At 48.8% G+C, this 71305-nt stretch overlaps 1 protein-coding gene across 1 annotated transcript; it reads right to left on the bottom strand.

The window, feature by feature from the left end:
- Window positions 1-31194: 31194 nt before the first annotated feature.
- LRRC74A (leucine rich repeat containing 74A) lies at window positions 31195-60709 on the bottom strand. The gene is made up of 14 exons (XM_049705862.1): window positions 60673-60709; window positions 58794-58922; window positions 55852-56024; window positions 53484-53591; window positions 52374-52470; window positions 47781-47830; window positions 47349-47430; window positions 43483-43568; window positions 42921-43115; window positions 38894-38989; window positions 38374-38520; window positions 34041-34148; window positions 33054-33136; window positions 31195-31300 (listed from the first exon to the last, which is right to left on the bottom strand). Exons 1-14 carry the CDS (start codon window positions 60707-60709, stop codon window positions 31276-31278), a joined length of 1416 nt encoding a protein of 471 aa, XP_049561819.1. The 3' UTR covers window positions 31195-31275.
- Window positions 60710-71305: the final 10596 nt, after the last annotated feature.

The following is a 71305-nucleotide window of genomic DNA, read 5'->3' as shown; positions in this document are numbered from 1 at the left end:
CACCAATTTTGATGAGTCTTTTTTTAAATGCAGACTGATATGACAGCTCTCACATACAAACTAACGAAACTGTTTTGAATGAAGTTAAAGACAACTAAGTGCCACTAGAGTCATCTTACCGAAAAAACTGGACGAACCGGGCTTCCCTGGCGGCGCGGTGGTTGGGAGTCCGCCTGCCGATTCAGGGGGCGCGGGTTCGTGCCCCAGTCCGGGAGGATCCCACATGCCACGGAGCGGCTGGGCCCGTGAGCCACGGCCGCTGAGCCTGCACGTCCGGAGCCTGTGCTCCACACGGGAGAGGCCGCAGCGGTGAGAGGCCCGCGTACGACAAAAAATAAAACCTAAAAAAAAAACCCAAAAACTGGACGAACCTTTTGGCCAACCCAATACCTGCTTCCAGCAACCGAATCCAGGCCCTGAATAACCTGAAGCTGAAACCTTGCGTTCGGGCCCTGCCAGCGCATACGCACACGTGAACATTGTCCCACATCCTCCCTCCCTCTCCCAAGCACGCCCACAGTCACCCACACATTTTCACACACATGTGTGCACACACAACCATCCTGTTCAGAGGCCAGAGAGCAGTTAATCCGACTCAGGTCAGGTTTTTGACGTTCTGAAGAAAAAGAGGAGACTAGGATTTGAGAGACCCCAGATGTCGACCGCAGTACCTCTTTACAAGTCAAGACTCCGTGGGCGCTGGCCACCTCGAACACCCCATATATCTGACTCTGCACCACAGCAGGGCTCTGACTGGGCTAAGAGCCTCTTACCTCCTCTTGACTTACATGATAAGCATGGGGCAGGGTGGAGGTGGGGCGGGGGTGGGGGTGTGGGGGGGAGGTCAAGGTTCTGGGAGAGGTGGGAAGGGTCATGGGAGAGAGGCCCCAGGGCAGGGAGGCAGAATTGCGGATGGCCCTCCAAGTATTGAGAGGATCTCGGCCTCCAATGAGTCCCAAAACAATATGGAGTCAGTGTAGAAACCTTTAAAATTGCATTTAACTCCACTTAGTGAGGGTCTGCTATGTGCCAGTCACTGTCAAAGGATGCTAAAGAGAGGAAAAAAAAAAATCCCATGGTTCCGTCCTCCCCAGGGAAGTGCTGCCGCCCTGTGGGGGCACATTTCTCCCCACTTTCTTTCTGAGAAGGGGCCTTCTTAAATGTGATGGCCAGCACAGCTCTGTCACTCTGGGGGGATTTCCGTCAGCGTGATAGAGGGGCAGGAGAGCCAGCCAGGGAAGCTCTGGGTCAGTGGAAAGCATGGTGTGACTCTGCTATAAACGACTCACCCTTGAGGGCCAGGGACTGATGCTGAGCTCTGCCCCTTTAACTGGCCTGGGCTGTTGCAGTTTCGTTGTTGTTCTTGTGAATATTTTAAAACTGTTTGTCACTCTCTTCTTATAGCACAGTCGTTCTCTACCTGGCATGGTTTTGTCCTCCAGGGACTTGTGGCAATGTTGGGGACATTTTTGTTTGACAACGAATAGAGGGAGTGCTACTGGCATCTAGTGGGCAGAAGGATGTTGGTAAACATTGTGCAATGCACAGGACAGCTCCCTGCAACAAAGAATCAACTGAGCCCAGATGTCGTTTGTGCTGAGGTGGAGAAGCCCTGTGGTGGCCTATCAGTTCCCGCCACTGTCACTGGGATTCCTCTAATAGCATCTCTCCCCGATTCTAATGTGGGATTTCCCATCCATCGTGGGCTGGGTAGTTGGTTAATCAAGCTTGCTAAGACTGCTTCCCAAAGAAGAGTGAAGAAGTGTGGAGTCCAGCCCCGTGGACTACTCATGGAACCAGTGCATAGCTCTGTGAGCCTCCCTTAAGCCTGACCGGGCCTCAGGAACTGGCCTCAGGACTCAGTGGCTCTAGCAAAGATGGAAGGTGCCAGTGACAATGGTCCTGGCCTTCAAGAGGGGTGTCCATTCACAGACAACATTCATCAGGGCTCTCTGGTGCACAAAGGGTGGCTTCCTCCCACCTGCTTGGACCCTGGCCCGCTCCTCTTTGGTTTCTGCCTACTCTGTTTGACCAGTAGATCCTGGCATCTTTGGCTTCTGCTCCCAAAGTTCCAATCCATGTTCATCTCCTAATCTTCACTCTGCTCTATGATATGTCCCCTCCTGGCCTCGCCCTGCAGTCAGGCAGATAGAACAAGAGGCACTCTTTCTTCCTTCTGGGTTTTCCATAGCATTCTGTGTGGGCAAGGGGACACACTCATGACCTCTGGGTAAGTGAGCCTTTACCATATTTGGTTTGGGAATGTACCCTATATATAATGCGCCAACACTCTGTTCACTCCATTCCGAATTTTTTAGGACTGCTTTTGTCGTGAGGGATGGAAATGAACTCTAGCTGAGCTAAGCAAAACAGGAAATCTACTGGAAAGACCCCAAAGTATCTCAAGAATTTCAGGGTAGGCCTGCTGTTAGGCCTCAGGGATGCGCTGAAACCAGGGACGGGGCAGTGTGGAAGCACAGAAAGTCTTTCCTCCCCTCTCTGCCCGCTGCTTCCTGCTTCTCCCTCCCCATCTGTACAGAACTTGGGAGGAGAAAATTTCCAATGAAAACAATGGCAGCTGGGTTAACAAGTCCTCTATTCAAAGGAGCAACCGGTCTGGGCTGGAACCTCTTGGTTCTGATTCAAAACTCCTGGGGAAGGACTTGGATTGGAGGTATGCAAATAAAACACTAGGTATCCATGGTAACGTTTATATTGATGCCAAGACAGGACACTGAGAGAGAGCTTGTCAAAGATGCAGAGGGAGTGCTCCCGTTTGCGGTGATGAGCTGTGAATGGCTGGGTTGGGTCGAAATGAAAGCAGAGACACTCAGTACCGCAAGTCTGGGTTGGGGAGGACCTGGCTTAATTCTACTCAACCCAATATGATTTTAGGAGAAATTACTATAGCTTCAGTCCCCAAGGAGCTCCCCCTCTGATGAGAAAGTCAGACAGACACACAGACAGAAAACTACATACCGAGTTGCGATGTCCAGAGCAGCGGTGTAGACAGAGTGCCCTGTGCATGCTAGAGACCACCTGCATTCCTTAGCTGTGGCCCCTTCCTCCAACTTCAGATCACATCACTCCAACCCCTCCAGGTCAGGTTATCCAGGAAAAGCTCCACAAGGGAACGACCTTTGAACCGAGCCTTGGAGGATAAAGGAAGCATCTGGTTGGCAGACACAGTGAAGAAACCCACGACTGAGCTTGTGGAAAGCCTTGGAGTCCTGGGTGATTCCAAATGCTCCTTTTCGTACAGTCCTCTCTCTTTCAGTCCCCGTGTTACTGACCAGGGGTCTTGGCCTTCCCCAATCAATAGAAATTGATCAGAGGCCAGACAAGAAATTCAGGCAAGGCTTTATTGGGGCCCCTCCTGAAGCAGGGGGGAACGAGAACAAACAGCAGGTTCCCTTGCTTGCTCGCTGAGGGGGGCAAGCTTGTTCCTTATATGGGGTGGGGGTAGGGGTGTGTCTAGGGGGTCAGGCCGGAGGGGTGGCTTAGGGGTTTTGCCCACCCCTCTGTTGGTGTTGAGTGCAGGGGGCATACCCAGTACCCTGCTTTTGCTCCTGACACCCGGTTTTTGCTCCAGGCTCTTCAAAAGTGGCAGTTGGGTTTTTTGGTCTCTTTGTATCTTTTGGGTCCAGAATTTGCCCCAGCTGTGTGCAGGCACACGGTTATTTTTAGTCCCATACATTTTCTTTGTATTTTGTAGCTCGAGGAGAGGAGAGGTATGACCAGGTGCCAGCACTGCAGCAAAGGGTCCCGTTCTCACCCATCCCTCCAACCTCTGCTTCCATCATCCCATCTCTGTCTTCAGCCTTTGACCTTCTTGACTTCCTCTTAGAAGGACCCTTGTGATTACATAGGGCCCGCCTGAATCATCCAGGATAATCTTCTCATCTCAAGATCCTTAATCACACCAGCAGAATCCCTTTTGCTACAGAAGGTAACCTATTCACAGGTTCCAAGGTTTAGGATGTGGACATCTTTGGGGAGGCCATTATTTGGCCTACCACAGCTTCCTTCCCCACCCTTCTCACCCTCCTCCAATGTGATTGGGTGGTCTGGGGAGGGCACGACACTGCTGGGATGGGCAGAGGTCAGCTGCGGTGCGGGAGCAGCTCCAGTCTGGGCTGCGCTGGATTAAGCAGACTGAGCAGGCCTTCTTCCGTGGCCGGGCCCAGCCAGGCCCTTGCTCCCTGGGTTCCAGTTTCTCTGGTTGTGACTGGAGGTTTCATCAGGGTTGTGTAGGGTCTAGATTTGAGGAGGGGAGTTGGAGGTCCTGCCGATTCTGCATCCAGCTGTGCTTTAATAATGCTGAGTGCAGGTCCCTGCTTAGCTCCTTCCAGTCTGTTCTTGATGGGCCAAGAGCCCAAGGGGAGGAGAAGTGAATGTAGAGCTCCCCAGGCCTGCTGTTATCATGTGCTCATGAGAACCCCAAAGACGCTGGGTGGTGTGAGAAAGAAGTACGATGCCCAGAGCAAGGAGGGTAAACGTCCCCATCGTCCTCCACAATGTGGAGACACAGTGGGGTTTTGTGTTCCATATTGGGGCTGCATTTCGAAAAAGACATTAGAGCAGATCCTGGGAGCATGTCCAGAAGGAAAGGATTAGAAACATGTCACGTGATGAGCAATTATAGGAAGTAGGAGAATTACCATTTGTTGAGTGTCTCATTGTTAAGATATTTTGCATGGAGATGCTCTAATCACTCCAGAAACCCTTGAGAAAACACATTTATCCTCTTTAAGAAACAAGCAAACAGGAACTTAGATTACTTAAGAATATCCCCAGAGTCACACAGGAAAGGAAGGGGTGGGGTTGGACTTGGAGCTGGGGGTCTATCTGACCCCCCCCCCTCCCTCAAGTCAAGGGGTCAGCCTTGCTCCGATGTTGCTTCTCTATAAAAGAATTTTGTCTGGAAAAAGCTTTTGAAACAACAGCTAGTTGCCTACCCAATGCCCATTCTCGCTTTTTTTTTCTTTTCTTTTCTTTCTTTTTTTTTTTTTTTTTTTTTTGCGGTACGCCGGCCTCTCACTGTTGTGGCCTCTCCCGCCGCGGAGCACAGGCTCCGGACGCGCAGGCCCAGCAGCCATGGCCCACGGGCCCAGCCGCTCCGCGGCACGCGGGATCCTCCCGGACCGGGGCACGAACCCGCGTCCCCTGCATCGGCAGGCGGACTCTCAACCACTGCGCCACCAGGGAAGCCCTCTTTTTTTTTTTACCAATAGCACCATCATTTTACCGGAGGCAGCAGCAAGTCCAGATGTCAACAGATAAATAAAAGATATCCTATACTTCTTCACAACATAGTGTAGTCCATGCAACACAATTTTGGCCGATGTGAGGAAAGCAGCAGTCTGCTGGGTATTTCTGGGAAAGTTTTGTTTTCCCGTTGCTTTCCTTTTTTTTCCTTCCTGCTTGGAATGTGGATGGGGGTCTGGAGATAGAGCAGGCATCTTGCAACTCTGAGGCAACCGCGAGGATGAAAGCTACTTATTAAGGGTGGTGGAGTAGAGGGATAGAATGGAGACACTGGGAACCTCACAGAGTTGTTACACCAGCTCTGGGCTGCCCAGCCCTATTGTAATGTGAAGAAATATCTATCTCTGCATTCAGTTAAGCCGCTGTAGTCTGGTTTCTGTTTCATGCAGTTGAACTCAATCCCTGTTAGTAAAACGGACACTGCAGCTCTCCTTACACGCCTGAAGGACTGTCTTTGGAAGTGGGTTTGGACTTTTCCTGTGTTGCTAGGGACCGTGGAAGGTTCAGAGAAACAGAAACTGGCTCAGTAAGATGGAGAAAGAATCTTCGAGCTATGCTGTTTGTTCTTGGCCTCAGTGGAAAAGTCGGCAGGGAGTCGGGGCAGTCCTCGCCCTTGGGAGTTTCCAAAGAAACTGGATGGCCCTAAGCTGGGCCGACTGAAGGAACAATGTTTGGATCAGATAAGGGCTGAACTAGATGAGGTCTCCATATCTGAGCATGTGAGAGGCTCAGCTGTACCATTACATGACCCTCCTAATTATGAGTCTTTGCACATGCACAGGTCAGGGAATAAGCCTCCCTTGATAGAACAACTCCCAGCACTGGGTTAACCTTGGAAGGAGAATTACAGAGGTTGGCTGTGATTAGATGGCTGGATTAGATCATCTGGTTATGCTGACTTTGTGTTTTACCTTTCCCTCCAGGTCTCCCACTTCATATCATGTTGTCTCCGGAGAGGGGTATCACTCAAAAGTTTCTCAGTTGTAAGTGGCATAAAGTCCCCAAAAGGGAATTTCTTGACTCAATTAACTAAAAGTCTTCGGGGTTGCTGTTTTCAGGTGTGACTGGATCAGGTGCACAGATGATGATATCAGGAGCCTGTTCCTTCCTCTCTCCCTGCTGCTTATCCCTGAGCAGGCTTCATTCTCAAGCAGTTTCTGCCTGGTGGTGGCCAGACAGTTATCAGCCACATCAGACATATCATAGCAACCCATGCAGTGAGATCCTACTATTTCCCCAGTCAGCAAAAATGCTGAGGAGGCCTGTCATTGGCCCAGCTTAGGTCACATGCCCACTTCTGACCAATCATGTGGTCAAGGACACTCAGTGCCCTCATTGGTTAGCCCTGAGTCATGTGCTCCCTCATGGAGCCTGGCTGACCCCTCAGTCTTTCATGAACTGAGAGAGGGGGTGCAGCTCCACCAGGATGAAGAATTAGATGCTGGACTGGCTAAAACAACAGACACTCTCTACTTTAGGGGTGCTGCTCCCCGTTTCACTCTCTGGCTGAAGAGAGTGCCCATTTACAGTGGTCAAAACCATCTAAGTCTTTCCAAGACTGTTCTATGTCTAAGGGAGAAAAGGGGGACCTTTTTAGGACTCTTTAGGAAGCATAAACTCAGTTTGGCTTACCAAGTAAAAGCTTATGAATTCAGTATTCAATTCAACTGGGATTGGCTACTGCTTTGCAAGATCGTTACCTGGCTTCCTTTGCTCTTATTCTTCACCTGCTGCTACCTAGAGGGCACTGATCCAAAATAAAGGGGCTACAACTTCTGCCATCTGGATTTGTTGTGACCCAGCCAAGAAGGCTTCTGACGCTGCCATCCACTTCAAGCCCACTCAGCAGGTTCTGGAGACCACTACCTCTCTACTCCCTTCATGGAGAAGGACAGAGTTGTCTATATATGCTAGCTCGACTTCCCTCACCAACTAGCCATTCTGTTTTCATTTACTTACTTTTATTGTTTTAATCAAAGTAATAGGTGTATGTGTTTTTTTTTTTTTTTTTGCGGTACGCGGGCCTCTCACTGTTGTGGCCTCTCCCGTTGCGGAGCACAGGCTCCGGACACGCAAGCTCAGCGGCCATGGCTCACGGGCCCAGCCGCTCCGCGGCATGTGGGATCCTCCTGGACCAGGGCACGAACCCGCATCCCCTGCATCGGCAGGTGGAGTCTCAACCACTGCGCCACCAGGGAAGCCCAGTGTATGTGTTTTAAAAAATCAAATGTACTAGAAGGCTTATAATGTAACTTCCCTACCCCAATTTCTTCTCCCCAGAGGCAACTGCATTTAATTTTTAAGCTAATTACCTCCAGATTTCTAAGTATTAGAAATTTTATCATATGTATATAATTTTAGATATTATCAAGTGGTTTCCTATTAGTGGAATCTTAGGATTTAGCTCTCTAACCACATCCCCTATTCCTCATCCAAACACATTTCCTATACACCTGTCCACTTTTGGTTAAACCATTATTTAGTGTTTAGATTATTATGTGTATGTAAAACTCGTTCATAGATGAGCCCTATAGTATACTATGGTTACATTTCCTCTTATACTACTTGGAGTTACTAATTTTCCCTCTCTCCCTCCCTCTTCCTTTCCTCCCTCCCTCCTTCTTTCTCCCTCTCTCTCTTTCTTTCCTTCCTTCCTTCCTTCCTTTCTTTCTTTCTCTCTCTTTCTTTCTTTTTTTTTTAACATCTTTATTAGAGTATAATTGCTTTACAGTGGTGCATCAGTTTCTGCTTTATAACAAAGTGAATCAGCTATACATATACATATGCTCCCATATCTCTTCCCTCTTGCATCTCCCTCCCTCCCACCCTCCCTATCCCACCCCTCTAGGTGGTCACAAAGCACCGAGCTGATCTCGCTGTGCTATGTGGCTGCTTCCCACTAGCTATCTATTTTATGTTTGGTAGTGTATATATGTCCATGCCACTCTCTCACTTTGTCCCAACTTACCCTTCCCCCTCCCCATATCCTCAAGTCCATTCTCTAGTAGGTCTGCATCTTTATTCCTGTCTTGCCCCTAGGTTCTTCTGACCATTTTCTTTTTCTTTCTTTTTTTTTTTTTAGATTCCATATATATTTGTTAGCATACGGTATTTGTTTTTCTCTTTCTGACTTACTTCAGTCTGTATGACAGTCTCTAGGTCCATCCACCTCACTACAAATAATTCAGTTTCATTCCTTTTTGTGGCTGAGTAATGTTCCATTGTATATATGTGCCACATCTTCTTTATCCACTCATTTGTTGATGGACACTTCGGTCGCTTCCATGTCCTGGCTATTGTAAATAGATCTGCAATGAACATTTTGGTACATGTCTCTTTTTGAATTATGGTTTTCTCAGGGTATATGCCCAGTAGTTGTATTGCTGGGTCATATGGTAGTTCTATTTTTAATTTTCTAAGGAACCTCCATACTGTTCGCCATAGTGGCTGTATCAATCCACATTCCCACCAACAGTGCAAGAGGGTTCCCTCTTCTCCACACCCTCTCCAGCATTTATTGTTTGTAGATTTTTTGATGTTGGCCATTCTGACCAGTGTGAGGTGATACCTCTTTGTGGTTTTGATTTGCATTTCTCTAATGATTAATGATGTTGAGCATTCTTTCATGTTTGTTGGCAGTCTGTATATCTTCTTTGGAGAAATGTCTATTTAGGTCTTCTGACAATTTTTGGATTGGGTTGTTTGTTTTTTTTGATATTGAGCTGCATGAGTTGCTTGTATGTTTTAGAGATTAATCCTTTGTCAGTTGTTTCATTTGCAAATATTTTCTCCCATTCTGAAGGCTGTCTTTTGGTCTTGTTTATGGCTTCCTTTGCTGTGCAAAAGCTTTTAACTTTCATTAGGTCCCGTTTGTTTATTTTTGTTTTTATTTCCATTTTCTCTAGGAGGTGGGTCAAAAAGGATCTTGCTGTGATTTATGTCATAGAGTGTTCTGCCTATGTTTTCCTCTAAGAGCTTGATGGTGTCTAGCCTTACATTCAGTTCTTTAATCCATTTTGAGTTTATTTTTGTGTATGGTGTTAGGGAGTGTGCTAATTTCATTCTTTTACAGGGAGCTGTCCAGTTTTCCCAGCACCACATATTGAAGAGGCTGTCTTTTCTCCACTGTATATTCTTGCCTCCTTTATCAAAGATAAGGTGACCATATGTGCGTGGGTTTATCTCTGGGTTTTCTATCCTGTTCCGTTGATCTATATTTCTGTTTTTGTGCCAGTACCATACTGTCTTGATTACTGTAGCTTTGTAGTATAGTCTGAAGTCAGGGAGCCTGATTCCTCCAGCTCCGTTTTTCTTTCTCAAGATTGCTTTGGCTATTTGGGGTCTTTTGTGTTTCCATACAAATTGTGAAATTTTTTGTTCTAGTTCTGTGAAAAATGCCAGTGGTAGTCTTTCTTTCTTTCTTTCTTTCTTTCTTTCTTTCTTTCTTTCTTTCTCTCTCTCTCTCTCTCTTTCTCTCTTTCCCTCTTTCCCTCTTTCTCTCTTTCTTCTTTCCTTTCCTTTCTTGCCTCTCTCCTGGAGCCCTGTCCTGCTCCTGCTTCAAACTGAATTTGTGTCTCCAGTGTCATCTTGGAGTCTTCCTTCCCTCCACTATCCTGGGAATTCTTTCTTTCTTCCTCTCTCTCTTTTTGGTGGCACAAACCTTCCAAATCTTCCTGAGAAAGTGTGCATTAGAAATAAAGATTTTTGAGGGCTTGCTTGTCTGAAACATATGCATTCTCTCTGCATACTGATTGATAGTTTGGCTGGATATAGAATTCAGGTTGGACATAATTTTCTTTCAGAACTTTGAAAGCATTGCTTCTTTGTCTTCTAGCTTCCAGAAGACACTGTGTCACTGTTGAGAAGTCTGATGCCATTTAAGTTCCTCCTTTTTCTCTGCAGGGCCTAGCAGAATGCCTGGGACATGGTGACATTCAGCAAACTTTGTTGAATGCACACATGCTTGTCACATCCAGGATGGTTGGTAAAGTTGTAGTACTTGACATACTGACTCAGAGCATGTTGCTCTGCCATTATCATTGTCCACCTATGGTTTCTATCTTCTATAAGGGGTGAGGGTGCTCTCGTCCTAATCTTATTCTGGAGGGATAGATTCAAAAGACTCTCACCACTGGGCTCCAGGAAGCTATCAGCCTGGTTAGTGCTGATTCCGTCCCTCAAGCTGCTACAGAAAACTACTACCATCCAAACACTCTTGGAGGTTGTTAGTTCCCACCACTCTTCCTATTTGCAGGTGGAGGCTATTTAAGCTGTCCCTGTGTGCCAGGGCTCTGGTGTTCAAGCGGGTGTGCTCCACAGGCTGGCTCCTGACCCATCACGGTTCCCCGCACTACATAGGCTATCCCTGTAAGTTGCCCCCTCCTCTCCATGCCCGCTGCTCCTGCCTCGGTTCAGACCTTGACGTTTCTCTCCTGGAATACTCCTGTAGTCTTCTAACTTGTCTCTCTCCCTATAGGCTAACCAACCACGTATGGCAGTTTTAAAACATGTCCACAAATCTTTGATATTCCTCCTTCCAAAAGGTGGAGGCTAATTGCCCCACCCCCAACCCCACCCCTTGAGTGTAGGCTGGCCCTACTGACTCACTTCTAACAAATAGAATATGGCGGAAGTGACTCATGTGATTAAGTCCCTGTGACTTTCTTTTCATCCTCTCTTGGGTGTCTGGCTCTGATGTTGGCTGCCACGTTGTGAGTAGCCCCAAGGAGAGGCCCACGTGGGGAGGAACTGAGGCCTTCTGCCAAAAGCATGTGAGTGAGCCATCTTGAAGCAAGTCTTCCAGCCCCAGTCAAGCCTTCAGACAGCTTGACTATAACCTCAGGAGAGACCCTGATCCAAGAACCACCACTTAGCCTGCTCCCAGATTCCTGACCCTCAGAAACCATGTCAGATAATAAATGTTCTTTGTTTTAAGCTGCTAGGTTTTACAGTAACATATTATGTGGCAGTAAATAACTAATACACCACTTCCCAAATTGCCCTCTAAACCACTGTCAAAGTAATCTTTCAAAAATGAAAATCTGATCAAATAATTTTCCTTTTAAAATCCTTCTGTGGCTACCCACAACTTTCAAGGTGAAGCCCTAACCCCTGTGCTTAGCACTCAAGGCCCTCCACATCACTGTGGTCTCCCTGCCCAGCTCCCGGGCTTCATTGCCAACAATCTTCCTCACCCTCCTGCATATAGCACTCCTCCTCATATAGTACTTAACCAGGCCACGCTCTCTTCAGCCCTAGTCCATGCTGTTCTCTCTGCCTGGGTTGCCCCCAATTTTTCTCTCTCTTTACCTAGCTAACTAACTAACCAACCAACCAATTAACTAGCAAGAATGGCTTAGGTACTTGTGGATCCTGAGTCCTGCCTGCCCTTGGGGCCTGTGGCAGGTGGACTCTAGTTGGCCCTGTTGACCTTCACCTCCCGGTATTTTAGCCAAGAGAATATGGCCAAGTCGGGGGTGGAGGGTACCTAGAAATGAATTCCTGCTCAGAAACCGTTTATGACTTGTTCCCCAGATAACCAAGAGCTGCTGGCTGGTTTTGGCATGCTGACACATCCTCTGCAATTGCTCTCAAGTCAGCTCATGACTGTGCATCTTATTTCCATAATACAAGCTCCATGGAGATACCTATTTATTTTATCTCTTCCTCCTCCGCATGCCCACTCCACCCCCTCCTCCCTGAGGGTGCCTGGTGCCCATGGTATGCTCACCCAATGAATGCCAGGGAGGGCTGAGTGAGCTGGAGGGCTGGGTGGTTTGCTGGCTCAGGCAGGAGAGCCCTTGTGTCTGTTCCCCCACCTGTTACACACGGCCTTGCTCCCTCACTGTTTTAGGTCAGATTGCCTAGAAGCAGAGCCTGAGGCAGGGATTCCTGTGCAAGTGAGGTTTCGAAGGAGGGCTGTCAGGTGAAATTGTAAGGGAATGAGAGAAGCAGGAGGGGGCAGGGAGGATGCTTGGCAAACAGGTGGGTTCAGCAGAAGTCTCGCTTCAGCTTGTCCCATGAGGAGCTCTGGAATATGAATGGTACTGCAAAGTTTGCCCCTTCCTGAAACACGGAGATTGGCTTATTGTACCCCAGTATCATTTGATTGTTGCTTCTGTCTGGAAACAACCAGCATTTCCAGCCAGGCATCTCCAGTAGGCTGGGGCAATTCTCAGAAGAAGGAGTCAGCTGAGAGCAACTCACACTAACAGCAGCTGGGGGTGGGTACCTGGCACAGGGAAGCTGGGGCACTATGCCCAGCAGCTTGGATGTGCAGCTCCTGGCCTGAAGCTGCCCCTCTGGGTCCACTGGCCCCAAGGTTTAAGGCTGCCTGAAACCTCTGAGGCTGGGGCTTGGGAGGCCAAAGCAGGCCTCCAGTCTGCCTACGGAGCTGTTTATTAGGGAAGGTTTGTAGTGGGTTGAATAACCACCTGCCCCACTCATGTCCATCTGGAACCTGAGAATGTGACCTTATTTGGAAATAAGGTCTTTGCAGATGCAGTAAGTTGAGGATCTCAAGGTATAATTATCCTAGATTTAGGGTGGGCCCCAAATCCAATGACTAGTGTCCTTATAAGGAGAGGAGAGGACACAGAGACACACAGGGCAGAAGGCCACGTGTTGACAGAGGCAGAGATAGGAGGGATGTGTCTACAAGGCAAGGAACACCAGGAACCTCCAGCAGCTGGAAGAGGCAAGGGAAGATTCTCCCCTGGAGGCTTCGGAAGGAGTGGGGCCCTGTGGGCGCCTTGATTACAGACTTCTGGCTTCCTGCACTTGGGGAGAATAAATTTCTGTTGTCCTAAGCCACCCAGTTTGTGGTAATTAGTTAGGGTAGTCCTTGGAAACTAACTAAGGTCTGGTGCAGCGGGAAATGCACCACCCTGCCAACCCCAGGCTAGGAGTTTCCCTGACGCTCACTTCTTGCGTGACCTTGGCAATTGTTTTCCCTCCTGAGCCTCAGTTTCCTCACTTGTAACTAGAGATGAGTAAACAACCTGCACAAGGCTCACGTGAGATTACCAAGCTGAATTTATTCAATTTATTTAAAGAAATACGGATTCCCAGGTGCCCTCCCACTGACCCCTGCCAAGGTGTGGTCACGTGTCAGGTAACTCTGACCCAGCAGGCAGGCGCCCGCACCTGCGTCCCCATTTGGGCATCCCTGGAAGAGCAGGTTTCTGCGGAACCTTCCAGCTCTGGATCTATGCGAAAGAAGATTCTGAGAGAAGTCCATGAGGGTGGGTAGCTGCCTGCAGATCTGCTGTTGAAACAGAAGAGGCTAAGTGCCAAAGGGGTTTGTGGTGTGTTCTCACAGACGTGAAAACGATGGCAGAGACGGACACAAAATACCCGCAGATGCACAGACATCTTCGAAGGGAGGGGAGGAGTGGTTGTCTCCAAAGCGGGGGGCGGGGGCGGGGGGGGGTCCTAGGGGTCTGGTGGGCGGCACACACCCTATCTGATGTCTATTGTCTGTAGGTTTCACATTTGTTTAACCTTGTGAACGTATGACTTAAAAAAGAATCAGGGCTTCCCTGGTGGCGCAGTGGTTGAGAGTCTGCCTGCCGATGGAGGGAACACGGGTTCGTGCCCCGGTCCAGGAAGATCCCACATGCCGCAGAGCGGCTGGGCCCGTGAGCCGTGGCCGCTGAGCCTGCGCGTCCAGAGCCTGTGCTCCGCAACGGGAGAGGCCACAACAGTGAGAGGCCCGTGTACCGCAAAAAAAAAAAAAAAAAAGAATCAGTATGTTTTAAAACAAAAAGAAAAAAACCCTGGTGCTTGGAAATAAATGTTGAAGAAAGAGAAAGGCGTTCCTTTGCTCCTCCCTTCCCCCACTCACTGCCAGCCCCCCGGCAGCAGTTCTGCCACTGGGTCTATTTGTGTATTTGTCTATTTGTCTGCTGCCTTCGGTGCCCTGTGCCCAGCGGGGGTTGGGGGGGTCCCAGGAGGGTGGGCTTGCTGCCCGGGATCCTCAAAGCTAGGAGTGGAGGATTCCACACACAGCGGTCAAGTGTCTGCAGCAGAGGCTGAAAAGTAGCCCCAAGAGACAACACAATGGAGGTGCACGTTTAATGTGACAGCACAAAGCCTTGCACTCAATTATTATTATTTTTATTAGCTAAAGTGCCAAATTAGTGGTGGAGACAGAAAGTCCTATGGATTCCATGAGAGGAGAGAGAGCTGTGAACTAGATGGCAGGGAGGGCTTGATGGAGGAGGGAGGTTCCAAGCTGGACAGCTAAGGTCGGGGAGCTGACCAGGGAAGGGGGCGTTTGGCGCCTCCTGTGCACGGTCTTTCTAAGCGGCACATTTTAATGTGATATGTTGATGTGATGGTTGCTAAGACCAAGATGAAGAGACATCTGGAGCAGAGCTTCTCCAGCTCTTTGTGGTCAAGAGCAAATTGTTTTCTTTGTAATTTCTAATCAACAACGGGCCCCTATCAGAATGGCCATCATTTAAAAGTCTACATATAGTAAATGCTGGAGAAGGTGTGGAGAAAAGGGAACCCTCCTACACAGCTGGTGGGAATGTAAAGTGGTGCAGCCACTGTGGAAAACTGTATGGAGGTTCCTCAAAAAACTAGAGTTCCCATATGATCCAGCAATTGTACTCCTGTGCGTATACCCAGACAAAACTATAATTCAAAAAGATACAGGCACCCCTATGTCCATAGCAGCACTATTTATAATAGCCAAGACATGGAAACAACCTAAATGTTCATCGACAGATGAATGCATAAAGATGTGGTATATATACACAATGGAATACTACTTAGCCATAAAAAGAATGAAATAACGCCATTTGCAGAAACATGGATGGACCTGGAGATTATCATGCTAAGTGAAGTAAGAAAGAGAAGGACAAATATCATGTGATATCACTTATATGTGGAATCTAAAATATGACACAAATGAACATATCTACGAAACAAAAACAGACTTACCGATATAGAGAACAGACTAGTGGTTGCCAAGGGGGAGGGGGTGGGGGAGGGAAGGACTGGGAATGTGGGATTAGCAGACGCAAACTAGTATATATAGGATGGATAAACAACAAGGTCCTACTGTATAGCTCAGAGAGTTATGTTCAGTATCCTGTGATAAACCATAATGGAAAAAATATGAAAAAGAATATATACGTGTATAACTGTGTCATTTTGCTGTACAGCAGAAATTAACATAACATTGTAAACCAACTATACTTCAATAAAATTTTTAAAAAAATGACGGCTGTCTTCTTTTGTAAAATATAACACGAAAGATTTGCTGAAAGAAAAAGAAACGAACAAGAAATACAATTTTTTTTTATTGGATTCAACTGACGTAAATTGACAGTATCTAAATGCTTGCAGACACTTTCTGTACTTGTCCCTGGATCTGAGCAAGCAGTTTGCAGAAGGGCCCCCAATGGCACTTTGAGCAGCCCTGCTCCAGAGAGGGTCTCACAGGGCAAGAGGGGGAAAACTTCAGAGAAGATGGCCAGTGTGGGACCTTGAAGACGTGGCTTCCCAGCCCCCATCCTGCCCCTCCCACTTCCGGGCTTCTCCCCCAACATTTTATCTGACTACACTTCTGCTCGGAGCAGCCCCTGGGGAGACAGGAGGCCCAGCAGGGCTGTGTGGCATCCCGGCCTGTTAATAATTCAGAGTGCCTTCACACTGTGTTATTTAAATATTTTTTGACATTAGTCTGAAGGAGAGGCAGAGCCCTGAGTGGCGGGTGCAGGGTGGAGGAGGGGAAGCTGGCGGCAGCCTGTTTCTCCTTTACTCTCCGGGGAAACTTAGCCCTGCCCCGAGTTGCTGACCCCTCTCCACCAACAAACATTCTGCCAGTCACCAGCCCGTGCTCTTTGGAAGGTGCTTTAGTAAACAGCTCTTGTATTGAGCATATTCCTTGGCGAGGGTCTCTCTCCAGCCCCCAAGCAGCTTGTCAGAGTGGGTCCTCTTACTGGGAAGTGCTGGAGAGCACAGCTATCCAGTCCAGTTATAGGACCAGTGATGTTATAACACCCAGCATTTGAGCCTCCTCCTGGGTTAGTACCTGGACAGCTGCCCAGCAGGCCTCCCTTAACTGGCTCTGTTAGGGAACAATTTATTAAATTGTTTCCCTGCTCTGATGGGGACAATGACAGTAAGAATAAAAACAACTACCCTCTCTTGACTCTGAACCAGGCACTGAGCTCAGCACTCGACACCCATCCTCTTATCTAATTCTCATAATCCTTGGAAGGAAGTGTCTTATTCCCATTGTACAGACAAGCAAGCTGAGGCCCAAAGTTTTAAGTGGCCTGCTGAAGTCACACAGGTGGTCCGCGGTAGAGGCAGGTAAAGCCAGTTCTACCCGACTCTAAGCTCCCCTCTGGACCAGGGCGTGGAGGCCTGGAGTGAGCAGGGATGAGGAAGAGCCAGTGCAGAGGCTGCAGGTGAGCTTCTCTGAAAGGGGCTGGGCCAGGGACAGTGAAGAAAGCCAGGCTGCTGCGCAGCTGGGCAGCTCTTTCTGGTCTATGGGGAGAAGCTGGGGCTGAGAGCAACCACCATCTGCTCTGTTTCCTTGGAAGAGGAAGGGGGCGTCTCTCAGGCTCTCCCATCCTCAGCTCTGGGCCCCAGCTCGCAGCAGAGGACACTGAAGGTTCTGACCTCAGCACTGGCTCCTGGGGGAGGGATTTACACTCCACTCTCTCCCTGGGGCCATGAGACAACAGTCAAGCACTAGCTGACCAATGAGCCCTAGGACACTCCTCAGCATCTGAGCTGCAAGATGATGAACATCGACGCAGGCTTGAAGCTTTTACATTGTTTTGAAGGTTAAAGATGGGGCATACGATCAGGCGAGACTAATGACCGCCTTCCTGTGTCCCCTTTTCCCATCACCCCCAGGAGGTCACTGGGTCAGGGAGGAAGAAGGTGGGGCACGAGGTGGGGAACTTGGTGTGGATCTTCTCACCTCCCCATTGGCTGGGCTGAATCATGGGGGGGCAGACACTAGGAGCCCCAGTTATGTTTGAACAACTAAGAGTGGAGGGACCAGCACCCTGCTTTCTGGCTGTAGCTCTGGGAAGGCAGACAGTGCCAGAAATCTAGCGATGGTTCCATGGGGTCCTGTCCTCCCCACTGGGAGTCCCCAGACCCCTCCATGGGATGCACCCCTAGGTCTTTCTGCAGGAGCAAGGATGATGCAGAGGTGAGGCTAAGGGCTGGCGGGGCCTGACACGGGAGGCAGGCCAAAGGACAGAGTGTGGACCGCACGGGGTAGATCAAAATTGAGCCATGGACCCCAACACACCCATCCTGGGAAACTGCCTGGACCCCCAGCGTTAGAACCAGCCCTGGAGGGGATGAGGATGCAGAGGGATTTCCTGATTTAATGGAGTTTAAGCATGAAACAATTTAGAAATCACTGCAGTGACTGGAAGTTTATCTGGAAGTTATTGAATTAAATTCTATGTTATCTGAGATGATAGAGGGGTGAATGTGACATGATAAAAATTAAGCTTAGTAATAGGAAAAAGAAAACTTTCATGTGTTTGTGTGTCAGAGTATAAGGAATGTGGAATTATGTTCCTGGAAAACTGAGTCTAGCCTTCCCCTGGAATTTCTGCACTAAGGATCCCGGGAGGCTCAGCCTTCCTGCCCATCCCGGGATGACCACCCTGGGATCTTCACGGATCTCCTGAAGCAAAGGGACCTTACGGGGTGACAATCTAAGATTCACCTTCATGGTTCTTCCCTGCCAAGTGCAGGGTGTTCTTTCTGGCTCCTTCCGGGGGATGGAGAGAGAGACAAGCCCATGGGGGATGTATGTCCTCATGGTACCCAGTGCAGGGAAACCTAACACACATTGAACATCTGCTATGTTTCCGAGCCTTGTTAGACACGCACACGTCAGCTCAATTCCGCATGAAGAATAGAGAGCACGTGCACATAAAAGTGATGAAGCGTAATTGACAGCTGACCATGCTTGAACCCACTGTCGCTCAAGGACTACCCACGGCACTCCTTACCACAGCCTGTGAGGTGTGATTGTTCCCAGTTTACAGAGGAAGAAACGAATGCCAGTGAGGTCAAGGTCACGGACCAGCTGAGTTAAGATTTACCCGTGTTGGTCTGACACCAAACACCCTGCCCTCTTTTTCCTCAGCTCTCATTCAGGGTCAGAGTTCCCCACCCAGTCAGTCCCCCTGTGCTCTCATCCTTAGGGCCATAGAATCACCCCACTCCGAGGTGCCTGCACTCAGCTAATCACAGAGCCAGGAGGGACCCCGGAGCTCAGAGGCTGAGCTGGTCCCCCCTCCCCCCAGCCTCTGGGAGACCCTGCAGAGCCAGGGAAGCGAGGAACCAGCACAGGGTCACTCTGTACCCTCCAGCAGCCAAATGTGAATTTAGCTTAAATATTAAATTAAATCTTAAATATTCTTTATTTATTTTCTTTATTTTTTCGTCTGCATCGGGTCTTAGTTGCGGTACGCGGGGTCTTCGTTGAAGCGTGTGGGCTTCTCTCTAGTTGCGGTATGTGGGTTCCAGAGTGCGTGGGCTCTGTAGTTACGGCACGCGGGCTCTCTAGTTGAGGTGCGAACTCAGTAGTTGTGACGCACAGGCTTAGTTGCCCTGCGGCATATGGGATCTTAGTTCCCCAACCAGGGATCGAACCCGGGTCCCCTGCATTGGGAGGTGGATTCTTTACCACCGGACCACTAGGGCAGTCCCGGCAACACCCATTTTTATCAGCTGTTTCTAAGCTTAACACACAAGGAGACTAGCACTGGCTGGTGTGAGGGAGACCAGGTGACAGGTGGGAGTGATCAGCGGTGAAAGGTGTAGAGCTCATGGCTGAAGGTCTGGGGACAAGAGTCAGGCCTCAGGCAGGAACAGAGGTCAAGATGGGAGGGGAATACAGTTGCGGGGAAGCTGTGCTCAGGGAAAACTGAGTCAGGGTTTCTGAGAAGCAGGCAATAGGGGGGCAGTGGAGGGCGGAGTGTCGTCTGGTCAGGTAGGAGTGGCTGGCAGAGTCGCCCTCCAGGGAAGGCAGAGAGGACTGTGCTTGGCTTTCCGACTTTAAAGGTCCTGTGGATGTAGAGGCCCTTCTGGGGGACCCTCTTATTCTTCAAGGAGATGAGGACTGAAGATTGGTGTTCCGCAGGTTCGTAGACTTGGTAAACCTGGAGGTGAGTCAGGGTATTCCTGGATTCTTTTGACAACGTTAGGCACCTGGAATCAGGGTCCTTCAGCGAAGGTTCACCTGGCCTCTGGGAATGTGGTGAAGACGTGGTACCGAGAAAGGCGAGGGAAGAAGGCTGCCTCCACCATGCTGGGGGCTCGGGGAGCTCCTCCCAGGACACGTCCACATCCAGCTTGCTAACACCCCGAGTCTGAGAACCAGGCCTGGGATTGCTGCTGGGCCGTGGGAACGTGGGGGAATGCAGCTCGGGCCAGGGGTGGGCAGAGTTACCGCCGTGGAAAAGGGCAGGATCGACATCGGGAGCGCATCCTCGCAGCCGGGCACGGCGCCGAGCCCCTCCGAGTCCCTGGTGACGACCGCGTTCGCAGCGACCCTGGGAGGGGGCGATCAGCTCCCCGTTTACATGTCACGCTCTGACCAGGGTCCTGCGGCCAGTCAGTGGCACAGCTGGGCTCTGACTCCTGACCCGCTTCGTGCCGTTGGCGCCCTGTCCGGGATGGGCCTCGCAAAGCTGGAGGCCCCGGTAGCAAAGCCCGCCCGGGACACGGTTTTGAAACTGTCCTGTGAGCAGAGTTCATCTACCCTTTTTGCCCCCTTCCTTCCTCCCCTGCAGAAGCAAGTCTTGCTGCCAGCAGTTTGACCGAATTCCCTCCCTCGCCCTTTTCTCTGGGTTTTACTTGAGGTCAGCTGGCCACAGCTTCCCACAGATGTGAAAAATGAAAGGCTGCCATGAGTCCCAGCCTCTCCCGGCCTCAGAGAAAATTTGCATCTTAATGGAGAGGGGATTAGCGGCCTGGGATCCTGGGAGATGCCGGGGAAGGAGTCTCTGGTGGCCCAGTTCTCAGCCTCGGGGACAGAAGATGGGGGTGCTGGGGCAGGCCCTGCCCGGGGCTCCTGGCTCACGCCTGGCCAACTCTGCCAGGGAGGGCAGACTCCGCTGGGCTGGCTTCTGAGAACTGGGCCAGGCTCCAGGCTGGGCCTCAGCAGATCCCCAAGGCTCAAGCCTCGCCGCTTCCCCCATGACACACACAGGGCTGGGCCTCCTCTCCACCCTCTTCCGTGGAGCCTGGCCCTGGCTGGGGACCCACGACCAGCTCCTCTCCTGCTAGTTCACTTCCCTGAACCATCTGCCCCTGGACCAGCTGGGAGCGAGGGCGCTCTGTGTGTGTGTGTGTGTGTGTGTGTGTGTGTGTGTGTGTGTGTGTGTGTGTGTGCGCGCGTGTGCGTGTGTGTGCGCGCGCGCGCACGCGGCTGGCCAGCCTCTAGGAGGTGGAAACCAGGCGTCGGCGGTCCCCGCAGGCTGGCTCAGGCTGGGACAGCGAGGCAGGCAGGCGGGGCAGCATTCTGGAGGAATTTCTGAATTACCTACTGGCTGGAGCCCAGAGGCCAGAGCGGGCCCGGGCCGGCCCAGCTGGCCGAGGCCCCTGAAGAGCCTTCTTCCTGGCTCTGAGACCTCACCGCCTCCCGCCGGAGTCTCTGCCCGCCTGCCTCTGAACCGCGGCGTGAGAACTCCAACCCGAAGGGGGGGGTCAGTGCTCCCCCTCCCCTCTCCTGGGGAGACAACCAGGGCCTAAGGGGGAGGGACGTGTCCTTCCCTGACCCCTGCCCTCACCTGCAAGCTTTTGAGGTCAGGGCTGTTCTTCATCTCTCCTTTCTTCCAGAATCACAGCTTCCATCTGGCCAAAGTCAAGAGGAGGCCTCTAGTCTCATCTCCACTGGAGCTGTTGCGTGGAGGTGATGGGTTGGCTGCTACACCTCTCCCCAGTTCTGCCCCCCAGACAGGAAGGCCCTTTGTGTGTCAATGCCCTCTCCCTCAGACAGGACGGGCCACATAGTCTGTGGGGTTTTTGTTAAGAATTTTAAGAGAGTGACAGCAGAGCATGAAACCAAGCCCCAGGCCCTTCTAAGTCCGGCCCTGTGTGACGGCACAGGCTGCACCCATAACACCAGCCCTGCTCCCAGAAAATCCTTGGCCCTCCTCAGCCCCACCCCATCTCTCTCCTGGACCACGTCTTTGAGAACTTGGCCGGAAGGCAGGTCTGAGCAGACATCCCCCAGTTCTGCTTCTTCACGTCTGACACTGTCCTCAGGGGCACTGTCTGATGCCCCACCCTGACCTTCCTCCCAGGGAAACTGAGACAGCAGGAAGGCCTGGGGACTCACCATCCTGTGTCCTACCACCCAACACAGACGACTGGGGAGGGACGGTGGTGGCGGCTGAGTCCGGGGCTCCCCTCAGCCGCCCATGGTGTGCCAACCCCAGGGCTCTGGGTGGGGCTCGAGAAGATCCCCCCCTGGCCTTCTGTTCCCAGCAGTGCCATCCCCCCCAAGGGGCGGGCGGGAGCGGGGACGTTCAGGGCTGCTTTGCCGGCTCCAGACCAGGCATCCGCACAGCCAAGCCCCGTTGCTTGTCCTTTGTCTCCACCGCACAGCGGCTGGCTCAGCCATTACCTGGCAGGGTGACTGCCTTGGGGGACAGTGGGGCCTGGGTCCAGGAGTGTCCTGCTTGGGAACTGCGCTGGGCAGGTAGGCTGAGGTCAGAGAGAAGAGGAAGGAAACCCCACCTCCAGTGGCGGGGAAAGGCCAGGTCCAGAGGGACCACGGCTCTGTCCTGGCAGCCCCTCAGCCCACAGCCTGGGCGAGACACTCCTGCCTGCAGCTTCATCCCCAGGCTCCCACCAGTCTCAGGGATGAGAAAGCCCACCACCCTCCAGTTAGGGTGCGCTTAGGGCTTGGCGAGGGGCCCAAGCCGTCGGTGTGCATGGTCCCATGCATTCTCACAAAAGCCATAGGAGGTAGGTCCTATTATTATAAGTGAGAGTCAGATTAGCTGAGAAGCGGGTTCCAGGCCACAGGACTGCCACGTTTTCCCCCGCGCTGCCCTTCCTTTGCGGAAGTCATCGTGGTGGCAACGTTTGTGTGGCTGTCTGTTCAACGTGCGCCTCCCTGATCGGGCTTAAGCTCCACGTCACTGAGTAGCGCTGCCCTTTGAATTCACATGTGGCCCATGACACACACAGGGCCTGGCACATAGTAAGACCCCCATAAAGAACAGGGGAAGGAGGGAAGGAGGGGGTTGAGTCAGGATTGCAACACAGGTTGGCCTGATGTCCCGCCCACACCCCTACCACCTGGTTGCACTGCCTCCGTCTAACCCGCTCTCCCTTGACATACTTCTGCTGGGCCAGAGTAGGGCTGGATGGGGCCCTGCATCCACCCAGGCTGGGAAGTAGGCAGGACTGAGTTTGGCTCCGTGAAAGGAGTCACCCTGTCCACGCCCCATCAGGGGTCCTTACTACTGAGGCTCTGGGGAGGCTCTCCTTCATGGGACACCCCACTGGGCCAGCTGGTTCCTGACAGATTTATTGCCTCCCCAGCCCTGTGAGGCTGGGTGGCAGGGAGTGTGTCACCAGGGAGGCCTCTTCTGGAAGAAACACCTGTGATGATCTCCCAGTGAGCAATCCAGTCCTCAGCTTTCCCAGTGACCTTGGAACACCATAGGGTTCTTTCTGATTCCAGTTTGGCTGGAGCCGCAGCCTCGGGGCCAGTGCTCCCGCCGTCTGGAGCATCTGTGGGTGTTCACCCTAGACGTGTTTGCAGCAGGTGTTGCCAGGCTGCTGGGCGGTGTGTCTGCTGGAACCGTTCTCGGGAAACCCCATGGCTGGGCCGCTGAGAGCAAGGATCTGTTCACTCTTCTCCCATCCTTTGACTGGATCCACTCAATATCTCTGAGGTCGCCCCCCAACTCTGCCCCAGTCACGGTGCTAAGCATGAGAGCCACGCGTGGACAGCTCAGCCCAGACTCCAGGGGCTGACAGTCCAGCTGGGGAGGGCCATGTGTCACCAGTGGACGTGCAGAGTGATGGTGAGCGCAGGGAACCCGGGGAGGGTGGCCGGTACCTCCCAGGAGGCTTTGGGCTGCACGTACCTCAGAGGGTGGAGCCCTGATAAGAGGCTGGATATTTAGTGGCCACGCCCCCATCCCTTTCTTCTGTCACCTTTGCCCTCAGCCCACCTGTGCTCCCCTCGTCCTGCCCACCTCCACACACTGTTCTTGGGAAAGGCTTGGGGGTGAGTCTTTTTGGCTTGGCCACTTTCCTCAACTGCCTTCCAGAAACCCCCATTCTGGGGCCCCCTCTTCCTCCCCGGTCTCTCCCCCTTGGTCCCCTCTGCTGGTTCTTCTTCTCACAGACCTTGCTAAGGATTCTGGAGCCGCCCAGGACTCAGGCCTTTGTCCCTTCACTTCCCTCTGCACTCAGACCCTCAGGGACCTCATCTGGTCTTGTGACGTTCAATATTATCTATATAACGTCCAGGACTTGCAAACACACCCCCGTCCAGGCCCCTCCTCCAAGCCCAGGCTTGGACTCCAACACCTGCTCCACCCCCCTCTGCAATGTCTAATAGACATCCCTAAACTGATTCCCAGTTTTCTCTCTCTCCACCCCCAACACCCAAATCTACTCCAGCAGAGTTCCCCTCAGCCAGCTGAGTGATGAGACTTCATTCCTCCAGATGCGGGGGGCCTGAGCCTGGGGGTCATGTGATGCCTCTCTTTCTCGCACAGCCAGTGCCCCACCTGATGGGGAGCAAGGTTGGTGCCACCTTTAGACACATCCAGGGTCCGCCCACACCCATCACCCCAGCGCTTCCTCCTTCAGCTCTTGCCTCCATCATTGCAATAGTCTCTCCGTGGATTTTCCTGGTCCCGCCTTTAACTCCCTAAAGCCTATTCTTAACACAGCAGCCAGAACACCCTTTTCAAAGACGTCGGAGTCTGGCCCTCCTCCGCCCCAAACCCTGCAAGGGCCCATCTCACTCACACCCACGTTGCCCACAGGCCTCAAGGCCCCACTTGATCGGGCCCTGCTCCAACCTCACCTCCCGCCATGCTCTCCTTCCCTGTCTGCTCCAGCCTTGGGCTGCCTTACTGACCCTTAGAGGCCCCAGGCTGGCTCCTGTCCTGGGGCCCGTGCTCAGCCTGAAGAGCTCTTCCCCCAGATCCACATGGCTCTCCCTCCCTGCCTTCAAGGGGTTGCTCAGATACCGCCCCCCACCCGTTTAAAATCATAACTTCCCCACCCTTAGCAATGACCTTCCTGAGCCACCATACGCCGCTCTGTTTTTTCACCCATAGAACTTGTTATCTTCTAACACTGTATAGGATTCACTTAGTTATTATATTTATTACTTGTGGTCAGTCTCTTCCTGCTAGAATGGAAACGCTGTGTAAAAGATGGGTTTTATCATTTTTATTCAGAGATGTATCCCAAACATACCCACAACAGCACCAGACACCTAGTAAGCCCTTAATAAATGTTTATTGAATTTAATTGAAGTCGCTTACACTTTAATGTAAATAAATGTACATGTTTTCCCTCCCCCTTACATTGTAAGTTTTTCCCCACTAATTCAAGAAGGGTTTTTCCCCTGCATCACAGTGCTCTTGGGAAAAGTATTTGTCGGGGGTGGGGGGGCTGTGAGTTTTATAGTCTTGAAATAACACTGAGTGGATGGAGGACCCACGGCGGAACCAGGACTCATGAAGGAGAAGCTGGGAGAGCTGCCTGCTGCCTCCCAAAAGGCAGGGTGTGGAGGTGGCAGCCTCTTGGGTGTGACAGAGAGAAAAGCGACAGCGCCTCATGCATGTTCATGGTGTGACTACAAGTGATTGCTCCAAGGACAGCGGTGAGGAGGGAGGTGCAGAGGACCAACAAGGGCAAATCCTCGGGGTTGAGTTCTCCAGCCCGTTTTCATGGCAAGATGGGCTCAGGAAGCAAACTGGACTCTGCATCAGCAAGGTGTCTGTTCTCTGCGGGAAGACCTGCAGAAGCTACTCAGCGGGGCCCCCTTGCAAGGCCACGGGGTGGATTTGACGTTTATGCCATTGTCGGCTTTTTAAAATGTGTCATTTATTGTGATTTTTTTCGTCATTCTAAATATACATCTACTTTCTATACCTAACATTATATTTGTAAATTTGTATATATATATATATATATATATTTAAAGAAGGTCCCCAGATTGTATAATCTCAGGCTCCAAGAACATGCATCTTCCCCTGAGGGGGCAGATTGAGGGTTCTGGCCCGGGCTCCGCTGGTGTCGCTGAAGCCAGCTGCATTGCTGCCTTTTTCAGGTACCTAAAAAGAATTCGATTTCCCTGAGCCAGTTTGGAGTCCTGTTTTCTTACAGCTGAAGCCGCTGTGCGGAGTCAGAGGACTCGTGGGATTGGAGCGCCCTCTACTGGAAAAATTGAGGTACAGCCGGGAGAGCGGTACACGCCAGGAGTGGCTGCATTGAAACCCCACTGTTAGGATTCTGGCAAGAAAGCAGGCGGGTCTGGGGGTTAGTACGCAGGCAAGCCCCTCCTGTTGGGCATGGACACATTCAAGTACACACAGCATGTCCTGTAATTCAAATGTGAGCATGCTTTTGTGTACACGTGTTCCATTCCCACTGCACCTGGGGTAACACCGCCTGGGATCGGCTGCAGTGCTATTCTGACCCTAACCTCCCGGAGGCAGCATCAGACTCCACAGGTTAAGGGCTTGGTCCCCCACAGACTGCTCCCACTTTGCTGCCAGCTACAAGTGGGGTTCCCCCAGGACACCTGCACTTCTGACTAGCCAGCTACAAAGTAGGGGGTTCCCATCAAACTCCTCAGGTTTGGTAATTCACTGCAGTGACTCACAGAACTCACTGAACGTGCTATACCGATGCTGGCAGCTTTATTATAAAGGTTATGACTCAGAAGCAGCCACATGAAGAGACATGCAGGGCAAGATCTGGGAGGGAGACAGAGCTTCTGTGCCCTCGCCCTGTGGAGTCGAGGCAAGTCACCTCCCAGGAAGCTCCCCTGGACCCTGGCGTCCAGCGTTTTCACTGGGGTTTCATTACTTTTCATTACGCAGGCATGACTGATTGAACGCTGGCTAGTGAGTGAGCTCAGTCTCCAGCTCCCTGTCCTTCTATTGGCTGAAAGTCCCAACATCTGCTTACACGGTTGGTGTTTCCAGGAAGCTGTCTAGGTAGGGGACCACCCTGGGTCACCTCGTTAGCATCACGAAGACACTCCTGTCACTCAGGAAATCCCGAGGGTTTTGAGGCATATGCCAGGAACTGGGAAAAAGACCTGTTATGCTCTTGATGATACGGTAGCATGTGGACACATGCACAAGGGCTAGTCTCATTCAGCCTGGGCACACAGAAACAAGTCAGCCCCACCCCAGCTCATCCACAGACCCACTAAGAGGTGGCAGAACAACACAGCAGCCCCCCACCCCAGGGGTCACACCACTGTCCCTTCTTAAAAGGACCCGCTGAGCCCCAGAGAAGCCCCCTCCACCCCACACCACCCTCGGTTTCCCTTCCCCTCCAGGATGTCTGCTTCCTGGAGGAGAGCCGTTCCTTTCCTCTAGTTCAAGGCCACTGGTTGCAGCCAGTGCTTAGGACACAGGCTTGCCTTGCCAATCATCGTTTTCTTTTGTTTAGAACCAAACCAAGCGAAACCAATCCCAAGCCCCTGCTTGGCAAGGCAGCCTGGTCCCCTGAGGACAGACACTGCAGCTGCCACGGCAGCCACATACCAGAGGCTGCAGCGCGCACTGATGACCTGCAGGCCTGGCACCCAGAACCACGCCCACCAGCGTCACCGCTGCCACTGCTCAGGGACTCCATCCAGCTGCAAAGCCACAGCTGCTGGAGGAAGTTCTCCGTGGTCCTTGCTTCTTCGGAGGCTGGCTCCTGAACCGAGCCCGGAGACTGCGTGTCTGGTGTAGGCATGAGCCTACGTCCCAGCTGCGAGTCCCAGCTGCCCCTCTCAGGACCTGTAAACTGGCGCACTCCCAGCCCAGGAAGGGGATTCAGACCTCAGGAGCCAAGCAAAAGGCCAGATGTCCACTGCACCCCGGCATTGCCCACACAGTGCTGCTGGCCCCTGGCCCTCCCACCTCCCTCCGATTTTTAAGATTCTGGGCAAGTTCTTTCGATTTCATGCAAGTTTTAAGCCAAAGCCCAAGGTTGGCATGCCTCCCACGGTGTTTCAAAGACCCAGTAGTTGGGTGTTTCAAAGATGGCTGCTCAGTTTGGCCCCTAACGCCCTCCTGGACCTCAATCTCCCCGCACTTCTCCCTCATAGGAGAGGAACTCCACTGTCATGAGGTCATGCTTACATGAAGCACTTACTGTGTGCCAGGCCTGGGGCTCAGTGTTTCACATGCAACTCTGCGGGGGCAGGGGTACCATTATCATCAATATATACAGACAAGGAAATTGAGATTCAGGAAGGTTGAGTGACTAGCTCAAGGTCACAGAGCTGATCATTGGTGAAGCCAGACAGAATTCAACCCGAGAACTGTCAAATGACAGAATCTGCATGCGTAACCACTTTACGGTTCTGGCACACCGATATTCCACACTCTTCCTTCTCATCTCCCATCTCACCTCCCCTGGCTCAATTTCTGAGCAACATAGTGGGCAGGGAGGGCACACCAACCTGACCTTGAGAATTCGGTCACATAGAGCATCATCAACTCTGCCTTTGCTTCCCTCTCCACTGGCCAGTCCAGCCTGGCCTGGAGCTCATGCTTGCTTCTCAATTGAGTTATTTTTCTGTTTCTTACAGAAACGATGTAAACAGAGAAAGTGCATTTAAACTTCTCCCTGTAGATACAAAGCTGCGCAAAGCCACAGAGGGGCAGGGGAGCACAGTGGTTAAGACCTCAGGGAGCCAGGGTCATATTGCCTGGGTCTGCATCTCAGCCTTGCTGCTTACTAGCAGAGGACTTTGGGCGAGATGCTTAACTTCTCCATGCCTGCGTTTCCCCAGCTGTAAAATGGGGATGATTACAGACCTCACTGCATAGGGTCCCTGTAGTTAGTGCACATATGTCAGAAGAAAACCATGATTCGAAAAGATACGTGCACCCCAATGTTCATTGCAGCACTATTTACAATAGCCAAGACATGGAAGCAACCTAACTGTCCATTGACAGACGAGTGGATAAAGAAGATGTGGTATATATACACAATGGAATATTACTCAGCCATAAAAAGAATAAAATATTGCCATTTGCAGCAACTTGGATGGATCTAGAGATTGTCATACTAAGTGAAGTAAGTCAGACAAAGAAAAACAAATAATATATGATATCACCTGTGTGTGGAATCTTAAAAAAATGGTACAAATGAACTTATTTACAAAACAGAAATAGACTCACAGATGTAGAAAACCAGGGGAGAAAGGGAGGGGAGAGGGATAAATTGGGAGATTGGGATTGACATACACACACTACTATATATAAAATAGGTAACTCATAAGGACCTACTGTATAGCACAGGGAACTCTACTCAGTACTCTGTAATGACCTGTATGGGAAAAGAATCTAAAAAAGAGTGGGTATATGTATATGTGAATATGTATACGTATAAATGTAACAGATTCACTTTGCTGTACACCTGAAACTAACACAACACTGTAAATCAACTAAACTCCAGTAAAAATTAAAACAAAACAGAGAGTTAGTGCACAAAGCCAAACTGAGCTGGGCATGGAAGGAGGGCATGGCCAGGGTACCATTCCCCTGCACTGCAGCTGACCCCCTTTGGTGCTGGGCTCACGGGCCAGCACCTCTGGGCCGTCTTTGACCTGACAGCCTCTCCTACTCCTGCAAGGCCTCTCTCCCTCCGCTTTGGTCTTCAGCTCCTGCTGGGGTCCTGCCTGCAGCCTCCTGACATGGCAAGCTGATAAAGCATGACTCAGCCCATTGTCAGTGGGCGTGTTCCTGGTGCAGTACCCTCACCCGATGGAGCAGGCCTCCTCTGTAGTCTTGCCCAGCCCCAGGGTGGGCTGGCTGAGGGAGGGGACTGAATGTTTATGGAGCTCGTGCTAAGCACCGGACTGTCTTCCTCACAACAAGAGTGCGAGGTAGCTGTGAGTAACTTTGATTCATAATGAGGACACCAAGCCTTGGACAGGTCTGCCCAGGTGTCAGGCTGCTAGACCCTTTGGGGCTCTGATTTCATGTCAGGCTCCGTGGGGGCAGAAGTTTAGGAGATCAGGGAAAGGGCATAGGAAGGACTGCAAAGCAGTCTGATGGGAGCACAACCTTCAGGTGGATTTTGGAGCTGACGTGACACCTAGTGGCCACAAGTAGAAACTACTCCACAGTAGGGCAGGTTCCAGGGCAACCTGCAGACAGGCAGGGTTCTGGCTGGGCTTACGTGATGGGGGGTGGCAAGTGTCAAGGGGTGGCCTGGAGGGTCGGGGATGTTGGCTTCCCCATATCTCCATCATTCCCCCAAAGCTACTCAAACAAAAAATAACATTTGATGAGAAAATGTGCTGCTTTTTCTAGTAAAGATGAAGAAAATCATCTTGAGAAAACTTGCTGTTTTTATTGATCCCTAATCTATAGTCCATAACAAATTTTGATACTTCACAGCCTAATAATCTTCAGGGTTCCACCCAGACACCAGTAATTAATGAATGCTCAGTTACAGGCATGGACTTGATGGAGAATTTTATAGATTATAATAAACTTAAAAGACAGGCTCCCTGACTTCAAGGGGATTTGATTTATTTCGGGAGTCAGAGCAAAGACATCTACATACCCTGATGAGTAGGGTGGACGTGAGTTTCAGCTCACAAACTCTTTATTGCGTTTCTTTATTTTCTTTTCATCATCCTAATTTTGATTGAGTCCATACAACCGTCCAATGAAAATTCAACTTCAAGTTAAGACTTTGAATAAGGGAAGGGAGGGGAAATATGCTGTGGGGAGGGGACACAGATTATTTCAAATAATGATTCTGTCAGGAGTGAGAAGTTTTTGCATCACCTCCATCCTCGATGAAGAAACAAAGTGAAATCCGAGGGCTGGTGCCTTGATTCCCAGATGCCATTCCAGCACTTCACTGGTGTTCCAAAGTGTGGGTTCCTGGGTACCCCCCAAACTCTCCCAGCTTTCCACCACTTGCCCAAAACAATTGCCAAGTGAATGAGGTTTTTCATTTCACAGGTATTTTTTATTGAGCACTTACTATGAGCAGGCACTGTGCAGGTGCAAAGGAGGCGCACAAGACACTTCCTGCCCTTGTCCATCCCAAGGGTGACTGGTGAGGTTAATCAAAATCCTTGAAGGTACCCATTCCCCCCACCTGCTCTGTATATGCTGTTCTTGGTTAAACCTTCCCATCTTTTGCTAAGCTCCTCATGCCTCCCCAGTTTTCCAAGGAATTTTACAAAGAAATGCAGAATGGCAGATCCCTAGAACAGATGGGGATCCCTTTTTTCAGCTGTCCCACTTTTCAGGTGGAACCATGAGCCTCCAAGTTCAGGTGGCCAGCTGCTGCTGGGCCACGGCTAGATGCCAGTTCCCTGAGCTCTCTCCACGTGACCCCCTGGCATTTGCTTCTAAAGGCCCCTGTCCTCATTTCCTGAGCATCTGTTCCCTCTGCCACTGCCTCCTGAATCTCAGCAATCTCCCCTTGACACAGTTTACAAGCACTGTGATGAATGCTTTTGTGCACTGACCTTCTCCCCACCGCTCTCTTCCACCACCTAGCAACCCCACGCTCTCCCAATTTGTTCTTTTGGCTCTTAACGAGGCCACCAAGGACATGCCCCCTAAAAGAGGAGGGTGCTCCCTGGGGGGAGGGCATGCCACCAGCAGCCCGGAGACCCAAGCTAGACTTTATTGCCTCGCTCACAGCCTTGGTGTCTTTCTGCCGAGGTTTCAGCCAGCTCTCCACCTCGTTCCAGCCACGAGCCAACGTGCCAGGAGTTCTCTGTCACTGAGGCTTCTTTCCAGACCAGACGTGTTGCTATGGCTTCGCCATTTTCAAGGAACTGGGTTGAAAGGTAAGGAGATAAGGCTGACCACCAACGTAGCCCCGTGGCTGATGGACAAGAGTGTTGGGACAGGCTCGAGTCCAAGCGAGACCACGTGTAAACCCATCTGTCATCTCGGCAGAGTGCTGAACGTGGTGAGGTTCGGCGTCAGCACAGGGATGGGCATGGGTTTACGCTGCCGCTGTCGGCAGGGCTTTGGTAGCAGACACACCTGATTGCAAGCACGTGGGAAAAGCTATGGCAACGTGCACCTGGGATTGTTCACTAGCGCCCTCTGGAGGCAGCAGGGGCTGTGGGGGCAGGTAAAAGAGGCCCTTCACTTTCTCCCTAGTAGACTTCTGTGGATTTAGAATTTTTACCAGTAGATATTATTTGTATCAAAAAATGACAATGAAAAAATCATGCAACAGTAAAAATGACGACCCTGCTCTTCAATGGGAACCAACAGAGCTGCAGTGTGTGACCTGAGGGGAACTTGAGGTGCCCACAAGAGCTCGCCACTTGGGTCCTGAGACCTCAGTTCTGCCTCTCCATGGCCACGTGACCTCATCTGCAAAGCTGGAGGGTTGCTGGACCTGGACCCGGTCTCCTGACCTCTGCCCTGTGCTCTTTCCCACCAGCATCCCAAGGAACAGGAGGCCGTACTTCAGGGAGGGCAGGCGGGGAGGTCCAGGACACAGGCACAGAGCAGGGGGGCCTGGGGCGGTGTGCAAGCCTGAGCCACCCTGCGGGTGTCGGGGGTGCTTGCCGGATGATGGTGTCACTCCTGAATGACAGCATCACGTGCCAGCCCCTTATGTGCATTGTCTCCACTTGATTCTTATGAGAGTCTCTCAGGCGCTGTGGTTATCACCCCATTCTAAAGACTTGGAGACTGAGAGCTCTGCGCACGGCCGCACCCTTACTAGCTAGAGCAGGGTTGCAGCTGGGTCAGTCTGTGCGGTGGCTTCTCCACGCATGAGAGATGCTGATGGGGGCAAGGACGGAGGTGTTGGGAGAAGGCTGTGGGGCAGGACAAGATGGGGGCCTCCCCTGACAGACTCCTTAGGGATTCCATGAGACAACAAGCCGCAGGGCCTTATGGACCAGCCTGCAGGCCAGCAGGGTTCTGCAGCCTCGGCGAGGAGGAGTGGGTCCTGGCACCATGCAGACCGGGGTGCTGAGGCCACAGCTGCCCCTCTCTGGCCACAAGCACTTGGCTCTGTGCTTTCCTTCTCTAAAGCTCCGATCAGTATTCACAGCATGGGCGTGTACTAGTGCCCGTTGGGCGCTGTGAGAATTCAGGCACCCGTCTGGTGACTGGCGGAGCACCTGGCACGTGGTAAGGGCTCATGGATGTTGGTTGCTGTTATGACCGTTATCATGGTCCTTTCTGAGCTCTTCAAGGAGTTCAGCCTAAGTCATAACCTGCCTGGTTGCCTAAACTCCAGCAGCGTTGAAAGACCTGCAGTTCCTCAGTGCACCGTGCTGGCCCACACTTCGGGCTTGGTACTTGCCGTCCTCTGTCCTCTTGTCTGTCTGTGTGACACCCCCTTCCCCCCAGTGATACCTCCTCTTTGGGCCACTGTGATACCTGTACACGCCCCCAACTGCCCCTCTCGCCACACCAGGGCCTAACCATTTGCTGTTTGTGTCACCTCCTATCTGCTACAGGGCGGCCCCAGGAGCCAGGGTGCCTTAGAGGGAACCGGGGGCCTGCCCAGGGCAGAAGGGTAGCCCAGACAGGGCCGGACGGCAGGGCTGGGCTGACCTGAAGTCCACCATATCTGTCTTCTCACCCAGCTTCTTTATCAGCTCCCTGACTTGGTACCGGTTTATGGGGACCTTGTTCTGCTGAGGAAGCAGATAGAACATGCAAGGTCAATGGAGCTCTCTGTTCCCCCCAGACCTCTCCCGTCTCCCACACACACACACACACACACACACACTCCACAATGCCTCACTGCCCTTGGGACCACGGCTGGCAACAGTTTCCTCAGTTCAGAAGAAACTGAACCCACACCACGCAGGGCAGGAATAAGCGTCCCCGCCCATGTCTGTGGGCCACTGCCCAGACTCCAGAGCCCCTCTTTTCTCTGGGGAGCAATAGGGGTGAAGGAGATGGGGACCCAGCTGGAGTAGGCAGCAACTTTGCAGCATGGGAAGTTCATCCTTACCTCCCTGCTACCGAGTCTGGCCGGCCCTCTTTACCACGGGCCTGGCACCGAGGGTCTTATCCCCCCACCTGGGCTCCCATGAAGTCCTATTCTTGCAGGGCCTGTCCTTCCTAGGGCTGCCCTGGTGACAGACCTCTTCATGCTTGCATTTCAGGGGGCCCTCAGCACCTCCATCATACCCCACGTGTGAAGGTGTGGGATTTCAGGCAAGATGATAGGGCCAAAGGCGAAATACTGGGGTTTGGGGATGTGGTCTCTTCTCCCACTCCCTTTTAAAATGTGCCCAGTGGCCACATGCAATGGGAGAAAGACCTAGGAGATGAAGAATGTGTGTCTTCAGGCAGCACCTTGGGTCACCAGTGGCACCCAGACGTGCAGTACAGAGAATGACTTCAGCAGGCAGTGGAAGGAGGCCTTAGGTGTCCCTCTGGGTCTAGATAAAGCAGTGGATACGTTGGCTTCTCACAGCCAATCCCAAGGAGCTCTTTGAGGTGCTCACGCTGTGGCCCGTCTGTCTCTCTCTCTCACACACACCCCTGCGCGTGCACCCGTAGTGCCTGTGTCCACAGGAATCCACACACCTGTATCATAGCTTTCCGGAACTCGCCCACAGGCATTGTCGTCCCTCCACGAGGGTTCAAGCTCCTGAAGAAGTCCAGGACTGAGATTTTGTGCTGGTCTGCGTAGCTCTGAGAGAAGCAGGAGACACCAGGAGCCTTGTAATATCTACACCAACTCCCCCCAACACCCCCCCCAACCCCAGCTTCCCACCCCCGCCCACCCAGACCGAGGTCTGAGCTCAGGCAGACCCACACGCCACGATGCTTCTGTGTCTGCCCCACCTACACGGAGCAGGCTCTCCTGCCGTTCCACGTTCCACAGGTGGAAGGACTGGAGTCGACCCTGCTGAGCGAACTGTGGGAACAGTTCGGAGGGAATAGGGCGGTGATCGTGTTTACATGTATTATTTAGTTTTGAAGTTGTCCTGCTAAGACTAGCAAAGATGGTGCTCTATGTACGTGGGTGGGCTGTTGTTGACTCAGAAACCAAAAGACCGAACCGCAGCCAGGTAGTGGGACAGGCAGGACAGGCTCCCGGTGTTCACAGAATTCTCATCGTTTTATACAAATACTTATATGGAGACATACTGTGTTAGAGTATTCAAAAATAATATTTCACTGTTTTCAATTCAAAGATATTCCCTACTCACATTTTAAGGAACGTATAGATTAATAGAAAGAAGAAAATTAAAAATAACCCATAAATCCAGTCCCACCATCCAGAGGTAGCACCTTGATGTACATTTTTTCATCTACCTGTCTATCTATCTACCTGTCTATCTATCTATCTATCTCTTTATCTATCTACCTGTCTATCTATCTACCTGTCTATCTATCTACCTATCTATCTATCTATTAAACATACTGTTTTATAAAGTGCACTGTACTAATATATTGTGAATTTTCCAATACTATTAAAATATTCTTTTGGGTCCTTTTTTAGTATCTCTTTGTTTCTTTTCCCTTCTGACTCTCGAAAGGCCATAGGCAAGGCCCAGCTTTCTCGATAGATATTTCTGCAGACACCCTGCTCACAGAGGAATTCCTTGGGGATCAGTCCCTGGTCCCTGCTCTCCTCTCCCCACACTTCCCTCTCTGGTGTGCGTTGCCTACACCAGCCCAGCCCGGGATGAATCCCACCTACGCTTCCAGTTCTGCATCCCCAGCAGCTGCTCGCAAGTCCATGCTGAACCCCACCGACACCTCAATCCTACACGTCTAAAGCAAACCTCAGTCAGCTGAATTCTGCAATCTGTTACTGAGCGCTGCGGCAGATACCAGGGGCGGGCTCTCAACACCCGCTCCGCTTCCTTCACAGCCCGCCTCTCTATAACACAGAGGCTGGAAAACTAAAAACCAGAATTCCCCAAGCCCCCTTGAAGCTACGGGTCAGAATGGGATGGGTTTCGCCAAGCCCTTGGGTGACGCATGTGTGTGACCCATGCGATCTGGAGAGAGCAGGCTGCTGGCAGCCATGGGGGTGGCTTCCCAATTCAGCGGGCGATTCCTGATTGGGCGGCTTCCTGACCTGGGCAGAAGCAACAGTCGTCCTGGCTAGCCAGTTGTGGTGTCTGGGGAGCCATTTCTGGAATCTAAACATAGAGTCTTTCTTCAGCCCTCCTAATGTCTCTGGGGTCTATCGCTCGTAAAAGATCCCTCTTTGCTTAACCTAGCGGAGTGGATTCTGTGGTCAGCCACTGAGAGCCTTGATGGGCATAAGGGCCTGTTACTTTGGTAGGTGCTTTTGATAAGACCCAACGTAGCTCCTGCCCCGGAGGAGTTCAGAGTCTTGCGGTGAAAGGGTGAAGGAGAGGGCTGCAGGAGCGTGTGGCAAGGGCATATACCCTTGACCAGGAAACCTGAGAAGGGTTGCCCGAGGACGTGACACTCCGGTGCAGACCTAGAGAGTGAGGAGGAGTGAGTGAGACACAGAGGAAGGGTATTTAGGCAGAGGGACTCAGAGTTAATGTTAAGAGAGAACTGATGCAAAAAAGAATGGGGAGGGACTTCCCTGGTGGCGCAGTGGTTAAGAATCCGCCTGCCGATGCAGAAGACACGGGTTTGAGCCCTGGTCCGCGAAGATCCCACATGCCGCGGAGCAACTAAGCTGGTGCGCCACAACTACTGAGCCTGCGCTCTAGAGCCCATGAGCCACAACTACTGAGCCTGCACTCTAGAACGCACGAGCCGCAACTACTGAAGCCCGCGCGCCTAGAGCCAGTGCTCCACAACAAGAGAAGCTACCACAATGAGAAGCCCGCGCACCTCAAGGGAGACTAGCCCCTGCTCGCCGCAACTAGAGAAAGCCCGTGCGCAGCAACGAAGACCCAACGCAGCCAAAAATAAATAAATTAATAAATTAATTAAAAAAAAAAAAAGGAATGGGGAGAAATCCAGTGGGGCTGAAATGTAGAGGAGGGGGGGAGGATGGGAGGGATGAGGCCAGAGCGGGAGGCGGGGCCAGGGGGCGGTCCCTTTTCCCCACAGGACTTCCCTACTGCTGGCAATGTTTCCATCGTTCTTTTGGTCCACTGGGCTTAAAAATTGGGGGTTATCTTTGGCTCTCTCCTCTCCCCACACACCTCCCTTCTCCCAACACACACACACACACACACACACAACCACTCACCAAGTCCTGGAGATGCTCCATAAAGATATCTCCTACATGTGTACCTCCACTCTCACTGTCCTTTTCAGCCAAGTTACCGTTCTAGGTCTGGAATACTACAATAGTGTCCTCATTGGTGTTCCCAGTCTCATAGTTACCCCCTCAGTTCATTTCCCTCCCCGTTGCCAGAAAAATTACCCCTCAGTCCTGCTGGATTTACATCACAGCCTCTGCTCAACAACTCGCACTGGCTCCCTGCTCCCTGTGGACTCAACCCTCACTCTGAGCCTAAAATCTGAGGACTGCTGCATCCAGCTCCAGCCTCTCTTTGCAGCCTTGACTCCCAGGCTTCCCTGTGAGACCAGAGCCACACGGTCCAGTTCCCACGCCCCAGACACACTGCGAGCCACTCCCGCTCTGCTCCTTTGCTGGTTGGCATTCTCTTCCCTCCCTCTCTCTGTTGCTCACCTGCATCTTTTCCGCTTGTCAAGGCCCTTGCCCAGCCCCACCTCTGCCAGGAAGCATCCTTTTCTGTTTGCCTGCAGTGACCTCTAGTTTGGATTGTATTTGCTACCTTTGTCACTTGTTTATTATTTATCATATGACACTTTCTATTAGAAATGACTGTGTCTGTCCCATCTTCCCAACCCGATTGTTGGGCCCCCGAGGGGAAGGACTGTGGTTTACACTGTATGTATCGTTGAGGCTCTCCTCTGGGATCCCTCTTCTACACTGTTTTAAAACAAGGAGCAAGTTCCCACTTTGCATCGGATAACCCCATTCCCACTCTTCTTGCAAAACAGGTTTCCCCTCAGTTCCACCTGACATCATCTTACTTGAAAAGATATAAAGATACTTCATACCGCTTTGCCTTCTAGAACTTTTCATACAATGATAGTTTTCATGCCAGAGCTCTCCTCTTTGGTTCTGGAAACTAAGGCATAGAGCAGACCAACCAGGGGCAGGAAGCAGCCCCAGTGGCAAATACCATGAAGAACCGTGTTTACACGGCACCTTCCCAGCTCCTGCTGCCTCAGGTGGCAATGGTCCTGCACCCAGCAGCAGGTGAGAGCTGGTGGTAGAAACACCAGGCCTGGGCAGTCACTGCTCTGTGAGGCTGTCCGACCAGAGGAGCTATAACATCTCTTCCAGCTCTAACATTCTCTGAGTTTTTATTTCCACTGTTTCATCTGCCTCCTGTGACTGCCAGACACAATCTAAGACTTGAGCCAGGGGCAAGGTGGCCATGAGGGATAAAACACTTGAGGGCTCCTTGTTAGCTGAAGCCACCAGATAGCCATCCCGACCACAGGGTCAGGACGTCGTGGCATCCTTACCAGCTATTGGAAAGAGCCTGCATGAATTGTGTGCTTCTTGCCTGCCAAGCATTGCTCTAAGTCATGTGTAGTATAGAATTTAATCTTCACAGCAGCCCTGTGGGGTGGGTGCTATTATCATGCCCATTTTACAGGTGACGAGACTGAAGTACAGAGCACTTCAGTCACTCGTCTTTCGTTGCAATGGAGGAGCCTGGCTGGTAGAAACCATCCTATTCCAAGGCCTTCCCACTTCAGCCAGTTCTCAGTCCTTCCTCTGGGAGCCAAAAGGAATATTCCACAGCCGAGATGTTCCTTGTCAGCGAGGACTGTGCAGACTCTCTGGGGGAGGAGAAACTCTAGGAAGCTGAGCCAAAGGTCAGCGCTTTCCAGGGGTCCCTGGGGGCTCTTGGAGGAAAGCAGGGCTCACCTGGATCAGTTTCACAGGGTTCGTCCACATGAAGAGGTTTTTCTTGTTAGAGAGGCCTTGCACTGCTTTGTACATCACGTCCAGCTGGGGGTGGATGGCACACACCCCATCCAATATTTTCACAAACTGCTCTGACACCAGCACATTCTGAAGCAGGGAGAGAGGGGACCCGTCCAGGGGAGGGTACTGCCATCGTGCCATCTCCCAGACCAGCGGACTCTCCCAAGCAAAGTCTGGGGGTCCCCCTGTCTTTGCTTCTGGTGTTCCTCCTCTCTGCCCTCAGGCCCACTGGGGGTGCAGGTCCTGGGTTCCCAGGACCTGGTAAATAATTTCACACCATGATGTTTTTGACCGAATGGCTACTCCTACGGAAAGGACCTCTGGAAGGGGCAGAGTCGTACTCTAAAAGGAGTAGCCTTTTCATGGAGCAGTTCTGTGAGGGCCCTGAGGACTAGAGCTGGCACAGTGGCCATGGTAACTGGCTTGCTCCCAAGTACAAGCAAACAATTTGATCACTTACGGAAATGTCAATGTCCTCCATCTTGGATTTGGGGTTCCTCTTTATGGACAGGATAAGTAACACAGCCCCATCCATACTTAGAGGGTTCAGGTAAAGCTGTGGGAGGAAGGGCGAGGCAGAAGGAGGCAGAGATGAGGACAGGAGAGCCTGGCTCAGAGCATGGTTTCCATTTCCTCCCATCAAATCTCAATCTCTGTCTTCCTCCCAGACTTCTCTGTAAGCACGCATCTCCCTGTCTATTTGTCATCCATTCATTTGTCCATCTCACTGCTCACCCATCCATCCATCCATCCATCCATCCATCATCCATCCGTCCATCCATCCATCCATCATCCATCCGTCCATCCATCATCCATCCATCCATCCATCCATCCATCACCCATCCATCCATCCATCCATCCATCACCCATCCATCCATCCATCCATCCATCATCCATCCGTCCATCCATCATCCATCTGTCCATCCATCCATCCATCACCCATCCATCCATCCATCCGTCCATCCATCCATCCATCACCCATCCATCCATCCATCCATCATCCATCCATCCATCCATCCATCATCCATCCATCCATCCATCATCCATCCATCCATCCATCCATCATCCATCCATCCATCCATCATCCATCCGTCCATCCATCCATCACCCATCCATCCATCCATCCATCCATCCATCATCCATCCATCCATCCATCCATCCATCCATCATCCATCCATCCATCCATCCATCCATCATCCATCCATCACCCATCCATCCATCCATCCATCCATCATCCATTCATCCATCCATCCATCCATCATCCATCCATCATCCATCCATCCATCCATCCATCATCCATCCATCCATCCATCCATCATCCATCCATCCATCATCCATCCATCCATCCATCATCCATCCATCCATCCATCCATCCATCATCCATCCATCCATCCATCATCCATCCGTCCATCCATCCATCCATCATCCATCCATCATCCATCCATCCATCCATCCATCCATCATCCATCCATCATCCATCCATCCATCCATCCATCCATCCATCCAAATATCCATCCAACAATCATCCACGTGCCAGTCACTGGGTTGAGCACCGAGGGATGCACAGGCAAACATGACAAGATCTCTGCCCTCAGGTAGCTTACACTCTAGAGGGGGACACAGGCAAACAAGCAAATGACATCTGAAGTGCGATGATGGCAATGACAGAGGTACCCACTGGTACCGTAGAAAACGAGGGAAGGGACATCCAGTATGGTGGAGGGGACATTTGAGCTAAGCCTTGCAGGACTAATGGGGATTAGCTAGGGATGAAGAAGGCAGACAGTCCCAGAGGAGGGAATAAGGTGCAACAAAGAAGACAAGGGGGGCTTCCCTGGTGGCGCAGTGGTTGAGAGTCCGCCTGCCGATGCAGGGGACGTGGGTTCGTGCCCTGGTCCTGGAAGATCCCACATGCCGCGGAGCGGCTGGGCCCATGAGCCATGGCCGCTGAGCCCGCGCATCTGGAGCCTGTGCTCCAGAACAGGAGAAGCCACAACAGTGAGAGGTCTGCGTACCGCAGAAGAAAAAAAAAAAGAAGACAAGGGAAGGCAAGTGCAAAGGTGCAGAGGTGTGTGGGGAAAAGTAAACGTTTCATGAGCAGGAGCAGAGAGCGTGAGGCTACAGAGCTGTGATGGGTCAGATTGCACAGGACTTGGGGGCTTAGCTAAGTACTCAGGGCTTTATCTCAATGGTACTGTGAGCCACTGCAGCGTGGTATGGAGGCTAACAGCAGGGAGCACGGAGCCCATTGGCTCTGCTTACTAGTTTTCTGGTCTTGTGTCAGTTCCCTGACTACTGTGTACCTATCGCCTAGGGCTGCACAGAGGGGTCAATACATAACTTCAGGTAAAGCATTCAAAAGAGTGCACGGTACATAGTAAGCAGCCAATGAATGTCACTTATTATTATTGAAGGCTTTCAGCTGATGGTTTCCTGATGAGGCTGACCAAAACTCTATGTCAGGGGGTTCCCAGGCTCTTTCAGTACTCCAGTGAGAAAAGACAGCCTGGAGCCCTGCCCTCATAGGGCTTAGCATCTAGAATCTTTGGTTTGACTCACGTGCGGGGGGAATTCCTTATTTTTCCAAGATTAAGAAAAGGAGGGCTGGGGCTGGCTGTGGAGAGCAACAGGTAATTCCTGTGGCAAAACTGATGTGGCCTCCACATACGACCAAACTAAAAGGTATATTTTAAGATTTTTTTTCTTTCACTTTTAAAACAATTTAAAAAATTAAAATAAAATATTTGGTCTTCGTAGAAAAAATTTAAAAAGCAGTAGAAAAAAATGTTAGCATTGCTTATATCCCACTAACCAGAGAAAATCCTTTGCCATTTTGCTGAGGCAGCATTTTAGTCTTAAAATTCAGATTCTCTGAACTTTCCTTGGCTTCATTGGCCACCGACTGAGGCTCAGTCCTTTGCAGGCTGGGTCAGTCTCTCTTCTCTGAGTCACACTTGGTGCCCCTCCAGCCAGGCCGTCCTCTGAGCTCCCCCAGTCACTAGACGGCCACCTGGTCTGGTCTGCAGTCAGCACGCTCCCTCCACAGGTTGGAATCTGACTCCCTGTCGTCACCTCAGCAGCTCTAAGGTGGCTGTCCTCTCGGATGGTGGCTCGCCTTCACTGATTCCTAACTCCCATTCTTCTTCTACCAGCACTCCCATGTCCTTGGTCCCCCCGAGTCATCTCCACATCTTGCGGGAGTTGGAGCTGCAGTGGAAAGCCAGGTAGAGCTGACATCCCTCTGCCTCTTGCTAGCTGCACGGCCTGACAAGTCACACAGCCTCAGTCTTCTCATCTGACAAGTGGGGCTACTGGAGCCCTCCTGGTAGGGCTGGGCCATGAAGAAGGAGGCAAATCACTTGATATGGAACCTGGCTTGTGGTAGGAGTCCCAGAAAGGGGACCTATTAATAGAAGTCCTCATCTTACATCAGTTCCCAACTTCCCATGAACTTCTATGTTATAAATTAGCATCTATGAGCAAATTGATTTAAAATGAAATATGTATTCATTCTTTCACTTAATAAATATTCAATGGGCATCTGCTCTATGCCCAGGACTCTGCTAGGTACGGGGGATATAGTAATGGGCAAAGCCAAACACGTCTTTGTCTTCAGGAAACTTTCGAACTAGTGGTGACAGACAGTCAAATAGTCACTCAAATGAGAGTATAAGGAAAAACTCCGGTGAGTTCTGTGTGAAGGGGCAAACGGGATGTGAGTGTTCCTGCAGGGTCCCTGGGGAATTGCTGCTCCAGCTGTGCTCTGAGGCAGACCAGCAATTGAGGCCAGTGGAGGGAGCACTGCAGGCCCTGCAGGAACGGAGATGAAAAAAGACCCTGAGGCCATGGCTGGAGTGCGGGGGAGAGTGTGGGGGTAAACTGAGGCTGGAGAAGCACACAGGGTGAGAGAACGGGTTTTGAGCAACAGAGGCCATGGTGGGGGGGGCCTAAGTGGGAGGAGAGTAGGTGTGGGTGGGGATGGGAGTCAGATTTACGCTCAGAATCCGCACTCTGGCCGCAGTGTGGAGAAAACCTGGAGGAGGGAGTTCCCTGGTGGTCCAGTGGTTAGGACTCGGCACTTTCACCGCCAGGGCTGGGGTTCAATCCCTGGTCTGGGAACTAAGATCCCACAGGCCTCTCAGCAAAGAAAAGCAAAGAAACTGGAGGAGACCCAGATGGGAGCAAGGAAGACCCTACCCTGTGCCAGGTGAGAGCAGAGGGTGACACTGGGTTTACAGCAGAGAGACAGCCAAGAACGTACACACATATGAAGCACAAGGTAGATTTTCTCTCCAGCAACATCCAGCCCCATCGTCCTGCTGCCCCCACGCCAATACACACACGTGCATGCACACACATGGACACACGGACACATACACAGATGCACACACATGGAAGCATGGACACACACGTGAATGCACGGACACACACACACACACACAAATGCATGCACAAGATGTCCCGTTCCCAGTTCGGCTGAAGACTACCTTCAGAACTTTGAGGCTTTCATTCATCTCCAATCCTTTGCTGATTTTGGACAGCCCTTCATTGTTGATGTTGTTGCTGCTGAGGTCTAGGTAGGCCAGGGAGTTGTTGAGTCTGAGGACCTCCCCTAAGGCTGCAGCCCCCTCGTTCCCAAAACTGTTCATGGAGAGATCCAGTTTCTTCAGGGACACGTTAGCCTGCAGGGAGAAGGGAGAACGGCAGCGGCATGAAGGCTGCATGCAACTCATCCAGCCAACGGGCCCCAATTTTTGTCCCCTGCTCTCATCCAGACAGGGTGCTCAGTGGTCCCCAGGAGGGAGATCAGCCAGATCTTCCCAGATCCCTCCCAGCTGGGCTCAGAGTCTCCAGTACTCTTGAGGCTCATTCCCTTTGGGCTGAGGTCATTCCCTACCCCCTAGTTAAACTGTCGCCTTGAAGTACCCCCAAAGATGCCAACTAGGTTTCAGCAGGGTGAATTTACCCATGGGGAAGGGTTCAAGGTGGCTGACTCAAGGGCTTGGCCGTCCTCACCAGGGCTCAACACACCACTCCCGGAGGGCTTACCCGGAGACCGCTGCACAAGGCCACCACTCCCTGGATGTAGAGGTGGTTCCAGCTCAGGTCCAGCGACTGGAGCCCCACGTTGAGGGCTGTGGGAGGGAAGGAGTCATCTCAGCGTCCGCCACACCCCAGAGAACCCAGTCTCAGGGTTGGCAGAGGTCCATCACATTGGGGATAAGGATCGCTCAATCCTCATGCAAAGCAAAACACGTAGGTAATAATTCATCAGTTATTCATTTAAACACAAAATTCTAAGATGATTCCCAAGGCTGGCAACAACGTAGTAAAATACTCATACATTGCAGGTGGCAAGCAAATGGTATACTCTATTTGGCAAAAACTATCTGGTCACAGACATTTTCCTGTTAAAATCTGTTTACTCTATCTCACAGCAATATCACCCCTGAGACTCTTCCTAAGGAGACAGTACAGGATTTAAGAAAAGCGACATGCTTGTAGATGTTTTCCCTGGCATCACTTATAAAAGTAAGGTTTGTGACTCACAGGGGAAGGGTAAAGCATAACATAAATATCCATCTGGTGGAAAATTAAACAACCATTAAAACAGATGGAGAGAGCACGGCAAACCTTGTATTTACATAGGAACACTATGGTGGGCATGGTGTGCGGTATTGCGCGATGTCTTTTTCATGGAGACCTATGGGAGCAGTGGAGGCCTCAGAATTTCCATCCAGGAGAGCTTTAGGGATACAACCAGGTGGAAGTGTGGAGGCATCAGGCCTGTCTAGAAGTTGGGTTTGCACAGAAATTGCACATTTTTTTAACTTAAAGATGCTTTTGCTCACGTGCTACATAGGGCTGGGAAAGCATCCTATTTAAACACTTCATCATCGTTATTTTTATCTGGGGAGGGTGGATGTGCCGAGGACACCATTGGAAGGAGAGACTAAAGTGCTCTTGAAGGATTACTGAGTGGGAGGAATCGCCTTCAGGCCCAGGAAAAATGTGTTATTCTGTTTTATTTATTTATTTTATTATTTTTTTAAAAAAATCTTTGGCTGCATTGGGTTTTCGTTGTTGAAAGCGGGCTTTTCTCTAGTTGCAGCGAGCGGGGGCTACTCTTCGTTGCCGTGCGCGGGCTTCTCATTGCGGTGGCTTCTCTTGTTGCAGAGCACGGGCTCTAGGCACACGGGCTTCAGTAGTTGTGGCTCGTGGGCTCTAGAGCGCAGGCTCAGTAGCTGTGGCGCACGGGCTTAGTTACTCCGCGGCATGTGGGATCTTCCTGGACCAGGGCTCGAACCTGTGTCCCCTGCATTGGCAGGCGGATTCTTAACCACTGCGCCACCAGGGAAGCCCCTGTTTTATTTTTTATGGACAGAACACTCTGTACTGATCATGTCTTTCTCGTGTCAACCACCAGGACAGACTTTCAGGAAAGTGCACATTACCTTCTATTATATTGAGAACAAACTTTTGTCCTGCCTTCATTCTCTCTCCCTGCCTGTCTCCCTCATCCTATTCTTATTTTTCTCTCCTCTTCTGTGCCAAGTCCCTCACTGAAGTTAAACGTTTTTTTTTTTTCAAAGATTTTTTTTGATGTGGACCATTTTTAAAGTCTTTATTGAATTTGTTACAATATTGCTTCTGTTTTGTGTTTTGCTTTTTTGGCCCCGAGGCATGCGGGATCCTAGCTCCCCGACCAGGGATCGAACCTGCCCCCCTTGCATTGGAAGGCAAAGTCTTAACCACGGGACCATCAGGGAAGTCCCTTAAGTTAAACCTTGCAAGCCTGCCTCTCTTAAATGGCTACAAAATTAAAATTTTAATTCTATTCTCAACACTTACTAGCTTTGTGACCTTAAACAGGTTACTTATCCTTCCCGTACTTCTGTTTTCTTATTTATAAAATAGAGATGTTAACCTGTACAAGGTTTTTTTTTGTGAGGATTGATATAAAAAGCCTAGTATGATGCCTGTCACATGGTAATCATCTTATATTTGGTAGCTTTAATAATAATAAAGATTCTTTTAAAAACTGCATATAGGGCTTCCCTGGTGACGCAGTGGTTGAGAGTCCTCCTGCCGATGCAGGGGACGTGGGTTCGCGCCCTGGTCCGGGAAGATCCCACATGCCGTGGAGCGGCTGGGCCTGTGAGCCATGGCCGCTGAGCCTCCGTGTCCGGAGCCTGTGCTCCGCAACAGGAGAGGCCACAACAGTGAGAGGTCCGCGTACCGCAAAAAAAAAAAAAAAAAAAAAAGCCCTCCACGGCCAAAAATGAAAACTCGACTCCTAACTCCTGCCCCCCGCCCCCATACTGTTACTCCCTGAGTTTTCCCTTTAAGTAAATGACACCTGCCTCTAACCAGTGACTGAAACAAAAGAGTCGTGAGGCTATCTCTCCCTTCCCTCCTTCTTCACATCAGCAAGTCCTTTCGGCTTTACTTGCAAAGTATATTCTGAATTCATCCACTGCTCAGGCACTATATTCTGAATTCATCCACTGCTCAGGCACTACCTCCTCCCTGAGCTCACGCTGTTGTCCTGTTTAGCCTGGACCCCCCACACCAGCCTCCTGACCAGCCTCCCTCTTCCATTCCTGTCCTCGTCAGCTGCGGGCTTTACACAGCACATCTGCCCCTGCACGCCGTACCGTTTCGCCCCACGCTCACATCCTCCACGAGTCCTCGTCGTGCGCCGCGTGGATCCCAGGCTCCCTGTGTTCCATGGCTCCCGCGGCCCGACGTCAGGGGCTGCAGGCAACAACCTCTTCTCCTTCCATCCTCCTCCCCTGTCCCCTCTGCTCCAGCCACACTGGCCCCCCAGTTCCTCAAACAGGACGCGCTCCATTCTTTCTGCCTGGAGCCCTGTGTGTCCAGACCCTAGCACGGCTCTTTCTTCTTTGATATTCAGGTTTCAACAAAGAGCCACCCTCCCTGTGGGGCTTCCCTCACCACTCCATCTAGATTAGCGTCCCTACTGCTAGGAGTCCTTTCCTTTTCTACTCATTCCCCCCAGGAATGAGCATTTAGGTTTCTTTCTTTTATAACACTTTTGCAGTGAAACCTCCCCAGACATCTCTCGCTGTGTATGTGTGAGAGCGTCTCTGAGACATGTATAGAGGGGAAACTGTGTCATAGAAAATATATACATTTTTGACGTTAGTAAACACTGTCCGATTGTTCTCCAAAGCGCCTTTACCTAGTAGACTTGTGAGTGTTCCTATTTCTTGCTTGTATTAGCCCTTGATGTTCTCTGACGGGAAATTTTTACAGCTCTGCTAGATGACAAGGGAGATCTTTGTGTTGTTTTATTTTTCGTGTTTCTAAACATGGGCACTTGGCTTTCTTTTGTCACTGTCCATATGCTTTGACCATTGTTTCATTGGGAGTCTTTATCACTGCCTAATGGAGCTATAGGATCTTTTATCAATATTCAGAAGAGTAATCTTCTATATGATACAAATTCTGCACATTTCTACTCCTTAACTATTGCTTGTTTTCTATCATTGTCCCACAATGTCTTTTATCACAAGCAAGTTTTAAACTTACCGTTGTCAAATATATGAATCGTTTTTGTTACAGTTTCTGCCACTATTCTGTTACAGTTTCTGCCCATTTCTGTTTAATAATCCGTAGTCTCCGTGAAGTCAGCAAGTTACTTCTCTCTACGTTCTTCTAATCATTTTAAAGTTTACTTCCCACATTCAGGTGTCTGCTCCATTCAAAGTGTACTTCGGGTGTGGTTTACATCACTTTTTCTAATCAGAACGTTCAATAACAATAAGAAACCGGAGCTGCAGCTCTGACAAGCTATCATACCCCATGTCCCTCTCCTTTGCTGGTTCCTCCCTCCGCGGATATCCCACGTCCCTCTCCTTTGCTGGTTCCTCCCTCCACGGAAGACTCACCCAGCATCTGCCCCAGGTACTCTCCTGCCTTATCAGAGAACTGGTTGTGACTGAGATCCAGCGACTTAATTCTGTAATTGGTCTAGAGAAAGAAACAGTGCAGAGAGAGGTAATTTTTGTCTTCTTTGTGACTGCAAATACCTCTCTTAGAACAGTGTGGGCCCCCATATGCCAAAAATTAAGTAGACTAGTGTTCTTAGACTGAGGACAATTTCTTGTTCATTTCCTGCTGAACTGTTGATGACTGCTGTGAGAATTTAGCACCATCCAAACAGTCCTACCACTTGCTGAGGTTTTTGATAGGATTGACGGAGTCTAAATACTCTCCAGCTCCCTAAATCAGGCAAGTAGCCTCACCTCCCTGTGCTCAGAGCCACCCATCTCCCGGGGCATCTCTCACATGGCTGGCTGCACCCGTCTCTTGCTTCTTACCGATAGGGCTTGGCAAAACAGCTCTGCGGCTTCTTCCTTGAAGTTATTTCCTGTAGTGAAGGGGAGCATTAGCAATGTTCTCCAGACTAAGGCTCCCTTACTCCCTTACTCTCCTAGCCCTGCTAGCCTCTTGCCTTTGAAACAATCAGACGTAGAAAAGGTGGCAAGTACTTAAAGCAAATGTTTGGGCATAGGCGAACACAGGGGAAAAAAGGCAACCAGTTACCATCTCTTTAACAGTCCTCCCCTTCTCTCTCTGCCATGACTGTCCAGGGAGTTCCAGGGGTTGGTACACCATACCCTGTGCATTGACGGCATCCACCCCTAGCCTAACGCCTAAAATGTGTAACATTATAAAAACGCTAATCCAAGTCTGAGCAGCAGGGTTGGGACTAGAGGGATGAATGAGGCACTTGAAAATCTCAGTAATCACGATGGGTAATCTCTTAATATTTTAAAATCCAAATCAATGCAAAAACATCTATGATGAACCAAATTTTAAATAAAAGCAGGATCTGACCCTGTACTTGCATGGCCAGGCCTCACTCGCCTCACCCCGATCTGTCCCTGTTGGATCCTGTTTTTTATTTAAAGTGCTGATTTTTTTCATCATGGATTTGTTTTCGCATTAATCTTCACTTTCAAGAATGTTGCATTATGATATTATTTACTTGGTTACTGAGTTTTTTTGTTGCCCCTTAAGTTTTGCGGCTGAGGTGAGTGCCTCCCTTATCTTACCCTAGCCCTAGATTGCTAAGCAATCTAAAACATTGGTGATTTCCAGAGAATAAATGACACAAACCCTTACACCCAAATTTCTCCTTTGAAACCTTAATAAGCTCTATGCCTCTAGCACCTAAAAAGTGCTTGGCACATAACAGGTGCTCAGTAAATCCTTACTGAATGAATGAAAAAATGAATGAACCCACTGAAACACAAGTACTTCTTTGGCTGTTTCTGGTACCAGGGCAATAAAATGAGATAATAATCTAGTCAATGTATAAAATTAGGCAATCTATATTCAAATTGTTGTGTTTATACCATTGGTTACCAACAGTGCATTGGCTGTAAGAAATCATTTGGAAAGCTTGATAAAACACAGATTCTTAGATCCCTCTCCCTAAAGATTCTGATTCAGCAGCCTGGGATAGGGCTGGGAAATTTGTAGTTTTGCAAAGAGCTTTCTGTATTAATATTATATTAGAGGTCTTAGCCAATACAGTCAGAAACCTCTCTAGGAGCTATAAATATTGGAAAGAAGAGACAAAAACCTCCATCATTTGCAGACATGGTCACCTACCTAAATAATCCAAGAAAATTAACAAAATGTTAGAACTAGTAAGATAATTCAATCAAGTGACTGGTGATAGGCTCAGTGTACAAAAATTAATAGCTCTCAAACATACCAATAATAAGTATTGATAATTAGAAAACGTGATAGAAAAACATTCTATTCTCATAAGAATAAAATGATAAAAGACATAAACATGAGGCTAATATGAAATATGCATGACTTATAATGAAGTAAAACTATAAAATTTATTGAAGAACATAAAAAAGACCTGAAGAAAGCATGTTCTTAAATGAAGCTATCCAATACTTTAAATATGTCAATTCTTTCCTGAATTTACCTAGAATATTAAATATAACCCCAACCAAAATCCCAGTAAGTTTTCTTTTTAATGGAACTTGACAAAATGATTCTAAAATTCAACTGGAGGAGAAACCACACAAGAATAGCCAAGATTACTTTGAAAAAGCTCAGACTTTGTCCACTCAAACATAAAATATATTATAGCATATCATATAATTATAAAACTAATATATTGAATATTACATACTTGATATATCATTTTAATTACAACTAATTATTATATTATATAGCATATTATAATTTTAACATTCTAAGCATACTAAAACAGTACAGTGTTGGCATAGAAATAGATTAATGAGGTGGGATAGAGACTCTAGAAAGGAACTTATATTTATATGGGAATTTAATAGATGATGACATTCAAATTAGTTAATGGTAGATTATTCAACTAATGATGCTGGGGCACCTGGCTGTGAGTTTTGGAAATAGAATGTTTGACTCCTACCTAATGCCATGAACAAAAATAAGTTCTAGATATATTGAAGGTCTACGTGGAAAAAACCAAAATTACAAAAATATTTGAAGAAAGTAAAGAAAAATATTTTTAAATCTGAAGTAGGAAACCGTTTTTTAAGCAAGACTACAGAAATTAAATCCATAAAAGAAAAGACTGATGAACTTGACAACAGTAAGTATACAAACTTTCATGTAAGAAAACACCATGAAGAAAGCCATATGTAACATTCAAGTACGAGTATCTGTACTATATAAAGAGTGCCTAACACTTAAGAATACAAACAACCCCATATAACAATTGGCCATTTCTTAGAAGAAGAAATTAAAATGAAAATAAGCATCTGAAAAGATGTTCTATTTCAATAGTAATGTGGGACTGTAATAAAGATAATAATAGTGGTGAACAGTTATTGAATACTTGCGTCCTATGTACTGTTCTAGGTGATTCAGATTTTAATTAACGTAATCCTCACAATCACCGCCTGAGATAGGTAATATAATTGTCCCTAGTTTATAAATGAGAAAAGTGAGTCACAGAAGGGTTAAATAAATTGCCTAGTGTCAAAGCTGGGATCTGAACCCAAGTACTGTGACTTCAACACACTTAACTGTCTGGTTCACAAACAGCTTGGTAATAACCCTTCTGGTGGAGATATAGGGGAAACAGACATTCCATTGGTGGAATTATAACCTGGTATAGTCTTCTTAAGGGAAATTTGGAAATTAATTTTTAACTTCACTAAAACGGGTATACCTTATATTGAATAATTCTGCTCTGGGGTGTCTGTAGAAATACTAGAACATGTGCTCAAAAGATGCATGGATAAGAAAATACTTTAAAAATTATCTGGAAGATTGAAAAACTAGAAATGACCTAAATGCACTCCCCTTCAAAAAGGGGGATATTAGATAAATTATACTATAATCATACCATGAAAAACTACCCAGGAGTTCAAAACAATGAGATAAATCTATCGTTTCTGCCATAGAAAGAAATCCAAGATATATTTAGAGGGGAAAAAAAGGAAAATTGGAGAATAATATGTAGTAAAATTCATATTAAAAAATACATAACCTCTGTTTCTGTATTTTCTCTCTGGATACTTTTAAGATCTTTTTATCTTAGGTGCTTTTACTATGATATACTCAGGTGTGGATTTCTTTTTCCTTTACTGTACTTAGGACTCACTAGGATTCCTGTATCTGAGAATTAATTCATCAGTTCAGGAAACATGTCATCTATTATTTGCTCATATATTGTTGTTCGCTTCTTCTGGACTGCCTATTAGCTATATTGAGTCTATTCATTCCTTTATATTTTTATCTTTTATATTCTCTATATCTTTATCTTTCTATACTGCAAAGATAGATAAAGTATCCTTTTATCTATTTTCCAGGTCACTAATTTTATTCACTGTATCTAATTTGCTGTTGAATTTATCCATTGAGTCTTTAATTTCAATAATTATATATTTTTCATTTGTAGAAGTTTTATTTTGGGGGGGATCTATTAAAAAATAGTGATTTGTTCTTGTATGTTTTATGTTCTTAATCATATCAAACTTGATTTAGAGTTGGGTGCAAGATATCTATTTATTAGAAGTTTCAGTTAATTGATAGTGCTCTTGTGCAGTTTGATGGATAAATTTTATGGTCACTCAATTTACAGTCTATATAGGATAACTTTATTTCCTGAAGTTCTCGAGGGTCCCATGCTATTACTTGGTGGGTCTGACAGCTCTCATGGTGTTTCCTTGTTTTGCAGTTTTGGACTGTGAGCCCATCTTTAGCGGAGCTTTATCTGTGGGAATCCCCAATAGCCTGGAGCCTGTCAGAGGTTTATGTTTGTTTCTGTTGGGTGCCCCAAGGTATTACCAACGTAGGACCACTTTGCATGTTCATTTCCTGCCATAGGGATTCCAGCATGCTGAGGATAGTATAAATGCAAACCATAAACCTGAGTGAGGGCAGGTCTGTGGGTAATAGAGTTCTCAAGTGACTTTTTTTTCTGTGAGCGAGACTGATAATAAACTAATTAAAAATTAGTTATACTACAGGGGGTCAGGTAGTAATAAGTGCTGTTAGGAAAACCAGGAAGAGAAACAGGTTAGAGAGTGATGGTGACGGGGAGGTGCTGCTTTGATAGGTCAGAGAAGTCCCCTTAAGGAGATGACCTGTGAGCGGAGGCAGGAATGAAGGGGGAGCGGGAGCTGTGCAGGTATCTGGGGTAGAGACTTTCCAGCAGAGGTGGGAATATTGCAAAGTGAATCAGAAGTCTCTTGTCCAGGACAGCCGTGAAGCCAGTGTGGTTGTGGAGAGGGGACGAGAATGGTTGGAAGAAACTAGCAGGGTGTAGACACTGTGCTCTGGTCTCTGACATCAGCAGGACCTTGTCTGGCTCAGTTAGACCCTGGATCTCTCTGCTCTGACCCTTCTCTCCATTACATTCCCAGTGTCCTCCCCACCCTCCTTCATAGGCTCACCTGAAAGCTGAAGACTAAAGAGCGAAGAGGTGTTATTCTGGAGGAACTCACAGAGGATTCTGGCCCCCTCCAAACCAAGATCATTGTCGGAAATATTCTAAAAGGCAAGAGAACACTTAAGTATGCGACAATCCCACCAAAGGGCCCTCATTAACAAATGATGGGGCTGGGGGCTTACTTGAGGCCTACCCTGAGGGAGTAGGGGTGGGGTGGGGAGAGCAGGGCTGGGGTGAAAGGATGGGAAGGGTTAGGGTGGTGCAAAGGGGAAGAGGAGGAGGAGAGGAACCCCTGGCTTTTCTGATGCTTCACCGTGAAGCTCTCAGGCTGATCTCAGTTCTCTGACGTTGACCTCAGTGACTCCCCACCTCCCCAATTTAGCCCTGGTATTTCAGATAAGCACATTGTATTATTATTTTTTTTGAAACCTAAGACAACTTTATTTGGAGGGTTTGGCATGAAACAATTGAAAAATGAATTTAGAGTAAGCAATCATTGTAATTCCCTTCATTGGTTCACGAGCATGAATCACTGTGCTCAGAAGTCGTAGGGGTATAAACGGACATGGTCCTTTCAGGTGAGTGGGAGGGACTTTACATAAGCCAGCCATTAGCATCTTAATTGTCTTTCCCCTTCTTTTTTTAATTTTTAAAATTGTGGTAAAATAGACGTAACGCAACATTTACCATCCTAACAATTTTTAAGTGTACAATTCAATGGGCTGAAGTACGTTCACATTGCTGTGCAGCCATCATCAACATCTGTCTCCAGGCAACACTGTATTTTATAGAATTATTTCATGGCTTTATTTTCTTTAAGAAAGTTTACATTAAGGCAACTCTAAAGTAAGTTTGTTCATTTAGGGGCTTATGAGATCCAGATGGAAATGGTTTCTCAGGGTTTCCTACGGCCACAGGGAACACAGTGCCCCTGGCCAGGCTCTCATGTGTGGAACCTCCTCTGAGAAGTTGCTTCCAGGGGAGGGGAGGCCCCAGACTGATTGCAGAAAGCCTGGAGGCTGGCCTGGCCTCGGGCAGGGGACGCTGGCTTCTCTGAAGTGGGTTCTGAGACTCTAAGCATGGTTGTAGGAACTGGTAGAACAGGGCACAGTACCATCTCCTGCAGGTAGTAGTTCTCCTGTAGCATCTCCACCAGGCTCAAGATGCCCTCCTCCGTGATACTATTGTCTGCCAGCTCCAGCGTGAGAACAGACGTGTTGGACTTCAGCCACCACAAGGGGAGGGGGAGAGAGACAGAGGTGGTTGGTGACCTAGTCAGTTCCCTGCCCTTGCCCAGAGCCCATCACCCCTCTCGAATATCCCAGCCACGTCAGAGGGTACAGAGAGGCAGGCTAGCGATTCTGGAGGAGTGGCTAGGAACAGGAGAATAGCGCAAGGGACAAGCCATCCCAGTGAGTTTTGCTAGGATGACATGCTTATTCTGGGCACCTCCCTCCCCAAAAGGGGTACCAAGGGGGATTTAGAAAAGGGACATTAAAATAAAGTCCTGAAAAAGATGAGGCACAAGGGTGAGCTGAACAGATTTTAACTGTTTAGCTTTAAGGAGAGAGGCCTGTGACCTACTCCAAGTTTAAGGAGAATGTGCTATTTAAGAAGCGTATTTAAGCATAACGCCTTTACTGTGCCTGATTCCTTCAGAGGCCTTTCTTCTAGTTCAGGCTTAAGGGTTGTCTGGTACTCTCTGATAGTCAGGATGTTGCCTCAAGGCTGTTTAGAAGGAGCTGGAACTTAAATCTTAAATAAATATCTACATCCAAGTTAGTCTGCATTCCCACAGGGAGCAAGACAGGTGGAAATGACTGGCATTGCAGCATGAGGGACTGGGGTTAGCTCTAACCAGAACTTTTGTCCTTCCCTTCCCCACCATTACCCGTGCAGAAAGGCACAGAGAACAGACATGTCTTTGAATTTGAGCGGTTTTCAGAGCACACAAAGCAGTGAGAGAAGTAGCTCTTGTTTCAGGCAAAGGGAAAGTGTGATAGTGTGAATTACTGCAAGGCAGAATGGCCCCCCAGGGCCTTCATGAAGTGTCTTCGGGCCTCCGCTCTCTTGCAGGGGTGGGAAAATTCAGTCGTGCTCAAAGGCAAGCGAGATGGCTCAGGGGGCCCCCCAGTCTAGGTGTCATTTAGCAGAAATGGGGGCTGAAGGACCACTTTCAGAGTCATCCCGGGGACCAGCACAGTATGTGGTGTAGCAGGTGGCCTGATCACCAAATCCATTCACATTCATTTCACACGAGTAAGTATCTGTCACCCTCTGTGCTAACTGCCGAGGAAACAGGGATGAACAGAGACCATTCCTCCTCTCGAGGGGCTCATAGCCCACCAAGTCCAACGGCATGGAGATAGGTGGAGGAGGGACAGACCCAAAGAAGTATGAAAATGATCCCTCCTATCGGAATACTCTTCCTCTAAGCCAGGGAAACACAACATGTGAGAAGTTAAACAGTACCAAAGATAAATAAAAGTTCAGTCCATTGGAATGCCACAATGATTATCAAATGGATGATACAAAGAATCAGAGAAGAAAAACTCCCCTTAAACAGAAACTGCTGTTACTGAGAGACAAGTGGCCCAAGTTCTGAGTGGATTTTATTATTATTTCCATGAAGCTCATGAGGTAATGGTGAATTCCTAACACTTCATTAATCAGTCTTTCAACGCTCCATAAATTTCAAGATGGCTTTGTTCTTTCTCTGCCCTTCCCTCCCTTCCCTCCCCCTCCCCAGAGAGCAGCACAATCTCGCGTCATGTGACTTCTTAATGGGCCTGCACTAAGTGCAAATGCAGTTATGGTTCCAAAAATGGGTGCTTTTTTTAAAAATCGAAATTTTTCTTTACTGTCCTAAGTGAACAGTGTTGTGCTGACATACACCTGTTACATTTTCTGTTTTCCTGGGATGGAGTCAGTTTTGTATATAATCAATTATAGAAAGCTATGATGAGTTCAAGGACAAGTCTTATCATTCAAGCCAAGCTGGAGAGAACATTCTTCCTGTGGGAAAACATGATCCACTCTACAGTGTGGTCTTGAAGATTTACCTAACATATTGCAAAAGGCAGACATCAAATGGAATGGCTCAGTAGTGAACTCATTTATGGCAAAGGTGAGCTTTGGAATTGAGATCTGGTTGACATTTTGCATTGTGTTCTCACATTAGCGTTTGGGCCCAAGCCCAGACCAGTTGCTTCTCCAGGGCCCACAGGCTGGTGACTTTGCTTTCTGAATAGGAAACAGCATAGACTTCCAAGGCCCAGGTCTCTAGCAGCCTCCTTCCCAGGAGCTAATGGGCATCCATGCCTGTTGGGGAAAGCAACTGGTAGTCATGCAGAGTCTAGGGCAAGGTGGGCATAGAGGTTGCAATGCAGGGTCCCAAGGTGGGGCTCTCTGACTCCTGGGCCTACCACCCTGTCAAGTCCCCACTTCTGCCAGCCTTCACGTGCCCGCACTGGTATGCTCACCACCAGGGCTATAGCAATAGCCTTGGTACCCCTGGGGCCCAGCCCACGGTGGTTGAGGTTCACATAGGACTCCTCCATATTCCGGATGAAATAGGAGACGGGCACTACGCCCACAAGTCTGCAGGCCTCCAGGTACAGCTCCTTTTGTTTGGTGGTGAAAAATTTCTCCGTATCTGCAGAAAAAGATGCAAGTGGATGAAGCAGAGTTTCTCTTCTACCTTTGCCTTATCTCCCTGTTAACCCAGACCACATTTGATTCTGACTGGTGTCCCCTCTTGTCTGAGGCTCTGTCCCTATGGGTGTATGTTCCAGCTCCAACTGGAAAGTCAGCCAGTGGTGGGAGACCCTAAATCCAGAAAGCCCCATGTGGACATCTCCCTTTGGGTAAGAGAGAAGGCCCCTGGTTTTAGGCTCCACGCTACCTAGGAGAAACAATATGCTCCGTCCCCACCTTCCCAGGTTGACTGCATCTAGTGACTGAGCACAAGGGTGTGTGAGCGCATCCTTGCCCACCTCAGGACAGCTTTGAAAGGCCAACCAGACAAAAAGCTGGTGATTGGTGATGGCTGAGGGAGTCTCCATTGCAGTTTTAGTTTCACTACCACTGTAAAAATGTGAGCCACAAACAGTTTTACTAAAGATGTAGAGAAGTACCAACTAGAAAAAGCCCAAGTAGGACACAGTGGGCTTCTGAAGGTGGCAGATCAGTGCAAGATGGAGAGACCCCCAAATCCGTCAGAAACAAACTTGCATTTGAGTGGGTTTGCTTCTTTCAAAGACTTGCATGTTATTTTTCCTCACAAAAAGGACTGTCATTCCTACTTTACCGATGAACAGAGCTAGCCCCAAATCACACACAGCTGATAAGTACTTGAACCAGCGAACAGAATGGGGGCTGCTCTTCTCCATTCTAACCTCTTGGGGGCTTTTGTTCCTTGGGCTTTAGACCATCCTGACTCGTGGTCGGTGGGCAGAGGGCCTCCCTGGGTTCTGGATGCCCCACAGCCCTGTCCTCATGAAGCAAGCTCTGTTGACACAGGGCTTTCCATGGTCAGCGGGGATCTAAGCCAGCATCTGTTTTTTTCCTTCAGATCTCAGAGTCTTTGGCCAACCCACCCCAGACATTTCTAAGACGGACAATGGAAGCTTTGTTGGTGAAAGGACAAGGTCTTTGCAAGGAAGTTGATTTTGCAGGCGCAGCTACAAACTGGGCTTCTTTTCCCGGTGGTTGCAGACCAGGATTTTTCAGCCTCGGCACTAAGGACATTTTGAGTTGGATGATTCTCTGCTGTGAGGGGCTGTTCCGTGCAGTGTAAGATATTTGGCAGGATTCTTAGCCTCTGCCCATGAGATTCTAGTAGCATCCCCCCACCCCTCACCCCACCCCCAGTTTGCCAAGTGTCCCCTGGGGTGCAAAATCGCCTGTTGTATAGGAAGAGCGGCACGTGGTGGCCGAGCAACTTCCCCTCTTCCGTAGCCTCACCACCAGCTTGCTATTCCTGCCTGGCTCATGTCTCAGTTCATCCCAGGAAGCCCTTCCTGCCCCATTCCCAGCATCTCAGCACCAGCTATAGAGGCACCAGAAGCTGGAGGAGCTGAGCCCTGGGTGTCCGTCCGACACAGAATAGTTGGTGCCAGATTCAGTCGTTAGAGGCTCCTGTTTGCTAAAGCAGAGTAGGTAACCCCCAGCTTTGTCCTTGGCACTCACTCTGCTCTGGTTGATTCTGCGGACGCCTTCTAGCTGTATTCCCTAGGTTATGTTTTAGAGGCAGCTTGCAACAATGTTATCACTTGCCGGGAGGGACGGTGGGGAGGGGCAATGAGCTAGAAGCTGGAGTCTGGGACAAAACATCCAGTGTTTCCATCTGCCACCCTGCCAACCAGGTAAAATTCAGTGTCACAAGCAATATCACCAGCAGCCTCGAAGCGGAAAAGAAGTTAGGAGGGCAACAACAGGCTCCCCGGGCGGTGGCAGGGAGGTCTGTGTTGAGGATGAAGTTGTATGTGGACCCTGGTGGGGGGGGCGGTGACCATGGAGACGAGCAGAGCAGCTTCCCCTGCATCTCTGCTGCCACTGATCACAGCCTACCACCTAGCACCGGGACACAGGAGGGAAAGGGCCACTGGGCCGGCTGGCCTCAGCCCAGGAAGTTGGGGGCCGGCCCATCAGGTGGAGCCAGTACCGTTCTGGCCCTGCTTCCCAAGTGCCCTTTTTGGCACTTCCTTCCTTGGGGAAACTGGAAAGGAGAAGAGGGTGGAGGTGTTGTTTGCAATAACAGAGTCTTTGCTCCAACTCAGCTTGCACCCCTCCCCATACCCAGACACGCTTGGATTTGATGGAGGGAACAAACACAGGGAAGGAAAACACGGGGCTCTCAAGCTGGGGAAACAAGAACTCTAATGTGAGTAGAGGAACGTCGCCAGGATGCAAGATGGGCCGTAAATCCTCCAGGGGCCCCTGGAATATGGAATAGGGAAGGTAGAGCGACAAGGTGGGGGGAACATGGGGTCGGCAGACATCGGCAAACTCTCGGTGGCCTTGGGCAACTCACACAATCCTTCTAAACCTCAGTTTCCCCCCTCTGTAAAGGGCAGGTAATAATGCCTACCTCCCGGGACTATTGCAAAGGTGATGTAAGATGCCATGTGGAAACGTTCAGAAAACCAGAAGCCCCTGGTCACTTATTGCTCCAGCTTTCAGCAAGCTGATGGGACTCCTCTGCTCATGAGTCCAGCCACGAGCATGGGGCAGCAGAGGCTGCTGCCCCCGGGCCAGCCTCGGGGAGGTCGTGGCATAAAACTGAGCACAGGTGTTTCTGCCCCGTTCCCTCTGCAGCACATCCCACCGGGCAGAGCCTTGGCCAACTGGGAAACCAATTTCTCCAGCTTCTGAGGAAGAAGGCAAGCCACCCCTCACCCGCCAAAGGCCCCCGCTCGCTCACCTTCGATCTCAAGGTCTGTTTCTGAGCTCTCCCGGGCTGGTTTCTCTTTTTCGACAGCCACGGGGGCTTCTGCCTCACAGTAGAGTGTTTCCTCACTGCTCTGCCGTGCCGACATGGTGTCACTCTCATCTGGAAGAAAAACTCATCTCCTTGATTCTGGAAACGAAACCCGCTGGCCTTTCAGGTGGAGCCCACCACTGGCCGCCCTGGGCCTCTGTTTCTCTCATCTGCAACCCGAGTCCTGGCTGCAGCCTTTGTCCCTCAGCCTCGCGTGGCTCAAGGTGCCAAGGGGCTACAGCCTTCCTTCAGCCCTGCCAGGGGGGATCCCCTCTATGAGCCCTGTTTCCCTGACACAGATCTGCCTCCTGGCTGAATCGTCTGTGCTAAACGCCCGTCGTGTTCTCTGGAGGCCTCGCTCCTGTCCCACCCCCTGTGTTGGGCCAGCCTTGGACGTTGGCTGCTTGCTCCTTCTTTTTTTTTTTTGCGGTACTCGGGCCTTTCACTGTTGTGGCCTCTCCCGCTGCGGAGCACAGGCTCTGGACGCGCAGGCTCAGCGGCCATGGCTCACGGGCCCAGCCGCTCCGCGGCATGTGGGATCTTCCCGGACCGGGGCACGAACCCATGTCCCCTGCATCGGCAGGCGGACTCTCAACCACTGCGCCACCAGGGAAGCCCTGCTTGCTCCTTCTTTTCCTTCTTATTAGCTTGGGTGGTGTTCAGGGTCTGCTTTACTCTTTCAGGGGCAGGACGTGTGCTAATGCCTAGAATTCCTCATTGGCAGGCACAGATGATGCTGGGAGGGCAAGGGGAAGGGCAGGTGACTTGGGTCAAGTGTAAAATAAAGCGGAACAGAAGCAGTTCCAGAGAGTGAGAGGGATAACTTGATTCCTAAGAACCTGACCTAGCTTCTCTTCCTTCCAGTCCAAATTTATGACCACGCAGAAGGAAGGGCTTGCAAATCTCCCTGGGATTGAAACCAATTGCTATGATTAAATACAAGTGTCCTGGGCTTCCCTCACACTAGTCCCCTGCACTTGCTAGATGTGATTTTTCTGCCATTGGGCCACTGATCTGGAAACAGCCCTGGGCTCCTGAAAGCCACACAAAGTCCAGGGCTAGTCCTCCCACGTCAGCAGGATGCAGTGGTTTTAGGAAGCCAGGCTGCACCACTGGATGGCCTGTCCAAACTCAACCGACCTTCTCTCTTCGGGTGGGCTGAGCATTCATGGCATGGGTCGCAAGTTTTGACCACCCAGTTCCTAAGATAGTGGAGCTCCTAAAGATTCCATACAGGTTTGTGTCCTTCTCAGCCCTTGTCCATAGACCCAAGCTCCAACATTTATTTCCCAGCCTATAAGACAAGGTCTGTGTGACAAGGGGTGGAAGTAGCCGTGGTCAGACATTTAGAAGACATACAGCAGCTTAGCCATCAGACGTAGCCCTCAAAAAGGGATGATTTCTTAATTTCCTCATTAGATAAACAATTTTAGAATTCCATCCAACCAGTGGAATGTTGGTAACTGTTTAACTGGCTCTCCAGAAAAAAAAAAAAATCCTGCTTTGTAATGTTAGCCAATTCAGGTGGTGTAAATATTCCTAACATGGCTGATTTCCAGCTACCAACATGACATGGGCCAGCTCACAGAATGAAAATTAAAGTCAGCCAGAGCTGTATGAGCCAGTTCCAGCACAGCATTGCAACCAACTCTCTCACTCCCTGTTTGGCAAGCCCTGAAGTCAAGTCAATGTCACACATCACCCCAATTCTAGAGGGTCCCAGGAGAGGAGGGAAGGGCGCTTCCCGGTCTATGTGGTCACTAGGCATTACACTGAGGCAGCCAGAAGGGCCTGAGTGGTGAGAAATGGGATGCATTGTCACCTTTTGTCTCAGGTTCAAGAGAGTCGCCATTGTCCATGGTGCCGGGGCCCTCTCAGGGGCTGCTGCCAGCTTCTTGCCACCTTTCTGCTGCTTCCCTAAGAAGCTACCTGTCGGTTCACCTCTGTCTCAAACTTTGCGTACCCTGCCCTCACCTAGACAGATCCTGGGGGCTGGGGGCTGTAGTTATCCTTCCATCCCAGCAAGCCCTGGGGAGAGTGGGTTTTGGTGGGACATGTCTGGATTTGACCCCAACTCTGTCTGGGAGAGGTAGCTACTTCCCGGGATCATCAAGGAGAGGGGTACAGCTCTATTCCTGGGAGCCCTGTTGAAAGGATGCCCACCCACCTGCAACTTTATGACTTAGGACCCACTTTAATTTCATCTTCAACATTCCATGACCTCATGCGGTCATTGTGATCCACGTGGGTGGACCTGGCAACAGCAAGCCTCCCAGCCTCCTGGTGGCTCTGGTAGTCATCTTTTCTCTTATATCCGCTGGGGCCAAGCCCAGGCTTGGCTGTGAGTATGCAGGTGCTGTGCGGGGGCCTCTAGGTGGAGTTGTATTTCCTTCTGAGTCAGGACCAAACCCAAGCCCCTTAATCAGGTGACTGCTTTGAGCTGCCACCATGTTCTTCTCTCAAGGTGCTTCAGGTACGAAATATTTCAGTGATGGGTGAGGTCAGTTTTCTTCTTCCCAGTTCATCTTGCTTTTTTCTTTACCCCTTGGGAGAGTATCCTCAACCTTGGAGCAGAAGATCAAAAGCAAAGCACGACAAACATATGTTCTATCATTACAATTTGTTACAGCCAAAGCATTGTTCAAACTACCAGGCTGCCTAATTTGAAACCACCCAACCATCATTCCCACCCTTGGCTGTTTTCACGTGTCTTGGAGTTGAAGTTCACTTGCAGTTTACTGTCAAGAGAACCTGGAGGCGTGTTTGTTCCTTCTTGATAAACTATCAGCACATCAACGGGCAGGTCAGTGACTGGAGGGCTTGGGGACATGGAAATCCCTCTTTGCCACTCAGAAGAATGATGAAGATCTGGGAATTTGTGTAGGAAAAACATAGTTAGAACCTTGGATCAAAAGAAATATGTAAATCTGAGATATTACTCATTCCTCCAGGCATTCATTCTGAAAAATATTTATGGAACATCTATTACCTTCAAGGCACTAAGATAGGCACCATCGTGGGGAGGGGAATGCAGATATGGTTAAGACTTGGACCTTTCAACACATGTATAAAACAAGATAGAAATTGACAGGGCCACTCCTAGGTTGTGAGGGTCCTGGGCAAATAAATACTTTTGGCAGAGCTCCTGTTCAAATAAACAATTTGAGTCATCCTAAATCAGCATGACAGCATCATTCTAGTGGTCCAATCTCATGTGGTTCTGTGAAAGAAATACTGAACAAGCCAGAGAGAGTGATTGACTCCTAGGATGACTCGGTAGGCCCAAGTCCTGGAGACCCTTGGGATATCTGGTCAACCCCATGCTGGTGCAGAGGATAAGAAAGTGTACTTAAAGGAGAAAAATGGTGACCGGAGAGTATGTAGATCCTGGTCTAAGTTTGGGGTGCTCTGCCTGGTGCTCTGTGGTCTCAGGTACCAAGGGCAAATTAGAAAATTTGGAGGAAGGCACCGCAAATAGCCACTGGGCAGCGACACTGCTTGCCTGGGTCTAAGGGCAGTACCGGAAATTGATAAGGGTCATGCTGGGGAGCATTCATGGGCTCACAAAGAGTGATGCTGGATTGGAGTCAGAGCTTTCCGTGTAGATTCATGGGTTTGGGTTTTGCTTAATATACATACACAGATAGATGGGTATAGAAATAAATATATACGGGTTATGGGTTATATATGGGCTATGCATGGGTTGTTATACATACATATATTTCCTAGCTTTATCCACTGAAAGGGACCAGAAGCAGTGACAACCCAGTGGTGATGAGCATGCCAGTGCCCAGGTCTAGGTTTCCATTTTCATTGGAAAGGTGGTTAATTCCTGTGGTGCCAGAAAAGAAGGAAGGGATCAAGAACAAAAATAAAAAAGAGGGGGCCTGTTGAAAAGGCCCAGGAGCCAACCTGAATGAGCTCCCACAGCCAGGGTTGGAACTTGAACAGCAAAATAAACAGTGGTATCGTACTGTAACCCAAAGAATAAAATAGACATCTAGGAGTCCCTGTTATTCGTGGGCTCTGGACAAGTAAGGTGTGGGGAAGAGGCATTTCTGGGAATGTGCCAAGTTGTTATTCAAAGCAGCTGTACCATTCTGAATTCCCACTAGGAATATATGAGAGCATCAGTGCTTCACATTCTCACTAATCCTTGATATTGACAGTTTTGTTTTGGTTTTGCCAGTCTAATAAGTGTGTAGTGGTATTTCGTGGTGGTTTTAATTTGAATTTCCCTAATGACTAATGATGTTGAGCATCCTTTCATATGTTTATTGGCCATTCCTATATCTTCTTTGTTGTTTGTTCAGATCTTCTGCCCATTTAAAAATTGGATTGTTTATTTTCCTGCTGAGTTTTTTTTTTTTTTTTTTTTTTTTTTTTCTCCTGCTGAGTTTTGAGAGTTCTTAATGTGTTCTGGATATAAGTCCTTTGTTAGAAATGTGATTTGCAAATATGTTCTCTCAGTCTATGGTTTAGCTTCTTACTCTTAACAATGTCTAACAAGATGTACTCACAGAGTACAACTTTTAATTTTGATGAAGTCAAATTTTATCAATTTTTTTCTTTTCTGGATCATGTTTTTGTGTCATATCTAAACTCTCTGCCTAACCCAAGGTCATGTAGATTTTCTCCTGTTTTATGCTAGAAGTTTTACCATTTTAGCTTTTATATTTAGGTCTATGATGCATTATCTTTTTTGTCATAATAAAATATGCTAACATAAAATTTATCATTTTAACCCTTTTAAGTGTGCAATCCAATGGCATTAATTATATTCACAATGTTGCACAACCATCACCACTATCCATTGCCAGAACTTTTTCTACGATCCATTTGGAGTTAATTTTTGGATAAGGTGTGAAGTATACAATATACCTATATATGCACGTGGATGTTCACACGACCCAGCACCATTTGTTGAAAAGACTGTCCTTTCTCCATGTATTATCTTTTCATCACTGTCAAAAATATGCATCTTTTTGCAGGGCTAGTATTTCCAAAACCACATAACCAGCATGCGATGGACCACCTAATCAAAATGTACTTTAAACCACTAGTTTGTGAGATAAGCCCCCGTGGTGCTGGGAGGTGGGCCTAAGGCATTTAGAGGTGGGAGGTGGACTGACTACAGGCTATCCACAGAGCAGGGCAAAAGAGACAGTCTCAGGGGAGGAGGGAGCTGTGATTTTGACTGGAAATGAGTCCAAGAGAATGTCACCCAGAGCAAGGTGTCCCAAATACTAAGAGAATGACCGTGTTCTTCTTTATTGCCAATATTCTTGTTACAATCTATCTTTTAGTGGGGATCATGGCAGAGGGACGTTTTACTATCCTATAACCTTTTATAGAGCACTTACAAGTGCAGGCATTGTTCGATGGTCATTACATGTATTAACACATTTAAATTGTCTAACAACTATTATGAGATGCTATTTTTATTCCCATTTTATAGAGGAGAAAACTGAGCACAGAGAGGTTAAGTTACTGGCCCAAGGTCAAACAGTGAGAAAGTGGTAGATCTGCGATATAAGTGAAGTCGGTCTGGCTGCAGCTTTTCTACATTGACCCCCTTGCTATTCCTTGAACATGACAAGGTTTTTCCCCACTCAGGGCAACTGTTGTTCATGCTTCAAAAGGGTCTGTGCTCAGGTTATGTATTTCGGGAGTTGGCAAACTACAGCCTGAGGACCAAGTCGGGTCCATTGCTTGTTTCTGTAATAAAGTTTTGTTGAAACACAGCCAGGATCACTCAGTTAGGTATTTCTGTGGCTGCTTTCGTGCTACAATGGCAAAGTCAAGCAGTCGCTCCAGAGACCCATGGCCTGCAAAGCCAAAAACATTTTCTATCTGGTCCTTTGGGAGAAAATTTGCTGTTGTATTTGACGGCCATTAGCATGGGATAATTACGCAAGGCCCTAGTACTCCAAGGGAAGGAATGGAGAGAAAAGAATCAAAGAAAGAAGGCTGGCAGGAGCCATGTGAGGAGGCAGGGTGAGGGAGCACAGCCACAGAAGGAAACAGATGCCTCATTATTAGGTGTAATAATATCCAGTTTTATGCAAGGGCTGTTTTTCTTTAAATGATAACTGTAAATCAAGTCAGATTTCAAATATGCGGGGGACTTTGAAAGAAAAGCACTTTCAGAATTATTCTGTAAAGCAAAAAATCTTTGGAAAATACAGAGAAGTTCCCATTGTGTGTCCGCCTTTGTAAGTCTGGATGTTATTATGCTTGGTTTCCTTATGAAACCAAAGCTCTTCAGAAAGAAGAATATTTCATTAATTAATTACTAATGAATGAATGAATGTGTTGAATGCCCGGGCACTGGGCTGGGTGACGGCATTAGAGTGGTGAACCTCATGAAGTATACAACTTCCTGAGATACTGATGAGTAAACAGATAGTGACAGTGTTGAGCCCAAAGTAAGCGAGGATGTTTCAGAAGCAAATAGGAGGAGGCTTCTGGCCCAGACTGGGGGTGTGGGCAGTGGTGTGTCTGTGGGTGGGTGGGTGTAGGAGATCTGGGAAAGCTTCCTTGAGGAAGGAATGTCTAGGCTGAGTCTTGAAAGCCTGTTAGACAGTAATTGGGTGAAGGCAGAGGGATGGGGTAGACCTGGTGGGGAAGGAGAGGTATCTGAGGCTGAGAAAAAAGCATATAAAAGTCCCGACAGCATGTTGGAGTCTCAGGCAGTTGAGCAGTGTGATTGTCGCCTCCAGGGAGAGTTGTGATAGGAAGGAAGAGCTAACAGATGAGATGGGAGGTGAGCAGAGGGCAATAATGAAGGGCCTTCAATGCTATGCTATGGAGTTTCACTGGATTTTGAAGATAGTGAGGGTTTGCAAAGAGGTTTTTAACCAGCAGTATGACCCGACGCGATTTGCATGGTAGAAAGATTGTTCTGGCCGCGGTGTGGAAAGTGGATGGATGGTAGGAGGACGATCAACACCAGTTAGGAGTGGCTGCGGGGAGGAAGTGGACTGACTAAATAAATATAAAGAAGGCCAAACCACCTGGGCTTGGGGATAGATCAGATATGAAAGTAAAAGATGGGGAAAAAGCAGGAAGCCAGGATAACTTGATAGATGATTGTGCCACTCACAAAGAAGAGGACTGAGAAGGTGGGGTAGTGGATTTTTAGTGGATAGTGGGGGAAGGAAATGAGTGCAACTTTGTGTGTTGGGTCTTTGAGGTGCTTCTGAGACATCTGCTGGAGAAATCTATGGGCAGAAGGATTTGAGTCTATGGCCCAAGAAAAGGGTTAAAAATGTAGATATGTGAGTTATCTGTATATGGGTGCTATTTGAAGCCATTGGAGTGGTGAAAGTTTCACAGAGAGGCACTTTAAAGAAGAGGAGAGAGGCCAAGGATGAAATCCTAGAAATACCATCATTGAAAGGATGGAACAGAAATAAAAGGTACTAGGACAAAATGTCCACAGAGTTGGAAGGAAAACGAGAAAGTCACAGAACTTGAGGGAAGAGAATCTTCTAAGAAGGGAGAGTTATGCAAATTTACAGAATATTCAAGAAATAATAAAGCTTGGAGAGTGTCTATTGAATTTATCCACAAGGAAGGCGTTGGGAACTTTGGTGGGGAGTCAGTGGAGTGATGAGGGTGGAAGCTGTACCTCAGTGGAATGAAGATGAATGAGGGGTGAGAAAGGAGACAGAGGAGCAGACAAGTCTTTCAAGAAGCTTGGCTCTGAAGATGTGGGGAGATGGAGGAATGGCTGGAGGGGGACATCGCCTGACTCTCATAGTATAGGAGTGATTTGAGCATGATTAAATGTTGATGGGAAGGAGTCAGGGAAGAAAAGGAGAGGGGTGAGCAGAAGGGGCACAGTTCCTGAGGAGGAAAGAGTGGGAGATCCCAAGCCTGGCGGAGCGGTCAGCCACTGTGTTGGGAGGGAAAGAGGAAAAGGTGGTTACTGATGCTGGCCATCGTGTTGGTGTGGCAACGGGGAGCAGAGAGTTTGCACTGGGTGGTTCTATTTTTTCTCTAAAGTTGATCTTCAGAGCAGGAAGGGAGGCAACAGAGGAGCAAGTTTGAAAAGAATGGTCATTGTGGAAATAGGAGAGAGAGCTAAGAACATAGGATGGCTGGGGAAGGTTGAGGGCTAAAGTGAGGTTGCAGACCAGCACACTAATAGCTCCAATCTGTGTGGCTACTAATTGTTTCACTGGTGCTCAGCAGCCCAGATGTAAGAGCCAAGAAGAAGAATGGCTTTTACTAACCTAGGCAGGTGTCGTCAAAGAACAGTGGGCAAGAGAGTCGATATTAGGAAGAGAGTAATTTAAAAAATGGCTCATGGGTTCAATGGAGTTAAAGAACAGACGATGCAGGAGTGAAAGTGAGAGAGGCAGAAAGCCATGAGGGGATCCATTAGAGTGGGGGTGTGACTTTATGATTCTAGAGGTGGAGCAGTACCCTGTAATGACACAGCAAGGGTGTCTGAAGTACAGTGGGAATTAGGTCATGAGGAGGTGGTGACAATGAGCTTCTAGGATTTGGGATGGCTTATCCACAATAATGATGCGAGGACTTGAGGTAGGGAAGACTGGGAGTCCAGGGCTAGAGTCTTCAGTGAAAGGGGAGGAGTGGACCTGAGGTCAAGATAAGACCAGGGTGAAGCTGGGGTAAATACTGATGAGTGGTTGATAAATCTCTAATGAATACATGAATGCATGAATTGGAAAGAGTGAAAGAATGAATGCATCAACTCATACCAATCTGTCACATTCTTCCCAGAAGAATGTTGCTAGGAGTGTATTGTTACTAGTAACCAATTACTAGGAGTGTATGGGTCTCAGATTATCATAATAGTTGAGCATAGGCAATTCTTTTCAGTCTATCCTATCTGACAGGCTGTTTGAGGCATTTACACCTGCATGGATTCAGTACAGTAGCCACTACCATCTTATAGCTACTGAGCCCTTGAAATGTGGCTAGTATGAATTGAGATGGGCTGTCCACATGAAACACACACTGGACTTCAAAGACTTAGTAGAAAAAAAAGGAAAAAACCCACAAAATATCTCATTTTAAAATATTGATGACGTGAAAATGCTAAATGTTTTAAGTGTGATTAAATAAAACGTTATTAAAATTAATTTCACCTGCTTTTTTTCCAACCTTTTATATGAGGCTATTGGAAAATGTTAAAGCACATATGTGGTTGACATGATAATTGTCTTGGGCAGCACTGCTCTAGGCTTTGGTCAGTAGCCTCTGCAATCCTGAAGGAAGCGTTATGCCATCCTGTATATTGCACAGTTCAACCAATAAATTAATAAAAGCAGCCACCATGTTGAACTTCCATACATATCTGTTAGCATAAGCAAAATATTAATAGTTGAGGGCTTATCCTATATACAGGAAATTTCCCTCTAAAAGATCATTTTAAACCCCTGAAAGTATTGAAAAACCTCCCACCTGCCCCATTAGGTACGTTCTGGCTCCTTGAAAACACTCAGTGGTGGAGGCAGATATTTATCATTGCCTGCGCTGTGGTCACAGTTGGGATGAATTGAGGGGCTCATGTGGTCCCTTTTCTCGGAATATTTCTGACATGATGAGGCTGCAGATGGTGCAGATTATACTCGTAATTTTCCTTTGACTGGGGATTCATGGGGCTGCACTTCTCCTGAACAAGTTTCCTTGGATCTGCTGTTATGGCTTGCTTAGCAGTGCCACATTACAGTTTGGAAGGCCCTTATTTCTGCCCAGAATTGTGGAAGATGACCCTACATTAGCAGTAGCCAGAGTTGTTTTGGGCCTAAATTAAAAAAATGTCATCGTAAACACTGAGAGCTTACCCTGTGTTGGGCAAGGTGAGGAAGCTCCAAGAGGTTAGGTAATTCCTAAGCTAGGAAGTGGCAGCATCAGGATCTGAACCCAGGTGGTCTAACTCCAAAGCTTGTGATCCTTTCCAGCATAGCTGATAATGGATCAGGAAACAAAAAGAAGCCAGCCTTGCTTAATTGGCCTCAGGAAAAGGCTCTGAAAGAACATGGCATCAGTTGGCCTGACACATTTTGCCCACATGTTCATTGAACAGCCCAGCTGAGGGTAGGTCCTTTAGTAGAGGACTGTGTATCAGGATAACTTGGTGAGTGTTTAAGGGCCCCATCCCTGACCTGTTAAATCAGAACCCTGGGACAATGCCTAGGAAGTTGTATTTTAAAAACATTGGCAGCAGAGGGCAGACAAAAGAAGCAAGAAGAACTACAGTCCTGCAGCCTATGGAACAAAAACCACATTCACAGAAAGATAGACAAGATGAAAAGGCAGAGGGCTATGAACCAGATGAAGGAACAAGATAAAACCCCAGAAAAATGGGCTTCCCTGGTGGCACAGTGGTTAAGAATCCACCTGCCAATGCAGGGGACATGGGTCCGGGCCCTGGTCCGGGAAGATCCCACATGCCGTGGAGCAACTAAGCCCGTGTGCCCCAACTACTGAGCCTGCGCTCTAGAGCTCACGAGCCACAACTCCTGAACCTGCATGCTACAACTACTGAAACCCACGCTCCTAGAGCCCATGCTCCGCAACAAGAGAAGCCCCCGCAGTGAGAAGCCCACACACTGCAATGAAGAGTAGCCCCTGCTCGCCACAACTAGAGAAAGCCCACATGCAGCAACGAAGACCTAATATAGCCAAACAAACAAACAAACAAAAACAAAACAGAAAAACAACTAAATGAAGTGGAGATAGGCAAACTTCCAGAAAAAGAATTCAGAATAATGATAGTGAAGATGATCCAGGACCTCAGAAAAAGAATGGAGGCAAAGATTGAGAAGATGCAAGAAATGTTTAACAAAGACCTAGAAGAATTAAAGAACAAACAAACAGAGATGAACAATACAATAACTGAAATGAAAAATACACTAGGAGGAATCAATAGCAGAATAACTGAGGCAGAAGAACAGATAAGTGACCTGGAAGACAGAATGGTGGAATTCACTGCTGCAGAACAGAATAAAGAAAAAAGAATGAAAAGAAATGCAGACAGCCTAAGAGACCTCTGGGACAACATTAAATGCAACAACATTTGCATTAGAGGGGTCCCAGAAGGAGAAGAGAGAGAGAAAGGACCCGAGAAAATATTTGAAGAGATTATAGTCGAAAACTTCCCTAACATGGGAAAGGAAATAGCCACCCAAGTCCAGGAAGCGCAGAGAGTCCCATACAGGATAAACCCAAGGAGAAACACGCTGAGACACATAGTAATCAAATTGGCAAAAATTAAAGACAAAGAAAAATTATTGAAAGCAGCAAGGGAAAAATGACAAATAACATACAAGGAAACTCCCATAAGGTTAATAGCTGATTTCTCAGCAGAAACTCTATAAGCCAGAAGAGAGTGGCATGATATACTTAAAGTGATGAAAGGGAAGAACATACAACCAAGATTACTCTACCCGGCAAGGATCTCATTCAGATTCGATGGAGAAATCAAAAGCTTTACAGACAAGCAAAAGCTAAGAGAATTCAGCACCACCAAACCAGCTCTACAACAAATGCTAAAGGAACTTCTCTAAGTGCGAAACACAAGAGAAGAAAAGGACCTACAAAAACAAACCCAGAACAATTAACAAAATGGTAATAGGAACATACATATCGATAATTACCTTAAATGTAAATGGATTAAATGCTCCAACCAAAAGACATAGATTGGCTGAATGGATACAGAAACAAGACCCATATATATGCTATCTACAAGAGACCCACTTCAGACCTAGGGACGCATACAGACTGAAAGTGAGGGGATGGAAAAAGATGTTCCATGCAAATGGAAATCAAAAGAAAGCTGGAGTAGCAATTCTCATATCAGACAAAATAAACTTTAAAACAAAGACTATTACAAGAGACAAAGAAGGACACTACATAATGATCAAGGGATCAATCCAAGAAGAAGATATAACAATTATAAATATATATGCACCCAACACAGGACCACCTCAATACATAAGGCAACTGCTAACAGCTATAAAAGAGGAAATCGACAGTAACATAATAATAGTGGGGGAATTTAACACCTCACTTACACCAATGGACAGATCATCCAAACAGAAAATTAGTAAGGAAACACAAGCTTTAAATGACACAATAGACCAGATAGATTTAATTGATATTTATAGGACATTCCATCCAAAAACAGCAGATTACACTTCCTTCTCAAGTGTGCACGGAACATTCTCCAGGATAGATCACATCTTGGGTCATAAATCAAGCCTCAGTAAATTTAAGAAAATTGAAATCATATCAAGCATCTTTTCTGACCACAACACTATGAGATTAGAAATCAATTACAGGGAAAAAAAAAAGGAAAAAACACAAACACATGGTGGCTAAACAATATGATACTAAATAACCAAGAGATCACTGAAGAAATCAAAGAGGAAATCAGAAATTACCTAGAGACAAATGACAATGAAAACACGACGATA

The sequence above is a fragment of the Orcinus orca genome, chromosome 2 (assembly GCF_937001465.1).
Source record: "Orcinus orca chromosome 2, mOrcOrc1.1, whole genome shotgun sequence".
Taxonomy (NCBI): Eukaryota; Metazoa; Chordata; class Mammalia; order Artiodactyla; family Delphinidae; genus Orcinus; species Orcinus orca.
This window is presented reverse-complemented; position numbering and strand designations above follow the sequence as displayed.

What these genes read in the sequence shown, in the direction of transcription:
- LRRC74A (XM_049705862.1), bottom strand. Translation starts at nt 60,709, where the DNA reads ATGGACAATGGCGACTCTCTTGAACCTGAGACAAAAG. An exon ending in TCTTGAACCTGAGACAAAAG is followed by an intron (nt 58,923 to 60,672) that starts GTGACAATGCAT and finishes TTTTTCTTCCAG; the next exon opens with ATGAGAGTGACACCATGTCG. An exon ending in GTACCTGGGGCAGATGCTGG is followed by an intron (nt 43,569 to 47,348) that starts GTGAGTCTTCCG and finishes TCCCTCCCACAG; the next exon opens with CCCTCAACGTGGGGCTCCAG.